Below are 72,089 nucleotides of genomic sequence, written 5' to 3'. Positions count from 1 at the left end.
ATTAAATCGGCTTTGGTCTGGCAATCGCATATCACAAGTACACAATTTTTATACACTTGTCTCGCTATCACGGGATCACCAACTGGAGTGGATACCTCAAAAGGTTATATTGGCTCAAGTTTCACCCCAATACGACCAGCAACATATGGAGTAATATAAGAGAAAGTAGAGCCCGGATCTATCAATGCATATACATCATGGGAGAATATGGACAATATACCTGTGACCACATCCGGGGAGAACTCGAGATCCTGTCGTCCGGGTAAGGCATACACGCGGGGCTGAGTGGCACCTGCAGTAGATGTTACCCCTCTGCCTCTACCTCGTCCTGCTGATATCTGGGGAGTCTGCCCTACCGGGCGTACTGAGGAAGAACCGGCCGCTGATCCTCTGGGCTGAGTCCCAACTCTACCTCTCATCGACGGGCAATCTCTCATCATGTGCCAGGCATAGCAAGCATCCGATCCCTGGAGGCACCGTTCGGAATGTAATCTACCGCACTAACTGCACTGCGGTACTGGGGGTCTCCTCTGGCTATAATCCCCCTCAAACTGAGAATCTGGGGCCCTCGAACTCTGACCCTGTCCTTAACGAAAGGAGCGATCAAATCTCCTACCCGTAAATTGTGAAGGTGCACTATTCACTGACTGGCCGAAATGTCTGGAATAAGTTTGCCTTGATCCCCCTCTATAATCGCTACCTGCCCCCATAGATCTGGCCCTCTTGCTTTGCCTTCTATCGCTGTCACGATCACCTCTTTGTGGTTGTTGTCGCCCCTCTAAGTTCTTGGCATGGGCTTGTATTCGGGAAATATCCATCCCATCTTGTAACGAAGCCGTCAAACAATCCTTGAACAAATGTGGCCCCAAGCCACTCATAAATCTATGTACCCGATCTCCCATGTCGGCCACCATAGTCAGGGCATATCTAGCCAATGAATTAAATTGAAGGCTATATTCCCGAGCGCTCATATTCCCTTGCTTTAGATTCAAGAACCTATCAGCTCTAACTCGGCGGACCTCGGGTGGAAAATAGTGACGAATGAAAGCATCTACGAATTCTTGCCACACGGGAGGAGGCGCATTTTCTCTTCTCGATGCTATCCAATTATTATACCACAGTACCGCCACATCTCGGAGTCTATAAGATGCCAACTCCACGGATTCCGTTTCGGAGGCATGGACAATCCTCAATGTTCTTAGCATCTCATCAATAAAACCTTGCGGGTCTTCATCCGGCTTCGACCCGAACAAATCTGGAGGATTTAGACTCACAAAATCACGGGCTCTGGTACTAGCTGCCCGATCACTTGAACTCACATTTTGCCGTTGTGCCTGTGCGGCAACCAATTGTGTCAATAAATGAATGGCCTCGGTCACTTGTTGATCCGAAGCAACCGGTGGAGGGATTGGAGCTGAAGCTCCTTCTTGTTCTTCTATGTTAGGCGGGGTAGAGGAAGTGTTAGATAGAGCCTCATTATGTGACTCGCCCTCTTCCACATTCACGGGCGGCTCTTTTTCTACCCGCCTCTTTGTCGTAGTCTTGCCCTTCTGGGCGGCTGTAGCTTTTCCCTTTGGCGGCATTCTAAAATCACAACACACTATTAGGGAGGATAAAATCTTATACACGGCTCTATCCCACGATCTCATAAAAAGAAAGATGGTCGTTTTCCTAAATGCCCTGTAGACCCTTGTTTATTAGCGTGGCGCGCAACACACCATAAACAAGACTCTACTAGACACGGCTCGTAGACACTTCCTAGGACTGAACTGCTCTGATACCACTTTTATCACTACCCAGATAGGGGCCGCGACGGGTACCCGGGGCTAACCATCGAGCACTGCTCGTTCTATTACTCATCTTACTCATTTAATGCTATTTTATTAATTTTATACTCAAAGCATAAGAAAATCATCTTTCATTGGGAAACATAAATACTTTTATATGCATAAGCCTTTCGGCCATCAAAATAATACATATACATAGTAGCAATCTCGTGAGACCATCTAACCCACACTGCATATCTACGAGCCTCTACTAGAGTACTAGACATATGGACGGGACAGGACCCCATCGTGCCCAACATATACAAATGTACACAAAAGAATAATCATAAGCACCTCCGGAACAAGGGATGCTTCTCAAATCAGCTGACAGCTACTACGAATCTGGATCAAGCTCACCTCCCTGTCTACCTATGGGCATGAACACAGCGTCCAAAGGAAACGGACGTCAGTACGAACATTGTACTGAGTATGAGAGGCATAAACAATAATGATACGTCAATGAAATAGAAGAGTAACAATAAGGAACATCTGTATCTGACTGTCAACTATTAAGGAAATAATTAACCTGCGTCCAGGCCTCCCGCATCTGGGGTATAAGCTGCCCACTATAGTGGTGTGTATATCTGCCCGACCATATAGGTACGGTGTAATATCATCGTCATATGCTCATCATAATACATGCATGAAGACTCAAGGAAAACTATACTTTATCGGGGTGACGTAAGGTCGTGATCCCCGATTTCGTTATGGAGCATTCACAGGCATTCTGCCTCACCATGAAGGAAGTAGTATATAAGGTGAGGGTGTACAATGCATAACATCATCGACTTTATAGTACTCTGCCTCACCTTGAAGGGACAATACATAAGGTGAGTGTATACAATACATGACTTACTTAACTTAATGGCATTCTGGCTCACCTCGAAGGGAATAATGTATGAGGTGAGTGTTTACAACATACTACATCATTAGCGTTATAGAAACATCATATCATGAACTCTACGATCATTAGACTCAAGCTTATCATCATCATCATTGGACTCATAACATATCTCTTATCTCATATAGCTATTCATGATCATAAACTCTTGACTTTCCGGGATATATATATGTAAAGAGAATTCATGGAGAGAAAGGAGAATCACACCATCCGATTCATGCCATAGAAAGAAAAGACTAGCCTCACATACCTTTTCGTCTAGCTATTTTATCGCTTGAACGTTCCTCTTCAATATGCATGTTTCTACCTTCAAGAGGATTCACATTAACGTTAGTTAATCGACTATAAGAACGTGTTACTATTTCTGGGAAAAATTGGGCAGCATTTCCTTTGTCTATATGACTTTCCCCATATTCCATATCAACTACCAAATGTTCGTAACATCATTCATAATGTCATAAGTAACAATCATCATTTATCTACATCATTCTCATTTCACAATTTCACTTCATTTCCCCATAATCATGGTCATCGTTTACAATTACGTTCTTTCATCTATAGTACTCATCCCATGTTCTTAATGTCATTCATAACCTATTTACAATCTCAACATATCTACATTCATGATTCATTCAAACTACTACTCAACAATGATACTATTCACACACTTATGACCCATTTTCTATATGCTTCCACAATCCAAGTGTTTCAACTTATCAATACTTTAAACATCATGAAAACATCATAAAACTTACCTTAGATATTGTAGGAATAAGCCTTGAGTGGTATTACTCTCCTTGCACCAAATCCCTAGTTCACTTCTCTTGAAATTTCTTGGCTTAAATAAACTTTAATGTGTTTCTCACACTTAGTTTTGTTGATTTGATGAGGTTGATCATCAATTTTTCATGAATTCTTGTATATGAAATGTGTGGAAGCTTCTAGAGAAGTCTTGAGTTGTGGAGAATGAAAAATGGAAATGAAATAAATGAACTTGGCTCTCTTATTTAAAACTTGAAATCTGTCCCTACGTCATTATATGGTCCGTATAAATTTATACGGTCCGTATAATCGATCGTAAAACTGCTCCAGTGACCATCCCTCTCTGTGTCAATTTGACGGCACATTATACGAGCCGTATAATTGACCGTGAAATCAACCCTTCAGCAACTTCATTCTGTGACACTTCTACGGTCCATTATACGGGTCGTATAACATTATACGGTCCGTATAATCGACCGTATAACCCATCTTTTCACTGATCTTTTTCTTGTCACTTCGTTTGATCTCCGATCCTTGTTGGACCTTCTTAACACTTGTTTAGCACTTCATTAACAATATAAGGGACGTCATTACTTGTCTCTAAGACATCATTATGCCATCATTAACTCGTCGTCCATAATTCTTACCCGACACATAACATATCCTTTACTTTCTTTGCCAAACTTCTTCCTTTTAGTCAAATGTCTTTGAATCTCGATTAGGATAATCAAATGCCATTTCTTACTTATCCAAATCACCGTATTCCTCGTGTTCCTCGCTAGCCTATTCATTGTACATAAATGGGGAATTTTCCAAGGTGTAACAAAGGGGAAGCGGTTTTATTGGTGTTTGGTGTTTGAAGCTTGATCCAATCCCTCCTTTGATATTTAGGTTGCCCCAACAAAAGGTAAAATCTTATTTCAATCCTTGCTTACATTTCTAGTTGTGATTATCTATTGTTTGTGTTGTTTGTTAGTTAGAAAAAGTGATTACATATTAGTTTTATTCCATTTTTATGATTAAGAGAGTATTATGTGTCCCTTTTTGTGGTTTGAAATTGAAAATGAGTTAGGAAGCTTAAACTTAGATAATGTTAAGTATCTTTGAGTTGATTAAGTTAATAAAAAATGAAGAAAGGCTAGTTTAGGCTAGGATTTTTGACACTAAATTAAAAAAAAGTTGATATTTTTGGTCTAAGCTAGTTACTTCTAATGTTTCTTGTTAAATAATATTAGTTGGTTGAAAAATCTGTTTTACTTTGTGTTATTATATCTCATTAAACTTTTTTTGATGGTGTGAAATTCTAATTTAGATTGGAAAGTAGCTTGGAAGGTTTTGAAAGAAAAATATGAATAAGTAAAAGCACCTTTAAGTCTAAAAAATATTTTCTTTGAATCTGTTTTAGTCACAAGTGCAGAAACGGAATTTCGTTTCTTCATTATTGGGTAATTGTTTTATTTGGTTCAATAGCTTGACTTATTTAGAACTACATGACTGTTTCCAAGAAGGTTAAGGCCTGTTTCGAATAAGTGAGTTTTCTTTCTGAAAACAGATCTTGGAGCTTTGTTGAAGTTCAATTGCAAATTTTGAAAATTTAAGTGTCTTGTATGACTTTGAGTGTGAAAACAGAATTTGCAAGTCATTCTTGACTTTTAAAAATACTTATTTGATTGAAGGATTTATAGCTTGATTTGTAATTTGTTAGCCTTTTGCTTTGCCAGAAAAAATGATTTTTTAGAAGCAGAAGTTATTCTTAAGATGTAGTGTGAGGATTCTAAGGTTCTCAAACTGTCTAAATGCAGGTAGAGTTTTTATTTAGGAAAAAATAAAAAATTAAAACTTGGATGCTTGTTAATTCTTAACTTTGTCTAGGTAGTTCAAAGAAGGTATTTCTAGCATTTGAGTGTGGTTTCTGAGGTTTTGAGATTCTGGAACCAACTGAGTAATGTTATAGCTAGAGTCTGAGACCTGGTTGCTAAATTGTGATCTTGTGAGTCTATGTATGGTCTTGTATTTGATCCATGTCTAGAAACTTTGAAAGATAAAAAAATAAATAGGCTAGAGTTGCCCTTTTGTTTCCAATGCTTGTACTGTTTGAGATCTTTTGAGTCACAATGAAGTTGAAAAATTGGATTGTGTTCTCAAAGTAAGTATAAGAGGTTCAAACCATGTGTTAAAGTTGAATGTGATTCCTGAATTAGTGGAAGTTGTTTCTTTTCCATTCTTTGTGTGTCTTAAATATGTTGAAACTTACTTGCTCCATAATGTTTTTTCTTTTAAGTCCAATTAGCTTGATCACAATTTTAAAAACTTTAGTACTACAAGATTGATTATTAACAGGATTAGGAATTGAGTTAAGGAGTGATTTAGAAATCACATATTCCCTTGATTATCTCAGTTTACCTCCCTTCCTTGTTTTAGAATAAGTCTCAGCATGTGTATTGTCCATTTTTCGTTTTTTATGTATTGCCTTGACTATATTGATCACCCTTGCCTTCGATAATCCTAGGATGAGTGTCATATGTCCTCTATGATTCTTTTCCCAATTCCTTTTGAACTGCTGAATCTTTTGTTTGTAACTGTCTTTGATGGTGTGACTTGTAATGTGAGCAATTTGACTTAAAATAATTACTAAGCTAGGCCATGTCGCATGTTAGCCTCATTGAGACACTGTTAAGTCTCTTGAAACCGGTCCAGCTTGAGATGTCTCTTTGTGTGATAGTATTGTCAACTTGTACACTATTTAGAATGATATCACTATTTTGGAAGAAAATTGAACCCTTTTAATAACTGGAATCTTAAAGATTAAGATTTTTAGAGGGAAGAACCTTTTTGGACTCAAAATCCAGTAGACTATGATTGATAATGTAATAAGAAAAGGATTCTGCCTCATCCAGTGACTGATTTGATTATTATGGTGCATTTGTCTTTTTTTTTTTTTTTTAAATATGGCTGAACATCTAAAAAGTGAAAAAAATGGTTCATTTGCCTTATTTTTGAACTCTGAGATTGCTGAATATGGTTTAAAGTCTCTAAAAATTTGAAGAAATTGCTAAAAATAGGAATTAGACAAGTCTATGACCTCTCCAGTTTATTTACTGAGCACAATTTGAGTTTTATTTGAATTTGTGAATACACTAGTCACTTGTTTAAGTCTTGTTGAGTTTGCCTTGACTAGGTAAGTTTTCAAACACCCCTTTGCTTGCTAAACCATGCAGTAAATACGAAAAGCTAAAGTATTAGCCAAGAAGTGAGACCTTGGAACTAAGTATAGTACTAAGGTCATGATCTCCCTGCTTTATTTGCTTATATATGAGCCTGAGACCTGCATATGTTGTCCTATGTATGCTGCTTGATCATAATACCCCCTAAACATCCTATTTTGTGATTTATGACAGTGGTATGAATAGCTTTAGGACTTGAGACTGTTTTCATATACACCTTTTTTGCCATCTGTGGTTTGCCAATGATCTTGCTTGATTCATGATTGTTTTTTTTTTTAAAGTGGTTTGTTAATTCCTATAGATTTTGTTGTCTCAATTTGATTACATTTTACATCTTAGCTGAACCCTGTCTTGATCCTACCTTTTGTGATTAACTCAGTATGTGCAAATCCTGTAATAGGGAAGAGAGAGTATTAGATTAAGATTCTATTGGTTTTATTATGAACCTGCTCACACATTGAGATGATATTTTGTGAGTAGCTGGACCTTTAGGACTTATAAATAAACCTAAGCTGGAATATAAAAGTTTGAGGGATTAATGTAAACTTGCATTGTCTTTAAACCTTATCTGGGCATTTGGCCATTTCTGTGCCTTACCTTTAGTTACATACTCACTATGTACTTGTCAAAGTTGGAATTTATCATTGCCCGATGTAAGGTTAAAATCAAGGCTACCTTAAGAAGAGTAAGTGTGGTATCTGTATTGGACTTTGAGACCTTTGCTAGTATCCTATAGGGCCTGCTAATATACTTTTTGATTTTGCTAAAATAAGTTCTGAGACTTATATTGAGTCTTTGGCCAAAATTTTTAAATCATGAGAATATAACTTGCATCACTTGAACCTTTTGTCCTGCTTTGGACTAAACCTAGTCCAGAAATAATTCTTGGCCTGTAACCTTGCTCCTGTGATATTATGTTGATTAATTAAAGACCTTAAAAATGAGTTTGAACCTAATCTAACTTGTTTAAAAACTTAAAAGTGATTCTCTAAAATAGCTCAGTCCTTTTACTTGATTACTGAACTCTTTTGAAACATGTTTGCTTGTTGATATTTGTTTTGTTTAGTTTTCTTGTATTATGTACTTGGCATTGGCTTCCCTGTCTCCATCCTTCCTCCATATTATTGTTGTTTCTCCCCTTTGTTCTACGAATCCTACTTGGTTCTTGTTTGTAGTACTGTTGATTCTGTGTTTTTGATACTCTGAGTCCTACCTTGTCTTGTTTTGATCTGGAGTTTGAAATCTCCTACACCTTGCCTTATTTGTTTATGTGAATTTGAGACCTTCCTGCTTTTCTCCATTCTGGGAATAATTTAAAACCTTGGGTAATTTATTGTAATTCAAACAGTCGAGGCTGGTTGGGTATGGATATATACACTAGGCATATGGAGGGTATGCAATCTTGTTTTGCTCTCCATAGGTGCATATTATTGGTATATCATGTATACCACATCTTTGACACTTGGAAAATTTTGAGAAAAACTGAGTAGTATACTGTAACGACCCAACCTACCATGACTGGCACCCATCTAAAACCTAGTGGGTGAACTAACATACAAGACACCTATCCATTCAATCCAGTTTTATATTAACCAAACTAAATGATTATTACTCATTTAACAACAAAAGAACAAGTAAATCATTCCATAAATACTAAAATAAGTGCGGAAGTTCTAACTATTACAATCCCCAAAATCTGAAAGTCATCGTACAGGACTCTAAGCTTAAAACATGTCTAAGAATCTGAAGTCTAACAATTTAGTAATCCATAATGTCTAGAGTATGAAAAGACATCATAGCAAGAAGATCTTCGGGCGGCCTGGCATAGGAAGAAGCTCACCCTAAAATCTGTCAATAAATATCCTCCACACTAGATGTGAGGACGAGCAACGGTCTCTATATCAAAATCTGCACTCAAAGAATGCAGCAAGGTAGTATCAGTACAAACTCTCTGTACCGGTATATATCATAGGCCGACTAAGATTAGTATCATGCATATTTCGTAAAATCGATAGAATAAAACAAGCTAGTCAACAATCATGAATATCAATAAATCACAGCAAGTCAACCAAGAACAATCACAATCAAATCACCAAGATGTCAAGCAACACAATCAATTAAGTCACAACGGAAATAAGTTTACCACAATAACCTCACTCGTTGTACATACATGGTAGCTGATGTCTTAGCTCAGTAGCCATGACCAACAGGGGATCCATGGTGTCCATGTACCACCTGTTTCGGATCCACTCCTCGAACCCGAACACAAACCTCCTCCCCGAAACGAACCTCGGTCGTGGGACATATCAAAGTACCTCTCATTTCCGAAAGGATCCTCGGAACACGAGCCCATAATCTAGGTCACATGAGTGCCTTTCCATACCTCTTACAGAACAGTGTTTCTTACCTTTCCGATATCAGAATCAACTCATCATTTCATGTCACAATACCCTTGAGAAGATTATATTAGCTTCTCATCACAACACATCCGTTGTAGATTTAATCACACAGGAATAATGGCACAGAGCCTACACAATCAATCAATCACATTCGCATAGGAATTAACCACACAATACCATGCATGAAAACTAGACATGCTTTCTCCTAAGGAGATCACCAAACATACAATCAACTAACCAAAGTCTAACTTAAGTAAACCGTAACCTACCTCAAAGTAGAGCTGCAACACGCAGGTTACTCCGCTACAGCCTTTCCTTTCCTCAAAGCCTTAATACGTTCACAGTCTAAAAATAGAAGGGTCACATTGCTCAATTTACAAACACCAAAGCAAGAATACCCTTCCCTTTCCTAATTCTAAGGGTGGATGATTTTCTAGGTGATAAAAAGCCTATAAAGGCCCCTAGTATTCATTTACCATCAATTTATACAACATTCTATCAAACATTCCCATTACAAACAGTTTTCTACGGCAAAGACACCATTTGTACAAAACCCTAGGTCTCAAATCACTTAGTTTACTATTCTAAATGTTCAATTTATGACAAATAGCAACTAATCAATCCATTTAAATGATAAATAAGCAATAACAACCCCAACCCATCAAGTTTAGAAGGTTTGTGACATTCAAGGGTTTCTACTTCACTTTCACCATTTAAGACCCATGAAGATGATTACAATAATGAAGGGGAAGGGAATGATAGAATGAAAAGCAATGGAACTTACCTCTTAAGGTTATCTTGCCCTAGCTTGAAAATTATCTCTAGGTGATTGTTGGGAAGTGTGTTCGTGTTTTGTGAGAAGAGAAAATAAAACTGAGATATAAAATTCGGGCTACTGTTTTACGTCGACCGCTACAGCGGTCGTCACGCTCCTGCAGCGGTACCACTATAGCGGTCAAGTGACCGCTATAGCGGCCCACCAAGAAACCTCAGTGACCGCTATGGCGGTCCATCCACCGATATAGCGGCGCCGCCATAGCGGTACATTGCTCGCTATAGCGGCCACAAAGAAAATGGATGGCCGCTAGAAGCGGTCCACGTACCGCCATAGCGGTACCGCCGCATCGGTACTTCCACCGCCACAGCGGTTCATTTTGGGTAGTGAGCTCGATTTTGTCCAGTTTTTCCCCCTATCACCCCACATTTCATCTAAGGCCTCAAAAACACAACACAAAACATGCACACATACAAAAAGACGCCCCGAGAATCCACCCGCGGCCTCAGAATTTCTAACGGAGTCCTAATTACCTATAACGACCAGAAGGGTCGTTACATATACCAGTGGTATATCATGTATATCACCTCTTGACACTTAAGGAAAAAACGTGAGAAAAATGGAGTAGTATATGTGCGGTATATCATGTATATCACCTCTTAATACTTAGGAGACTTTTTGCCTGGGCTTGTCTTTTGGACCTATTACCTGGTGTGTGGCTTATTGTCATTATTATTTTGGGCATATTTCATATCTGGGCTATTTTTGTTGGTCTGTCGTTACAAAGTATTAAGTGGGCTAGGCCCAATAAATTGTAAATTCATTTTTTGGCTTTTGTAATAATCATTGTAGTTTAATTTTTGTACTTAGTCTTATTCATGAATTTATACTGATATTACGTATACTCGTTTGTATTTTTGTCCATTCAAACCCGTTGGTGGGCCCCAACGGGGCTCACCAACGCATTTAGATCGAATCAACCCAATTTGGAGCAAAAATGGAGCATAGGTTGGATACAATGAACCCAATTGCACAAACACCTTTTCTTTTGGGCTTGGTCGGCCCAAATACTCTATCTCCTTTAAATTATGTGCTTTAAATTATTACTTGCACAATTATTATGTCTGTTGGAACCCTTATGGGATTTTCATATTTTTAAAGTCGCCAAAATTAGTTTATTACAAAAATTGAGGCATTAATGCAAATTGGGACGGATTCAATTAAAAGGACCAAAACTGCCGATTTTTATGAAATTTGGGACTAATTTGAACATTTGTGAAACCTGTGGACTTATGGCATATGGACTGATTTGGACCAATATTCAAAACTTGTGGGACTAATCATGATCATTTAAACTTAGACTAAAAAATAGAATTTGACTAAAACTTAACAAAATATGGAAATAAAAAATGGACTATGTAGAATACTATATGGACTATAATAGTACGCCTAAATTATTTCTTAAAACTATTTTTCTACACTATAAAAATATTTTTTCAAAACTATTTTTTTGGGTGGACTTACATAGAGTCCTACTTAGGCTAAGAGTCTTTGGGTATTAGCTTAAGTGTTCTAGTCCGACACCCTAAACGCTCAATTTTGGGCAAAATTTTACCACTTTCGATTCTTGAAACGTGGTATTTTTGCATAAATGACAAGTTTTCATTTGCGGAAATATAAACTATTTTTATCACAACCAATTTATATCTATATAGACATATTATTAGAACCCGTAGGTCAACCATATTTTACGGATCCTTAATACCAGGGTGCCTAACACCTTCTCCGGGGGATCACTAGAACCCTTACCCATACTTTGGTTAGATTAGGATTCTTTAAAACTTAACTGCTTTAAATGAACCCTTTTCGAACTGGTTTTCCTAATTTCCTAAAAATTAGGTGGCGATTCTAAAATAAAGTCAATTTAGAGCACCATCCACATAGAAGTATATTTTTTCCTTTTTCCCGGTACGATTGACAACCGTACTTCCCCGAGACACTTCCCTTTTTAAATGAGGAAAGTGCAAATACGAATCGAAAAAAATAGAACCGCTACAGATGGCGACTCTGCTGGGGACAATTTAAGGTTCTAACCATAAAGGTTCCAATTATTTATATGTTTGTGTGATATAAATTGTTTAAGTGATATAAATTGTTTATGTGTTTAAATATTCGTAAAATATAATTGTCATTCATGCATGCATACTCCGCCACTCCTGGCATGTTTTTTATATTTTTCTAAAGGATGACGACGCGGGATGACCTGCGGTAATATCTTCACTAAAAAACCTTTAATATATTCTTTAGAGGTCTCTAAGGTCGAGTGGGCATGCGGTCATCCCACAACCTTAGAGAACCCACCCCCAGCTTGTCCGCTTGGGTAACTTGTGTCATTCGCTTGAAAACCACTCTAGAATAATTAGCGTAGAGCGAAGCCAAATCCTTACTGATATAGCGCATGCTGACCATAGACCGGTTCGGGTATCTCAGACCTACCTGAATCGGACAGGAAATACACCCTACTGTGTTCAGATGGTGTAAAAACCTGAAGACACTGCATCCCACTATTTGCTATTTAGAAGCATTATTGTGCCAAGTGTGAAATAAATTGTTGTTCCTGGAGGCAGGGAACTAATAGTATTTTGTCTTGTAGATGTCCCCTGATGTGCAGTTAGATATGGTTGTGGGTCCACAACCAGGTTTAGTGATGTGGTGGAAAGGATTGACTAATGATCAGAAGAAATAAATAAAGAGTTATATAGGGCATCTGCCTTCGTTAATGGATATGACTGGGGATCCGAGTCTGCTAGAGATCATTACTGGTTATTGGGACAACGACGGAATGGTGTTCAGATTTGGAGAGATATAGATGACTCCAACTTTAGAAGAGATTAGATATGTCCTGGAAAGCGTAGGAAGTGCTAACAGATCCAAAAAGACATTAGCTCAGAATATCCTTACCCCTCACACACCTACCCTAAAAGAAATCAAAGATATGTTTGCTGTCAACAAAGCTGATTGGGCACAATGACCCACTATAGCCTTTAGAGAGTTATATGGAGGTATTCATCCAATCAAGGGTACGAGAACCACATCCTTGAGTTTTCCTTACCCCAATCCTGGGAAGCCAACCAAACACTAGCCTTTATTACTTGCCTACTGGGAACCATGGTATTTCCACAAAATTCCTCCCTAGCTATTGATACCCGAGTTGTCTTTATTGCCCATGCTGTTCTTAGGGGAGTTACAACAAATGGGCTTACCAAATATTTTGACATCATTCCTATTATCATATCAGATATATACCGAGCTTTAGGAGAGTGCGGCAACCATTATTACTATTTCCAAGGTTACAACCTCTTAGTCCAATGGTGGATACTTAAGCATTTGGATAAGAGCGGTTTATCTACCCGCCGAGATCCAGCCCTAAGAGAAGATGATTTGGGAGTTGTTGTTGTAACTTGCGGGGTCCAAGATAAAAGAGGATGGGCTCACATCTTTTGTAGACTGAGAGAAGAACATATCAGGTGAAGGGTGCATGATTTTCATTCCAAGACCGTTTGTGTTAAAAGCCGTAGACGTCCATACCTACCGCTTATGGGCATTAGGGGAATCAGACCCTACACGCCATTGAGAGTAGTTAGACAGTTTGGTATGAGACAAGTTATTCCGAATGTGGGTAATATGGGAGAGTTTGTATGAGATTATGAAAAAGGTCATATTGAAGGTATAAAAGATGCTCAGAAAGACTGCAAGAATGTGGTAAAAGAAGATAAGTTGGATGAAGATCCAAATAATCCAAGTCATGATGAAAACTACTACGAGTGGCTTAGGGCCAAGTTAGATGGTACTGCTACTCCAGGGCCATATCTGTGCAAATTTCCCGAGGATAGGGAAGCCGCGAATGCAATTCAAGTCAGAAGAATGAAACGACGAACAGAAGGAAGAGAAATTAATCATCAAGCAAAGATAGAATATGATCAAAAGATAATTGAGATTTTGACAGACGAGGCAGAGGCTTCATTGAAGAACTTGGAATGGCTTGACACTTTTCTTAAGAAAGCCATAGATATGGGGACGTCATTGACTGACAATCAGAGGGGTCAGTGGATTGAGACAGCATTAATGCCAGCCCATGTAGCCCTTCAAATCACCCTTTGGAGGGCCAAGAAGGCACGAGATGATAGAGAGCAGATTTCTGTCCGAGGAGTTGACTTTTTCTGATTATTGCATTTACTTTAAAAAGCCTTGTAATCCCACTTGGGAAAATATCATTAATGAAAAGCACTAGGATTTTATTTTTGGAAAAATATATTTGTTTTACATATGGCACAATTCTGCTTCATACGCTAGCAACCTTGGAGCAACGAGGTATAGGAAAGCGAATTATATACTATCTAAATGCTTACTTGATATAACTGCTTTGTGTGAAAATCATATATATTGTTGAAACTCTTGATTGGTCCACATTTCGATCACTCCCCAAAGAAAACCAAAGAAAATAAACCCTAAAACAAATTTAGCTCCACTTTTAAAAGATCGATTTGTTAGTAGGAAATGGAGACTCTAGACAGCATGAGTGCAACTTCGTCTTACGTCAACCTAGTCAGTGATGATGAGGGCACAGAAGCAACAAGTGAGAAAAACCAACAATCGGATGACAGAATGGCCCTAACCACTGCTATGATGAAAAAGGCTGTCCAAACCACTACGGCAGCCAATGAAAAAATGAAAGAAGCAGAAACTCTCCTAGCTTATGTTGAAGAACGAACAAAACAACACCCTGCCAATCAGGTAAAACAGGGAAAGACACCTAAAGCTCAACTCGAGAGTTATGTCCCGCTCAATCAAGAAGGGCTTGACCCCATACCGTATGGAGACGGTGAACTACTTATCCCCAATCTGAAAGCCTATGGAGACCTGCGCGAATCCCAGCTAGAGAAACCACCTGTTTCATGCACAATTATTCTTAAAGGCACAAGATCACACAATTGGGGTACACCAGTTGAATTGTCAAAACAAGAACTCTTGGAGACATTGGGAAGCGTTGGAGTGTACGCACAAAGCCCAAATCTATTAGCACCATGCGCTCCTTCTGTGGGTTACAGAAAGTGTCTCTACCACCGAGGTCAGTCAGGTCATACAACCAACGAGTGAGGAGCATTGGAAAGGAAGCTTATCCAATGGATTAACCAAGGGAGAATTAGCCAACTGTGGGGACCCCACTCTCTCCTGACTCATGACCAAGGAAGAAATCATCCAGAAATGATATCGAAGGTTAGGTTCTGGAGAAGTGACTTTTCCAAGTTCGAGGAGTCATACACTAGGATCCACTTCGTACTATGTAGCGTGAAAAAAATAAGAGCAGAGCCACAAACCTATCAGGGTCGCCCAGGATCTCCGAAAGAAGGGGTTTGTGTGTATCACCATGGCCGCCCCAGCCACGACATGAAGAATGTGTGAATTTCAAGCTTGAGCTGGAACGCCTCGTGAATAAAGGCCATGTTTGGATTGTCGCGGGAGGACGAGGATAGGAGATGAAGACAAAGAAGACAATGAAAACCTGTTTAGTATAGTTGGGTAGAAAAATATGAGTGTCCCTTTACTGCTTTCAACAAGATAGAATATCCCTTTCCCTCTTTATGTAAACGGAACCATGTCGACCTGATGTCTTGTTGGGGATATGTGGAAAGCCTACATAAGGCCTGGTCAGGGTAGAAAACTAAGTTTCGGGTAGCATAAGAAAAACCTTTTCCGTGTTTGCCTGAACTACGGATGGACCTGATTTCCCTTTGGTGGGATACGTAGGCAGTATATTTAAGACTCGGCCCTTTTATAAATAAAATCTAAACCCCCTTAGTACAAGATGGGTAGAAGCAAATCAACCATAAAAACCACTTACCGAAGAAATCAATATTCCTAAAAATACAAAAGACCAAAATACCCTTAGAATGTGATTCAATCAAGAGTTGAAATAAAATGTATGACTCTATGTGCTATAAACTGCAAACAACGTGATATTTTGTGTTTCGTGCTTAAATCTAATGCTAACTTGGGAGCTTTTGAGCTGTTTTCTCTTATAGATAGGGGTCGATTCGCTGGCACCAATTACCCGATCAAAAGCTACCGCAGCGTCCCTAAACCTTCAAGAAGAAAACATGTCTGAAACTCCACCACCGAATAGAACTGCTCTGGTCGAAGGTACCCCAATAGCTGGAATAGCTGGAAGAGGTTGTTAGCCTACTGATAAGGCAACTGGCTGAAGCTAGAGAGGAAGCGGACCGCCTGAGGGCCGAAAAAGAAAACGCTACAAATACTGAAGCTATGAGACCTCCACCTACTTTCAAAAATCTGGATTTACCAATTCCTGACCATTTACTGCAAAACCAGGCTGAGGCTACTTTTCAAACTCCACTACGCCAAAATACCACCCATATGAGGAATTCCTCCCATCAAACCCCAGCTTTTCAAACAACCGCTCACGCTACAAACGCAAATGCTCATCAAGCCCCTCGGCCAATAGGAGTTCCTATAATTCATCCCATGCAACCAAATATCACTTTTCAAGACGTACATCCCGTACATGTCTCGCGTACTTCTGAAGGCAAGAAACAGAATGTGAAGATTGTTGAAGATGAGATACGAGCAAAAAGGACGGGACATACTTTGAAGTACGACCCGTACATTTGTCCCGTACTTATTGACCTAGTTGCTGAAGAAGTAGCCCGTACAATAAATATGCGGGACGTACTTAATTGTACATCTTGACTTTAGACCGTCGGGGACAGTTTTGTATTTCAAATTTTTTTGAATTTTAGACCTTATTTTTCTTTTAATAAAGTCCACTAGGCTTGTGGCCTAGGGCTGATTTTATATATTTTCTCAAAAACAAAGCAAGGTAATGTCTTTACAAAGGTGGCCATATAGACCAATAGAAAGCATGATTAAGCTAATGACCAACTTAAGTCTTATATGATGGCTTAAGTTGGTACTACAAATATCTAAAATAAAAAAGTGGTAAAAAACTAAAACTTTAAGAAGAAATCTGCTAATCATGTGAAGCAGTATATTTGTGTATACCAGCATGATACACATGTATATCAACCCCTATAATCTGCACAACCTGATGGTTGCAGTTATCTAACCTCGAACTAACAAAAACTCATGCTTGGCACTCAAAAAACCAGATGATATACTGCAATATACCCATGATATACTGTAGACTGGAAGTTGCCTGAGATTTTGTATGCATGATCCCACTGATCTGAGTGTTGTTGAAAATTCCTCCAAGATTCCTTGTAAGAACTTGAACCTTGTAAGGTATGTACATCCAAACTGCCAGTAGCAAATTCAATGCTGCATATCCAGAGAGCTGCTGATGCAAATATGTCTCATTCTTGTCCATTGATTCCTCTTCCTCAGCTGTTTGTCTTTACCTTCTTGCAAATGTTCAGGTGCATTCATATAAAGTCCCACCTTTGAATCCTTGGTGCATTATTGCAGCAGTCTAGGAAAATTAGATCTTGCACAACTGGTGCACAAATTCCTTTTGCTGCAGCCAAAACAGTCTCCATAAATTGTCATCTCTTCTACAAGTTGAGCACAATGTGCTAATACCACTGCATAAAGATTTGGCAACATATAGAGACTGGTTGACATTGTAGGAAGTTGCCTGAACTCCCATGACACCAGATATGCCATCCTTATGTAACTTCTGTGAAAGTTACAACTTCCTGAAAAATCAGCTTCAAACTAGCTGCCTGTGCTTGAATTGTGAATATAAATCCACATTACTCCAAATCCATCTAGAACCTCACCGCACTTCTTCCTTGATGCCAAAACTGCAGTGGAATGAGCACCAAGTGCTAATACCACACACTGCATCCTTGATACCAAGGAGTTCATGTGTGTGCAATTCTTCTGCAGTTTCCATACTGCATCTATCAAAGAAAACAGGTTCTCAAGGATTTCCAACTGTGAATCCTTGAAAAACCAGCAATAATGACCTTTGGTACACTGATAAAACTGCATACTTATCATGTTCTGTGCAAGAATCAAAGTAGCATTGATCTCCTCTCCATTGAACCACATCTGTTCCATATCCTGACAGATATGATTCTCAGTATGAATGTTCCTAATGCCTTGTACCTTGTTCCCACTTCAAATGTTGTAACCTGCAAAAAAGAACACATGGTTAGAAATAAAATTCCTCATCTTACTCTCCTCCAAATGGACTTGAGTAAGATGAGACATGATGGATTCCACACCAGAGTCCATCCTCAATATCTCTTTTTTGTTCTGATTCTTAAATAGGGACACTGCAGTTTGTCACTATTAATAATATTTCTTCCCTTTGAATCTAGTTCTGCAAATGAGTTAATATCCACCTCCCCATGATCAAGGGCATAGTTAGAAAGATGATCAGCCAACTGGTTACCCTCTCTCATAATATGCAAAACCTGTACCTCTGCATGGTCCATGATATCTAGCAGTTCCTCAACCTCAAATGCAATGTTCCATGGAGGTTTCCACTCTCTATCCAAGATATTCTTCAATAATAAAGAATCAGTTTCCAAAATGAAGGAGTAGACATGCGTGGACAAACAGTATCTTGCAGCCTGCAGAAGTGCCTGTGCCTCAGATTCAGTATTTGTACCTTCTCCCATTCTCCTAGCCTCTGCATGTATCAAATCACCTGATGAATTTCTCACACAAAAGGCAAATGAACTGGTACCAGGGTTGCCTCTAGTTGCTCCATCTGTGTTGCACTTCCAAATACCCTCAGATGGAAATTTCCACATGACCTTGGTGACTTGTAATGTTGGCACAAAATGTTCCAAAATCTTCAGAATATCATGCCATTTCTGTGGAACTGTTTTGATTCCAGGTTTCCTACTTCTCACCAATTGCTGCACATCAGTAGAAGCCTGATAAATAACTCTGCTAGTTGACACCTTGTCCCTATGCTTATCTCTATTTCTTTTCTTCCAAAGCTGCCAAACTATGATGGATGGGATAGCATAGAAAATATTCTGAAGTCTGGATGGCACATCAGCTGTTCACCATTGCATGATCACCTGATGCAAGTGCATACCATCAAAATTTATTCCAGCTGCTGCACAAAAATATTTCCATGTTGCCTGTGCAGTTGCACATCTCAAGAATATGTGAGGGACAGTCTCTTCCTTTGGTTCTACACAACAAGAGCCCCTGGAAGGCATATGATATCCCCAACTCCTCGCTACATCATCTAGAGGGACTTTGAAATTCCATACTCTCCACATCAAAAAAGCTGTCTTGAATGGTAATCCCTTGACCCAAATTTTCTTGTACACCTCTTTCTTTTCACCTCTGCTCCTTATATATTCCCAGACATATTTGACACTAAAATCTCCATTTTTCTCTAACATCCACCAAGGCTTGTCAATCACTCCAGGTTTAGCAGGTGGCTTTACCTCAGTCAGAATGTATTCAGCCAAATCCTCAGGAAAATTATTTCCGATGGCAGGCACATGCCACCTACCATCAATAACTACATCAGAAACATTCTGTATGGCTTCATTACACTGAAATTCAGGAGGCACAATGAAATATAATGGGCCTAGACCAGACCAGTTATCAAACCAGAATAATGAAGAACCCATTCTCAACTGCCACCAGATTTGATGATCCATCAAGTCCCTAGCCTGCAACATTTTCCTTCATATATGAGATCATTGTTTCCAAGGGACTAGAATTGGATTATTATTCTTTAGATATTTGTTGCTCATGAAGGCACTCCATAAGGATGGTTTAGTCCTGAAATTCCACCACAACTTAGCAAACAAAGCCATTGACATGTCTGCAAGTGATCTAAATCCCAAACCTCCCTCCTGCACAGGCAGGCAGACCTTTTTCCATTTAGCCCAATGCCTGCCACTTTCTCCTATATTGTTACTCCAGTAAAACTGAGCAAAGATCTTGTGCAACTTGTCAATAACAAATGATGGAGGATCAACAGCTGCCAAAAGGTGCATAGGCATTTCCTGCAGAACATGTTATAGGAGAATAGCCCTTCCTCCAAAAGATAGAAGCTTTCCTTTCCAACTTTGCAGCCTATTTCTTACCTTTGCAAGCAATTCTGAATAGAATGCCATCTTGCTCTTGCTGTAATAAATGGGGCAGCCAAGGTACATCAGAGGAAACTCCTTCCTAAAAATACCAGTTACCCTTTCCACCTTTTGAAATACATCTTCTTCCACTCTATCATGTAAGTACACAGAACTCTTTGCTTTGTTAATCAACTGTCCTGAAGCTGTTTCATATTCAGACAACACCTTCATGATCAAGCCAAGTGAAATCTCACATGATGATGAGAAAATGATGGTATCATCTGTATATGCAAGATGATTGATTTTTGGACTCCACTTAGGCAAGCCAAAACCAGTAAACCACAAGTTATCATGCAATGAATTTAAGGCCCTTGACAGTACTTCAGCAGCTATGATGAATAGAGTATGAGACAATGGGTCACCCTGCTTAACACCCCTATTTGAATGGAAGAAGCCATGTGGTTGGCCATTTATAAGGGCTGAATACCAGTTATTCCCAACTAATTCATAAATGAAGCTGATGAACATCTCACAAAATCCCATTTTCCTCATTACTTTTGTGAGAAATATCCATGACAACCTATCATAGGCCTTTGTCATGTCAAGTTTCATCACTACATTAGGCATAATCTGAGTCATTTTCTTGGTTCTAAGTTTGATATCAGTAATGATCTCCTGTGTCAACAAGATATTCTCTACTATACTCGTACCCCTCACAAATCCTGCTTGATTCTGAGAGATTAACTCAGGCAGTAGGTGAACCATCCTTTCATGTATAACTCTAGAGAAGATCTTATTAACAAAGTTGCTCAAACTGATTGGTCTCATGTCACCAAAGGTCTGCACATCCTGCTTCTTAGGCAACAGTACCAGATTTGTGTGAGTTATGTACCTTGGAAGCTCATATCTTCTGAAAAAATCCCACACCATGCTGAATATGTCTCCTCCTATAATATCCCAGCATGCTTGAAAGAACATGTCTGTAAAACCATAAAGCCTTCCAGCACTTGAATTATTTAGGCCACAAAATTCATGCTTGACTTCTTCCATGGTAGGATCAGCAGTCAACTCTTCATTCTGTTCATCTGTGACCATGCAAGGTACATGCTTCAATATGTCAAACTGAGTAGGAACCACTGTTTCATCAAAATTGAGCTTGGTAGAACCTAACAGCCTCCTCAGCAATTTCCTGTTCAGTCTCAAGCCATTGACCCTGAGAATTCTGAATTCTTTTCAACTGCAGCCTTTTCCTCCTTCCTGAAACATGTGCATGAAAGAACTTAGAATTTTTATCTCCTTCTTGGAACCAGGTCATACCAGATTTCTGTTTCCAATATTCCTCCTCTATATGCAATGCTTTTGTCATCTCTGCTTGTACTTTTTGAAGTTTCTCTCTATTTGCATTAGAAGGATTTGCCTCAAACAGTGCCTCATGAGTTTTGATGACTTCTTCAAGATTAGTTATATTCTGGAAAAAATCACCATAAGTTGCTTTACTCCACTGAGACAACACCTTTTTCAGTTTCTTCAGCTTGACATTAAAGGTCATGAAATAATTGGCCACCACATCTGTTTTCCAATTATCCTTCACAACCTGTAAAAACTCTGCATGCTTTGTCCAGAAATTTAAGAAATTAAAGGATTTCTTAAATTGCTGAACCTCCTGTTTACATTCTAACAGCAGTGGAGAATGATCAGACCCCAGCTTGATTAAGTGACTAACTTCCAAGCCTAGAAATTGCTGTTGTAGTTCAAAATTTCCTAGGCATCTATCTAACCTCTTGAATACACATTCATCTGCTGCCCTTCCATTCCACCAGGTGAAGATGCTTCCTTTATAGCCCAAGTCACTAAGGTTACAGGTCTGAATGCAGTGTCTGAAGTCCTCTACTTCATTTAAAGTGACAGGTAAGCCACCATATTTCTCCTCTTCATCCACAATGACATTGAAATCTCCACCAACAAGCCAAGGGAGAGTCATGTCTGATGCAAGATTATACATGGAATCCCACAACTCTATTCTATCAATTCTGTCACACTTAGCATACACTAAAGTGACTATCATATCTAGATTAGTATCCCAATGGAATAATTTCAAAGTAAGCTGTTGATCAGTGTCCATTAACACTGTGACTTCATACTCCTCATCAATGAAAGACCATATTTTTCCAGATACATTGCTCATAGCAGTCTTAATTCCAAGCCTTCTCCTATAAGATTCTAACTTATAAGCCTGTTGATATGGTTCCATCAGGCCTATAAGAAAAAACTTATATTTTGTATGCATTGTTAAAAGCCTCTTGAAAGCTTTTTTAGTGTTTACTGATCTTATGTTCCAAATTAGTGCATTCATCACTAAAGTTGGGATTTAGATGCGGTTCTTCTTGTGTGCACCCCAGTGGTATGAGATGCATGATTCTCCTTGCCAGGTTTTCTCCTTCCTTTGCCAATAACTTTTTCCACCTTCTTGGGAGACAAATCCCCCTCCGTTGCAGTATTCATGAAATTCTGAGCAGTTGACTCCTCATCTAAGTCTATATTTGGCTCTTCCCCTCCAACTGTTGCTAATTGCAGGTTACCAACCTTGTGAATAATAACTCCTTCTGATACTTGTACTGCAATCTGATTCTGCTTTCCACCTGTATTATCTTGGCTTTGTTGTTGAGTAAAAACTTCAGCATTCTCCTGTCTACCATGCCTGGACTGATTAGAGACATAAGCTTGTCTCTTTGCACTACTCTTAGCTTCATGCACTACATCTGTAATGATGACCTGCTGGTTTTTATTTGGATCTTTTGATGGAGTTTCTTTAGCCTGAATATTTGCTACATACTTCAGCTGCTTTGCTGGAGATTGCTCTACTTGATTTTGTCCCTTTGCCCCAACTTGACTTTGAACCTGCTTTTTCTGAGTGACAATGCCTTCCTCCACAGCATCATCTATCTTGCCAAACATATTGTGGATTTCTTGGGAGGATGAAATAGAGTCAATAGACTGTGTAACCCCAACTTTTGTACCTCCTACTATTTCACCTTCCTCCCCATCTTCCTCTAACTGTTCACTCCACAACTTCCTTGCACTACTAGTGCCTACATCCTCAGCAAATGTAGTTGAAGGAATATCATGACAGGCTTGATTAATGGTAACCTTATCTACTCTTGCTTGGAAAACTGTTTCAACCCACTCTTTAGTCTTGAGAGGTGAAGAATGTGTCTTACCAGGAGTAAATACAGTAGCATTAATATTGAAGACCCTCTCAGCACCATGAAAATCAGCTTCAACTCCATTATCAATAGGTGCAACTACCAACTGTTTTTGAGCATCTACTGCAGTAGCATTCTCTTGTTGTGTTTGTACCTCATCCACGACCATGACAGCACCTTCTTGTATACCATTACCATTTTCTAATGCTGCAAATTTGTTAGTGATTTGCACAGCATCAGATTTCTATAATTCACTTGGTCTACTTGTGCCACCATTCTCCTTTCTTATTGTCAAAGCAGCCCGGTTTTGAGCATTGTTTCCAATCTCCACCTGTTTCTTTCCTTTTTGAGTCTTCCATTTATACAAATTCTGCACATTACCAACTACCTTGCCACTCTCCACCACCTTAAGTACTTGCCTAGAATTTCTATTGTCTGCATGATTTACCTGCTTACTGTTAAACTGGTTTGCCTTATTTGCCATCTTGCTTGGTTCCTTAGCATTGTTAGGGATTGCAACATGCTTCCCTTTATTTCCATTGTCACCATTAACCTCCTCCTCACTCTCCTAGTCTAGTAACAAATCAGGATGCAACTTCCAACATCCATCTTCATCATGACCCTGCAGACAACATTCCATACAATACTTAGGTAAGAAGTCATAGTGAATTTTCACCCACCTTGACTTAATTTCTCCAGTTTTGCTATCCACAGCCTGTAGTTGCACCCTTTTAGGATGCCAGCCAACAAATCCACTTCAACTTTCACATGAGCACAGCTTGGCCTTGTTTTATTTTTGGTTGCCACATCCAAGGTCAATGGCTTGCCTACTGCTGAGGCCATTGAAAACAGTTGCGACTGACCAAAATAGTTTGGTGCTAGTGTAGGAAAGGAAATCCAAGCAATGGCAATAGAAGTCTCTTTCTCAGGATTAAACCAAGGATCCCACTTTAGTGTCCTCATTGGATAATACTGGCCACTTTCCTTTAACCAATATGCAGGTTTCGACAATAAAGTGACATAATCCTCAAATAATTCACATCTAATAAACACATGCCTATTGCATAGTAATCCAATGGTAGCAGTACTCTTTAGTTCACACTGTTTTGGGATTAACACACGTAATGCATGCAAATCTGGAAGTCCATAACTTAACTTCCCAACTACTGCATATTGAAGCTTCTCGTGAATAATCATCATATATATTTATTCCATGGTATATTGTATTGTTGGTTCACCATGGTGATACACAATAGGCTTCATAGGAATTGGCAAAACAGTCATGGTAGTCGACTGTCTGATCTCGGCAGCATTCAAAGTTGAGGCTTTCAACATTGTAGCATAGTCTAGGGTTTTCATGGGGTTTGTTTGAGGTAATGTGGGTTGCGCAACCTCTTGTGGAGGCTGCATGGTGGCGGTAGAGGCCATGAATGGCCTGAAAATTGTCCTCTCTCACTAGGTCGCCGATCGCCTAGAGAGAGAAGCTAGGGTTTTATGTATTTTTATTAGTTATCAATTATCAGTTTTTTAGATTTTACTCCCTAGCATTGAATACTCATAGTTTTTTAAGCTTTTTGGAGAAAACAATTGCAATTAGTTTCTTTCAATTCCAATCAATCAAAAGTAAGCATTATGATTTCTATTATCACTTGTTGTTCTTCTTCCACTATCAGTAGCTAATTTCCCTACTAAGGTTGTGAACCCTAGGATGAGTATTTTATGATTGGGAATTGTGATTGATATATGCATAATGGATTGTTAGGGTTTATTTATTCTTTGTTCTTCATTCATAATTAATTATTGTCAACATTGATTAAAGCCATAAACTTTGCTTAACCAGGGAAAGTAAGTAGGGTTTGGTAGGAATAAATAACAAGAACTCAAGGATTTAACCTTTGTTTAATAAATTCACTTAGGAATAAGAGGAATTTACTTGGCACGAATTAGCCGTTCTTCATATACATTCTTTTATATTTGGGAAAATCATAAAGAGAAATAATCTTTAACTGTTGGGAAACATTAGGGATTCAATTACAGGTTTCTATTAAAGGTTAAGTGCATTCTCATAACAATCCATTAGAAGTATATCATGATCAATCACCATAGCATACATTTTATCTAAAAGGGGACGCAACCTTGGTTTCTTTAATCATATATTACAATCCAAAGCAATTAGTTAGCAATTAGTCATAAACAACCAATCTTCTACAAACTTAACGAAATACGAAACTAGACTGCAAGAAAGTACTATAGGACTTTAGTAACCTTTTCACACCATATTCCCTGTGGGATTCGACACTAACCTAGTTGGGTTACTATATTTGACATCGTCAGCTTTAATCATTTAATAGGTGTAATTTGAGCTTATCAAATTTTGGCGCCATTACCGAGGAGATGGTTTAGATGGTGTACATGCTATTAGTACTTAGAGTGGTAAAATACTCCAAAGTGCTGAAAAGAAGGTGATAAATCTCGAACCAATTGTTCAAGAAGAAGAGGCACAATTTGATGTCCAACAATTATAGATGAGGTCCATATATAAGTTCCGATTATTAAGCAGGTTGATGATGTTTTAGACAGTTCCAAAAAGCAGGAAGACAATAATGACACTAGCAAGTCACTGGTTAAAGGGGGCTCTTTATCCTTTGACTCAATTGTTTAAAGCCACACCTCAATTTCCTCAAAGGTTGGCAAAGAAGACCGAAGATGCTAAATTTCAGAAGGTCTATGATCAGTTAAAGTAGCTTTTCATGAACATCCCTTTTCTGGATCCTGTCAAAGAGATGCCCGAATTTACAAGGTATTTGAAAGATTTGCTGACAAAGAAGAGGGCTGTGAAGCATTATATTGTGAGTATGACTCATCATGTTAGTTCTATTATATACCAATGTTCAGAAGAAGAAGGATCCAGAGGCCTTTACTATTCTGTGTTCTGTTGGTCAGCATGATTTTGCTAGCGCTTTATGTGCTAATGCGGCTAGCATAAATCTCATGCCTCTTCCTATCTATAAGCAATCGGGTTTGGGAATGCCTAGAACTATTACTATGCGGTTGCAGATGGCTGATAGATCTATCAAAAGGCCAGTTGGAGTTGTGGATGATGTGCTTGTTAAGGTTGCTGATTTTTTTCATCCTCGATTATGTTGTTGTTAGGAATATTCCTATTATCTTGGAGAGACCTTTCCTTGCTATGGGAAGGGCTCTTATGGATTCTGAAAAGAATGAAACCAAATTCCGAGTCAACGATGAGGAAGTTACTTTCCAAGCGAGTAGGGGGATGAAATTACCGAGTGCTTACGAAAGCATTTCGGTTATTGATTCTATTGATGTGGTGGATGAAGTGGTTGAGTTTAAAATGGAGGAAGAGTGTTTGGGTAAGGCTCTAGCAGCTATTCTTGTAAACTTCGATGCTGATGATATGGAAGGTTATGTGGAGATAGTGAATTCTCTTGTGGGGTTGGGTTCCTATTCTTTCCAACCAAAGAAGCTTGACGTTGATCTTGAAAACAGAAAGACACTTCCAGCAAAACATCTATGGAGGAGCCGCCGAAGCTTGTCTTAAGCAGCTTCTTTCACATATGAGGTATGAATTTCTAGGTGCTGATAATACTTTGTCAGTGATTGTGTCTGCATTGCTGAATGATGAGCAGACAAAGAGGTTGCTAGAAATTTTGTGAGAATACAGGCATGCAATTGGGTGGACCATTGCAGACATTTGGGGTATTCCTTCTGTATTTGTGAGCACAATATTCAACTTGAAGAGGACAATGCATCGAGTGTTGAACATCACAGAGGATTGAATCCACCCATGCAAGAGGTGGTCAAGAAAGAGATTATAAAGTGGTTAGATGCTGGAGTTGTTTGTCCTATTATAGATAGTAAATGGCCAGGAAGGTGACTGGGTGGCATGTCTATATGGATTATCGGAAGCTAAACTCTGCTACCTGTAAGGACCATTTCCCCATGAGTTTTATTGATCAGATGCTTGATCGGCTGGCGGGAAGGTCATATTATTGCTTCCTAGATGGGTACTCTGGCTACAACCAAATAATTATTGCTCTCGAAGATCAAGAGAAGAATACTTTCACATGCCCATATGGGATGTTTGCTTTCAGCAGGATGTCGTTTGGTCTTTATAATGCACCGGCTACTTTTCAGCAGTGTATGATGTCTATTTTCTCAGATATGGTTGAGGACTTCTTGGAGGTCTTCATGGATGATTTTTTAGTTGTGGGAGATTCGTTTGATGGGTGTCTTGACTATCTAGGTCGAGTGCTGAAGAGATGTGAAGAGACTAATATGTGCTTAATTGGGAGAAGTGTCATTTTATGGTGAAGGAAGGGATCGTTCTCGGTCACAAAATCTCTGAGAAAGGGATTGAGGTTGAGTGATGTTATTGGAAAGCTTCCTCCACCTATCTTTGTGAAAGGAGTATGAAGTTTCTTGGGGCATGTCGGTTTCTATCGTTGCTTTATTAATGACTTCTCCAAGCGAATCCCATGTGCAAGCTTCTTGAAAAAAAAGGCTAAGTTTGAGTTTGATGAAAAGTGACGCAAGGCATTTGATGAATTGAAGGAGCGCCTAACTTCTACTCCTATTATTGCGCCTAACTTCTGCTTCTATTATTGTATCTCCTGATTGGTCTCTGCCATTTAAATTGATATGTGATGCGAGTGGTTTTGCTATTGGTGTTGTGCTTGGTCAGAGGCACAATAAGATCGTGCACCCGATTTACTATGCTATCAAAATGCTCAATGGGGCACAGATGAATTACACTGTTACTGAGCAAGAGCTGTTTGCTATAGTCTTTGCATTCGAGAAATTCAGGGCCAATCTGTTGGGGTCCAAGGCAGTGGTATCACTGATCATGCAGCATTGAGGTATTTGATGGTGAAGAAAGATGCAAAGCCATGATTGAATAGATGGGTCCTCTTATTGCAAGAATTCTGGTAGAGTGTGGTACGGTTCAGAATTCTTCCCACACAAAATGATAATTCACTCACTTCAGATTGAGTGGTGACAGTTGTAGCACTTATGACACATTATCCCCTAAATATTAGGGATATGATAGCCAGTGAGATTAGAGAAAGGGCACAACATGAAGCCACATACTTAGTACTCCCCTGCCTCATCACTGCATTATGTAGGCTAGCAGGCATGACCAATATCCCTCATATAGTTCACTGTGTTACAGTTTCCCATTACTATGACATCCGGAAGACTAAGTTGGATGACCAGAAAACTAACCAGCTTATTGATGAGATAGTTGATGAGCTGCCCGAAAGGCAAGAGGGGACTGATGTTGAGCCCATTATAGAGACCACCGGAGATGTGGCTGTTAAGGCACCTCTCATTGATGTGGTACCTGAGACAGATATTGTGCCGGCCACCGCAGTCGAGCAGAGAGCCGCCACAGCTCCTCCTACGAGGATTGTACCTTTTACAGTGATAGTGCAGCGACCTGCCACTACCCCTTCTCCATACATGCAGCAGCAACCACATGATGAATTTGCAATAACCACGGAAAATTTCAAAAGTTTTGCAATTAAGGCTTATCAGGCTGATGTCTAATCAAAGATTTTTGCACGGCAGATGGATGCATCGGTGAGTAGACAGATCTGGCTTGCTCTAGCACCAATTATCGAGTCACAGGCAAAGGCACAGGAGATGTATCAAGCCCGGCTGAATGGAATTGAGGTCAGATTAGCTACTCTAGAGCGCAGAGGCCCAGAGGGGTCTGACATGAGTGAGTTCAGAGCTGAGGTGGATTGACTCAAAGTTGAGTTGTACACATTGTGGACTCGAGAGCGAGTTGTTGTTAAGGCGCTAGTGTGTTGATGAGGACCTTGATTCGTTGATACCGGTGGTGACATTGGTAGATGATGACAAGCTGCTCCCAGTGGCTAGAGGGAAGCATATTTTGGAGACCGAAATTCCCTCTGGGCGGGTCGCAAATACAGTTATACATGCTCAGACCGATCTAGAGGAGGAAGAGCAGATTTAGATAGCTATCCATCAGTCCTTGACAGATCGTACGAGAGCATGGGATAACATTATTAGGGAGGCTTCAGCGAGTGGCACCAAGACTGAGGTGCCAGTGTCTTTTGCTCCTACTACTATTGTTCGTGTCGTTGTTGCTCCTATTGCGGATGCAAAGACAGCCACTACTGAGACTGATGTTGCAACTTCGACTGCGGAGGACATACAACCTCGAGATGATCAGAGCGCCTCAGGTATCCCTTACCCTTAGTTATGCTTATTTTGATGCACTGGGGGCAGCACATAGTTTTTAGTTGGGGGTGGGATTACTGGAGTTATGTATTTGTATATATGTGTTTAGGACCCCCTCGATTTTTATTTACCAGAGTTCTTTTCTTGAAGGATTTATTTCTGTTGAAACTGGCATGTTTAGGTTGTTTAGGTAAAATAGAGTAATTATGACTTAGATGGTAATGGGTAATGAACTTATGGCTATGACTATGTGATTTTTGGATTCTTGATGAAAAATGATCCCTCTTCTAAAATATAATGTATATGCTCGGATGTGTTAGTGTATTGATATGTATGCTTCTTTTCATGACATTTTTGGTATTGGGGTATTATGTGTGTGACGAATGTTTGCTTGGGTAGTCAACACACCAATCCTTGTGCAAATGTGTGTGTGAGTCGTTAGTACGTGTTCATGTTTAATACTTGCAATCTAGAGCTTGCCCTGTTGGTCATGCTTGAGCACTAAGGACAGTTTGGGTGTTGAGATAATCTTAGGCTTTCTTTGTGTGAAGTTGAAGCCCTGATTGCGTTATAAGTCGAACCCGTTCATGTATATATTCCCTAGTTTCCCCCTTTGAGCCTTTAAACTTTTCCTTGGCTAGCCGTTAAATAACCCATACCCTTGTTTGAACTAATTATATCTTTGCACTCATTCCCTCCTTGACGCTATAAAAAAATAGAAAAAGGCTGAAAAGCCAAAGTTGGGGGTGAAATATGTATGAGAGAGAGGCTACAAGCCTAAGTTGGGGGGTGGTGTGAGTGACCTAGTAAAGGATTTAATGTGGTTGTATTGTATATAGTTGCTAAAAAAAGGGGAAAAAGAGAGAAAAATCAGAAAATCATTGCACAAAAAGATAGTTAATACATAGTAGTTTATTGAAACCACATCGAACTTGATGAATTGAAAACCATGGATAAGACTCGAACATTTAGAGTGAATGGCTAGAGGGAGAAAGAAAGGCACATCACGGAAACTAAAATATAGTGTTCAAGGAAGGTGAGTCACTAATATCAAAATATGTATCATACCCGTCCCTAAGCCTACATTACAAGCCCGAATAAGTCCTAGTGTGATCACAACCGAACAGTCCGAAGTTGATTCCTTTAATAGAGGATCGTCAAAGCTTAAATTGTGCAATGGCGCCTTCTTATAGTTAGGCACCACATGATAGGTATATCGTTTAATTAACTTAGGAATTTGTCAAGTAGTAATTGTGATAAGCAGAAGAATAGCTCAGAGAGGTAGACGTTTGTATTGAGGAAACTTCGTAGAATACAACTGGAAGTATGCTATGGTGACACGTGTCAATAGAGATGAATCAGATCTGAGTCAGCATTCGGTGCCACAGAGGTATTCGTATGGCACTGGAAGCTCATTAGGATTTATGTCCTCAGCGAGTTCGTGATATGAGAAGGCACGGGTTGAAGTGGCCAACGGTCAACCGTTACAAGAAGACTTTGCACCTCCCACGAGATATTCATGGGCTTTATTGTCATCTTTATTGTCCATCATTACTATAGAAATAATTTGTAATATTAATCGGGGCATAATTCGTGGAATGTGTACTCCTGAGTCCAAGTATAAATAGGGCATCTCATTTCGCTGTAACATCTATCTAAGAGATACATACAATACACACTTGATACTACACTATTTCTAGTTTTTTGTTTCAATTCAGCTTATAAAGATTACAACTGTTAGCTTGCCCAGAGACTGTAGCTCAAAGCTTTTCTAAGGCTCGGGCTATTCTAACTCAATATTTTCGAGTACATTTCATTTACATTAATTTTTATTGCTAATAATCTTGTTATTCTTGTTACACCCCGGAAAGTTTCGCGCTGCTGAAAATTTTAGACGGCTTGGTATGAGCTCGGAGAGGAGTAAAGACATACAAGGATTAGGGATGAAGATTATATGATCTGAGTATAAGAATATATATATATATATATATATATATATATATATATATATATATATATATATATATATATATATATATATATATATATATATATGTATGACATTTGGAGACCATATGGGGTAAATTGGTTCATATGTTACTTGACGAAAAGCCCTCATTATTGTAAGCTAAGTGGGGACCACATGCCGGGATTTTATAAAGGACATATGAAAGATCATATGAGTAGTACATGGGAAGTTGATCAAGTCTTAAGAAGGACCCTTAAGCCAAATAGGGGCATAAGCCCTCCAAAGGGATGCTTTAAGGAAATGTTTTCGGACGATTTGACTTGAAGAGGCCAACACGTCGTTATACGTTTGGAATTTGGAAAAACACCAAGAATAAAAGTTGTAGATAATTGAATTAGATTTCCAACCATAGGTAGTGGGCCCTCATACGATATCAGGATCACCCGTTATGTGCATTTTAAGATCGGCTGTTTGGGCAGAAAATTAACCCTGTGCGAACGCGCCAGAAGATGGCGCGAACGCGCAGGGCATAACCCTGTAACTCAGCTCGAACGCGCCACGTGGCAGCGCGATCGCGCTGAGCAATTTTTAAGTCCGTCCAGGTTCTGCCTGGACCGTTATAAAAAGGGGTTGCCCCCTAATTTTTCGTCCTAAACACACCCAAATCCTCTCAAATGTTCCAGAATATTCCCCAACTTTCCAACATCAACTTTTAAGCCCTAAACAAGGTATAATTCCCAAATCCCAGTCCATACGGCATATAGTTGCAACTATAAAACTATATAGTAGCACGTTGTGGTTTAAGCTCAGGGCGGAGAAGCGAAGATATAGCAAAATTACCAAGAGAAAGGTATGAATCTCTTCCTATTTATGTTAATACCGGCTTATTCACGAAGAAAGCATGGTTAAATAATTGTATAGTGGGTTGATTAGTTTTGGAAATTGGAAAACAGCGTGTGGGCTGTTCTATGGGATACTTTGGTGTTGGAAATGATGATATTGATGTTGGTATTGTTATTGTTGTTGTTGGTTGTTGAATTGAGAATTCGGGCTAGGCATATAAACCGGGGAGATGTTGCCCGATTTTCGACAAGATATAAAATAGTTTGATGTGAAACTTGGTACAAGTATGCGATGATGAGTCTAACGTTAGTGTAAATCCTCTTAAATATAGACTTGCGAACTCGGACGAATAAGCGTAGCTAATAGGAGGTCAAACAGGTATGTTAAGGCTCGTCCCTTTCTTTCAAAGGCATGATTCCTATGGTATGATTCCGTAAGTGTTTCCATAACCTCCTTGATTTCAAAAGCTAGAAGTTTATGACTCTTAAAGCTTCTTATGATGTTAAAAATGAGAATGTTTTTATGAGGATTACGTTGAGGATGATTTTATGCTTAAAGGTCTCAAATATGATTTCAACGATGATGTGAAAATGTTAAGCTATTTCATGATTTTCTCGATTTATTTCATTGTTGTTGATCTCACCTTATAAATTGTTCCTTCAAGGTGGGATGGAGCGATAGTTTTTGTTTGAACTCCTATGCTGACCATGAGTATAATATATATGTATATGGCTATTTTGTGACATTAGAGAGTTCTATTATTTCATTTTGATTATGCACTGCACTCATTTTCATTCTTCATGTATATATAAGGCACAGTTGACAGGGGGTGATGCTGTGGCCTGGTGGTGATGTATATATGGCACAGTTGACAGGGGGTGACACTGTGGCCTTGTGGTGATGTATATATGACACAGTTGACAGGGGGTGACGCTGTGGCCTTTGTTGTGACGTGTATATGTATGGCACAGTTGACAGGGGGTGACGTTGTGGCCTTGTGGCGATATATAAATGATACAAGTGACAGGGGGTGACACTGTGGCCTATTTTGTGATGTGTATATGTATGGCATAGTTGATAGGGGGTGATGCTGTGGCCTTTGTTGTGATGTGTATATATATGGCACAGTTGACGGGGGGTAACGCTGTGGCCTTTGTTGTGATACTTCTGTGGATATATGTGTTTCTTTAATATAGCTGTACTGATGCATTTATTTTGCCCATTCATTGACATGTCTCAAATGTTTTCCAGAATTTTATGTATATGTTGATTTCATGCCTTACATACTCTGTACACTATTCGTACTGACCTCTTTTCTTCGGGGGCTGCGTTTCATGCCCGCAGGTACAGACACTCAGTTTGGTGATCCTCCGGTTTAAGACTTCGGCTCAGCTGCTTGGAGGGCTCTAGTGTTCCGGAGCTCGAGTCGTTGTGGTACAGATCCTTTGACATAAGTTTTGTTATACTCTTAGAGGTCTGTAGACATGTGTGGGTTTCGTATATACGGTTTGATCAGCTATGCAGATATAGTTCGTTTTGGATATTCCCATCCATAGTGGCAGCCTTATCGGCTTGCTTATTTTGTTATGTTTGGTTAGCTGTGGCTTCTCAAGAGACAGGTTCTTTTTGATTTATGAGATGATATATCGAGCAGGCTCGTATAAGGATGCCCAGTTCGGGCACTAGTCATGGCCCATCAGTTTGGGTCGTGACAAAAGTGGTATCAGAGCAGTTCGTCCTAGGGGTTGTCTACAGACCGTATCTGGTAGAGTCCTGTTTATGGGTGTGAAGCTAGCTACACTCATAAACAGGAGGGTGCAGGGCATTTAGGAATCATTGACCTTTCCTTCTGTCTTAGATCGTGCGATAGTGCCAGAGTCTAGGAAAGATTTTTTCTGACCTCTTTTCCTGTAGGTAGGTGGAGACTAACGGAAGATGAAGAGATCAACCTCGGGCAGTGGGGGTGCTAAGAAGGCCCCTAGAGTAGATCCAGGACCGAGTCGAAGGAGCCTCAGTTATTCCATTGAGACGAATCCCTCGGAGGACCCATCGACGATTCCTCCAGAGTTTTTGACCTCTAGGGAGGATGACCCCCAGAGGACAGTTATGACACGGATCCGTCTGAGTATTCGTCTGGGACACCGGAGGAGGAGATCCCCGAGGCCGGACCAGCTGCTCCTATGGCAGAGCACTACGTTATACCAGCTATCCCGGTGAGTGTTACGGATTACTCCAGCCTTCTATCCTGGCCGTCGGTAAACCAGGAATTGCCCGGTTATCTATATCCCTTGGACGCAGATGAGAGAGATGATGAAGGCCAGACGAGCGGATAGTGGGTAGATGATGATGAGGAGCACACTTCACCTTATAGTCCACCAGATCAGAGTAGAGACCGATCAGCTACAGGTATATGAGCCTTTATTTAAAGTTTCTATGTATGTGCATTTGCTGTAGATTATTACGTAATAGCGGCGAGCGGAAATCCGAAAGGGGCCGACAACCAAGTATTTATAAGTAATAGCGACCAAGGTATTTTCGCCACCATAGGGAATTTTGAAATCTAGGATGGAAAGTAGTCATACATACAGGTGAAAGTTTGATTTGAGGATTAAAAAGGCCAAGGTAGTAATTATGTAGCCGGAAGCATAAGATATCCTTTTTAATTCGGAGGGAGATGCGTTACGAGAATGTTTTGGAATCTGTTAAGAACTCAAATTGCTCTAGATTATGTGGTGAAGGCCATGTGGTGAGGTGGATGCGATCATGCCAGCATTAACGCACCGGATTTCATCAGAGTTCCAAGGTTAAGCGTGCTGGGGTGAGAGAAATACTAGGATGGGTGACCCCCTGGAAAGCGTACTAAAAGTTCTATAAATTTAGATATAAGAGACAAATGAGAAGCTAGAGTAGCCTAAGGGAAATTGGAGCATGCAGAGTGTTTGGAAACCTTAAGAAGTCACGTAGGACGAGGCGGACTAGACCGGTGAAGAGAAAGAAGGTGCATCACAGCTCTAGAACTAAGATGAGTTTAAGTAGCGTTTGGAAATACCATGTAAGTGAGGCGTTAGAATATATATATATATAATATATATATATATAAATGCGAATGATATCCCTTATGCGGTTGTATCAACGGGTATGTGTGTCCCAGCAACCGACGTTGTGGTATATTGAAGGCATTGATCGAATAGAGTAGTAAAGTTCAAGTGACAAACGTTACCAGGTAAGCTGATGTTATTTTCACTACAGGTTAGGTTTGGAGAGTTCTAATACAATGACATCTGGGAAAGAAAGAAAGTGAGTATATGGAAGGTAAGAAGATCAAAATGTCGAAAAAGTAAAAAAGTAAGAAGCATGAGTGAGTGAAGCCTCCAAGAGAGATGACAGGAAAAGCACAGGAGTATTTGGGTAAATTCGAAGGTGGGCATGTAAAAAGGGATAGAGTGTAGTAGTATGAAACAAAAGAGGAATGTGTGGGGCTAGAGAACAGATTATGATAGCTGGGGCAAACAGGATAGTGACCACGACGAGGAATGTGAAGTAAGAGAAAGAATGATTAGGCCTCGCAATGATGCTAAAAGATTTCCAACTCTCGAAAGGTATATATAAAGGGATAAATGTGTAGTCATATTGATATGGTTGCCTCGGACATGAAGAAGCTTTCCTAAAAGATGACTTAAGAATAGAATGGATTTGCGCATTTAAAGGAATATTTCACTAACTTCAGGGCCGATACTATGAATAACAAGAGAAGAAGGGCGCTCGAGGAGGAAGGAACTCAAGGAAGGTTAAGGGTGAAAGTAGGGAAAGTATACTAATGGGCTGGTCGAAGGAAAAGGAGAGCATTTAGGAGTAAAGTAACTGCAAATCTTTAACCATGGGAGTAAGAAGGATACTTTAACGAGTTGGCGGTAGGAAACCGATCAATCACCGAGATAAGAACAAGGATGATGAGACGACACATGTGATTAGAAGATTAATGATATGAGGCAAAAAAAAATTCTATAAAGACCGAGAGATCTGATTATAGAGGAAATAGAGTGAAATGTAAGGAGCATGCATGGAAGAAAAACAAGCCATGGCATCATAAAGACGGATGAAGGCTCGATGAACGAGGATGTAGGGAGTGTAAATTGTAAGAATCCCGTGCTAAAAGCAAGAAGTAGCAGGACACTCGAAAAACGTGGATGCACAGTTGCAACACAAACGCGTAGTTAAGAAGAATTATGGGTAAGTGAGCTAAACGGGCGAAAGGACTAGTAGTGGATGGAAGGGTATGGAAATATTGACAAAAAAAAAGGATTGTATAGACATAAATGGAAGATGAACTCAGGGTAAGAAGTTTTAGATATGTTATAAGAAAAGTCAGGAAGAAAGACGAGGAGTAAGGTATAATCAAAGACTTCATAAAGTACGTGGTGAATCTAGATGTCCCCATTAACTTGCGGGTCCGGAAAACCATTAGTCATAAAAGACATAGGTGTGAAAAGAAGGAAAAAAAGGCATCGGAATTGGATCTAACCCTTATAAGTATTCTGATTGGATATAAGACTGTAACTAGCAAAAAGATAGACAAGTCAAACCATACGAGGAAGAAACTCCGGCCTTAAGGAGATCGTGAAGAAAGGCAGATAATTATCGAAGACGATAGATGCTCGAAGGCTATTGGTGTATAAGGACCTCCTTAAAACGGGGGAAGAGCATATCAGACTTGAAAGGAACTATGACGTTCTCAAGCTCTAGAAGAAGAAATTTATTAGCTTGAGGCCAAGCTCGGGGAGTATTGACATATCAAGAAGGTATCAGAAGAAAGCAGAAACAAATTGAAAATAAGTGTGCCATGAGATAGGTATAGAAAGAAAGTACGGAAAACAACTCAAGAGAGCGCATCACGCCGACATGAACTACAATATTTCTAGACCATGGTTTGAATCCCTCATATCGGGAAATGATTTTGCGCCGTACCTAAGCATACAGTGACATGTCCTAAGGGGTAATAAAGGGGGCAAGAAAGGTCTACAAGCTAAGTTCATAAAGGATGATGGAAAGGATAACGAATCCAATGGACACTTGGGATGACAACAAAAAGGGAATTTTTGCGCCGGAGGGGATGACAATTGTAATAAAAGGAACAACGATTGGTAGTTCGGAAATTTTTGAAGGAAAGGAAGAACGCTACTCTTATGAATGGAAAGAAAGCTGTACCACCAGATATTAGAAAACATCTCGCGGATCACTAATTATACTGAACATGAGAGCATATACTATGGAAGTATATGACCATCAACGTAAAATTATGCTCAAGTACAATTGCAAAAAGACCACACCGGGAAGCCAACATGGAATAACGACTGACGAAGTCATCGTCGGTACAAGGAACTCGAAGACAGATATATTTACATTGCACGTAATGGAGTAAGAATTGCCATAGTCCTATGCTTCTAGGTTGTATTGCGTGATTTGAGGGAAGAAGGCTAAAGAAACAGTTGTGGCAAGAGCTCAAAGATGTTGTGAGCTACAAGTTAGTTCGAACTCGGATTATGAGTTTTCTATAAGTGCAACTGTACTGCGAAGGATAATAAATGGCGAAGAAACATTACGTACATACGTATTTTGGATATTGATATAACTGGACTTGGAAAGAAACTGGGGAAAATAGCTTAAGGAACATAATCATTATGCTCACTAGCGACAAAGCCATGTTGGATAAACATTTGGAAGGTAAGGGTAAGAGAGATGGTGACGCGAATGTAACGGTTAGAGAGCCCGACTAATGAACTACAAAGAATCGGTACAGTGTGTATCCAAGATCAACAGATATCAAAAAGAGTAGCCCGAGATGGTACCGAAGGGACAAACGCAAAAAGGGCACCGTTTATGAGAAAGGTAGTGGGTCACCAACAAGGAAACAAGAAGCGAGAAAAAGAGAGTACTTATAGGATGATGAAAAGTTATGGCACGGCAAGTGAAGACTGTGATAATGAAGAAAGAACGAGAGTAAAATACTAGTTGGCACCTGATGATATTCATAAAAACAAAAACAAAAAGTGAAAGAGGTTGACTGAAGGCAATAAAAGAGTTAAGGAAGAATGAGAAGAGACCGACCCAAGTTATAGTTTAAGCACATGGTAATCGGAGTCTAAGAGGAGAATAACCGCCCTAAGGAATCAAAAATGGTGTCGTGGGTTGGCAATACTGCGACATTCGAGGACGAATGTTTCTAAGGAGGGGAAGGATATTACACCCCAAAAAATTTCACGCTGTTGAGAATTTTAGACGGCTTGGTATGAGCTCGGAGAAGAGTAAAGTCATACAAGGATTAGGGATGAAGATTATATGATCTGAGTATAAGAATATATATATGTATGACATTTGGAGACCATATAGGGTAAATTGGTTCATATGTTACGTGACGAAAAACCCTTGTTACTGTAAGCTAAGTGGTGCCCACATTCCGGGATTTTATAAAGGACATATGAAAGATCATATGAGTAGTACATGGGAAGTTGAGCAAGTCTAGAGAAGGACCCTTAAGCCAAATAGGTGCATAAGCCCTAAGGGATGATTTAAGGAAATGTTTTCGGATGATCTGACTTGAAGGGGCCAAAGCGTCATTATAAGTTTGGAATTTGGAAAAACACAGAGCATTAAAGTTGTAGATAATTGAAATATATTTCCAACCACAGGTTGTGGACCCTCATACGATATCGGGATCACCCGTTATGCGCGTTTTAAGATCGACTGTCTGGGCAGGAAATTAACCCTGCGCGAATGCGCCAGAAGGTGGCGTGAACACGCAGGGCAGAACCCTGTAACTCAGCGCGAATGCGCCACGTGGCAGCGCGATCGCGCTAAGCAATTTTTAATTCGGTCCAGGCAGAACCTGGACCGTTATAAAAAGGGGTTGCTCCCTCATTTTTCATCCCAAACACACCCAAATCCTCTCAAATGTTCCAGAATATTCCCCAACTTTCCAACATCAACGTTTAAGCCCTAAACCAGGTATAATTCCCAAATCCCGGTCCAGACGACGTATAGTTGCAACTACAAAACTATATAGCAACACATTGTGGTTTAAGGTCAGGGCGGAGAAGCAAAGATATAGCAAAATTACCAAGAGAAAGGTATGAATCTCTTCCTATATATGTTAATACCGACTTATTCACGAAGAAAGCGTGGTTAAATAATTGTATAGTGGGTTGATTAGTTATGGAAATTGGAAAACAGCGTGTGGGCTATTCTATGGGATACTTTGGTGTTGGAAATGATGCTATTGATGTTGGTATTGTTGTTGTTGTTGTTGTTGGCTGTTGAATTGAAAATTCGGGCTAGGCATATGAACAGGACAGATGCTGCCCGATTTACGACAAAATATAAAATAGTTTGATGCGAAATTTGGTACAAGTATGGGATGATGAGTCTAACGTTAGTGTAAATCCTCTTAAATGTAGACTTGCGAGCTCAGACGAATAAGTGTAGCTAATAAGAGGTCAAACAGGTATGTTAAGGCTCGTCCCTTTCTTTCAAAGGCATGATTCCTATGGTATGATTCCATAAGTGTTTCCATAACCTCTTTGATTTCAAATGCTAGAAGTTTATGACTCTTAAAGCTTCTTATGATGTTAAAAATGAGAATGTTTTTATGAGGATTACGTTGAGGATGATTTTATGCTTAAAGGTCTCAAATATGATTTCAACGATGATGTGAAAATGTTAAGCTATTTCATGATTTTCTCGATTTATTTCATTGTTGTTGATCTCACCTTATAAATTGTTCCTTCAAGGTGAGATAGAGCGATAGTTTTTATTTGAACTCCTATGCATACCATGAGTATAATATATGTATATGGCTATTTTCTGACATTACAGAGTTCTATTATTTCATTTTGATTATGCACTGCACACATTTTCATTCTTCATGGATATATAAGGCACAGTTGACAGGGGGTGACGCTGTGGCCTTGTGGTGATGTATATATGGCACAGTTGACAGGGGGTGACGCTGTGGCCTTTGTTGTGTGTGTATATGTATGGTACAGTTGACAAGGGGTGACGCTGTGGCCTTGTGGTGATGTATATATGGCACAGTTGACAGGGGGTGACGCTGTGGCCTTGTGGTGATATATAAATGATACAAGTGACAGGGGGTGACACTGTGGCCTTTGTTGTGATGTGTATATGTATGGCATAGTTGACAGGGGGTGATGTTGTGGCCTTTGTTGTGGTGTGTATATGTGTGGCACAGTTGACCGGGAGTGACGTTGTGGGCTTTATTGTGAAACTTCTATGGATATATGTGTTTCTTTGATATAGCTGTACTGATGTATTTATTTTTCCTATTCATTGACATGTCTCAAATGTTTTCCAGAATTTTATGTATATGTTGATTTCATGCCTTACATACTCAGTACACTATTCGTACTGACCCTCTTTCTTCGAGGTCTACGTTTCATGCCCGCAGGTACAGACACTCAGTTTGGTGATCCTCCGGTTTAGGACTTCAGCTCAGCTGCTTGGAGGGCTCTAGTTTTCCGGAGCTCGAGTCGTTGTGGTACAGATCCTTTGACATAGGTTTTGTTTTACTCTTAGAGGTCTGTAGACATGTGTGGGTTGCATATATACGGTTTGATCAGCTATACAGATGTAGTTCGTTTTGGATATTCCCATGCATAATGGCAGCCTTATCGGCTTGCATATTTTGTTATGTTTGGTTAGTTGTGGCTTTTCAAGAGACAGGTTCTTTTTGATGTATGATATGATGAGTTTACAGTGTGCTTTTACAGATTACCATATTGTTCCAGCTTCGGTCTGATCATATCGAGCAGGTTCGTATACGGGTGTCCAGTTCAGGCACTAGTCATGGCCCATCGGTTTGGGTCGTGACAATTCTAGTCACATTGATCCACGTATTCTTGACCACGCGTACAAATTCAACTGTACCAATTTACGGGTAAACAGTTTGGCACCTACCGTGGGGCCTGGGTAGCAGTGGTGTCATTGTGACCCTGTCTTTTAAATTAATCCTTTTGAATTCTGTTTTTAGCATCAGCTTTAAGTATGTCAGGAGTTAACAACAACCAAACTACCCAAAACGATGCCGAAAACAAGCGGACCGTCCTGGATGGCCTTCCCTTTCGTGATCCTGCAGTAGCAGATCCATCGATCCAGAACGTGGACGATGTAGCCTTAGGAGATGGTCAGACCCAAACATTCACCGAGATCAAATTCCAACCGACGAAACCCCTAGGAGGCGGTGCAGGTCAGGAGGTCACAACCTTATGCAATGACGGAAGAGATCGAAGAGATAAGGCAAAGCATTGTCGCACTTTCATCCAACCTTCCACTGGGACTGCAACGCCTGGAGTAACACCTTTGGCTCTAGAAAATGGAAATAACGCTCCCCAAGGAGGCCAGATTGAGGTAGCTAATAGAGACGCATCGGGAAGCGAGTCGGCCCTAGAAAATCCTTTCCGAATACAGGTCTTCCGATTCATAAGAGAAATCACAAGCAAGATGGACATGACCGCAAAAGAATCGGAGAAGAACGCTAAGGAGTTCCATCGACGGATGAGTCAGATCCCGGGCGCTCCACCGATCATAGAGGCTGGATGCGAAGAAGCATATCTAGTTGGTGTACAAATCCGAGGCCGCACCGGAGCTGATCTCGAATAGATTCAAGATGTCGAGCATACCAAAGTATGTTGGGACTACGAATCCTCAGGAGCATATAATAGGATACACTATGGTCGTCAGGAAACGATCATAAGGAAAAGGAAATAGAATCTGTTCTGATCAAGAAATTTGGCAAGATACTGACTAAGGGTTCCTTGACATGGTATTACCTATTTCTTGAACACTCAATTGGTTCATTTGCTATGCTGAGCGACATGTTCATCAAAGCACACGCGAGAGCCCGGAAGGTGAAGAACAAGAAGGAGGATATCTTTCGCATTATTACATCTATTAAATGATGTAAAGTTGACGATGTCAAATATAGTAACCCAACTAGGTTGGTGTCAAATCCCACAGGGAATATGGTGTGAAAAGGTTACTAAAGTCGTATTGTACTTTCTTGCGGTCTAGTTTCGAGTTTGTAGAAGATTAGTTGTTTATGACTAATTGCTAACTAGTTGCTTTTGATTGTAATATATGGTAAAAGAAACCAAGGTTGCATCCCCCTTTAGATAAAGTGTATGCTATGGTTATTGATCATGATATACTTCTAATGGATCGTTATAAGAATGCACTTAACCTCTAATTGAATCTCTAATGTTTCCCAACAGTTGAAGATTATTTCTCTTTATGATTTTCCTAAATATAAAAGAGTGTATATGAAGAACGGTTAATTCGTGCCAAGTAAATTTCTCTTATTCCTAAGTGAAATTATTAAACAAGGGTTAAAGCCTTGAGATCTTGTTATTTATTCCTACCAAACCCTACTCACTCTCCTAAGTTAAGCAAAGTTTATGACTTTAATCAATGTTTGCAACCATCAATTATGAATGAAGAACAAAGAATAAATAAACCCTAACAGTCCATTATGCATATATCAATCCCAATCCCCAATCACAAAACACCCATCCTAGGGTTCACAACCTTAGTAGGGAAATTAGCTACTCATAATGGAAGAAGAACAAGAAGAGATAATAGAAATCATAATGCTTACTTTTGATTGATTGGAATTGAAAGAAAGTAATTGCAATTGTTTGTTCTCCAAAAAGCTTCGAAAAGTATGAGTATTCATTGCTATGGAGCAAAATCTAAAAAACTGATAATTGATAACTGATAAAAATACATAAAACCCTATGAGAACTATTTATAAGGTCTAAAACTCAGAATTTTCCAAAATACAAAACTGCCCTCGACGGTCTAAAGTACAGGACATACAATTAAGTACATCCCGTACATTTATCGTACGGGCTACTTCTTCAGCAACTAGGTCAATAAGTACGGGCCAAATGTACGGGTCGTACTTCAAAGTACGTCCCGTCCTTTTTGCCCGTACCTCATCTTTAACAATCTTCACATTTTCTTTCTTGCCTTCAGAAGTACGCGAGACATGTATGGGACGTACAAATTGTACTGCCCGTACTTCTGTCCAAATGTACACTTCAGCAAAAATTCCATGTTTTTGCCTTCTAGTACTCAATTTCCTGAAACACAACAAAAACACATCAAAACAACACAAACTTGCTTAAAAACAAGTAAAACTTATAGTCACAGAGCATTATATGTGCCGTAATTTCACGGCACATCAACACCCCCAACTTAAAGTCTTTGCTTGTCCTCAAGCAAGTAAAACAACACAAACGACTCAACTATCTTAGATATAACAAAGTAAAAATGTCTACAATGATTTTGGCTAAGTACTATTGGCATGCATTTCTTTCACAACTGACCCCCCCCCCCCCCCCCAAACCCCCAATTTTACAATTTCAAACAAGATGTATTACTCAAAACATGTTATGATTCACAATGAAGCTTCAACCCATGACATAAAGTTATTGGAACTATCAATGCATATACAAACGCTACTTTGGGTAATCACTTGTTTTCACAATTTCATTCAATCCCTATGCCCTTACGAAGACCAAAGAACGTCCCACACACATATGTACATGCATAAACGGGACAAAGACAAAGAAGAAGAGAAACGCTTACACTCACACTCACACTCACAAAGAAGTTCATGTACTACAAATGCAAATGCCATATGTTTGCCACGACTAAGCTTATCCCTCATATTCAGTAGTTGAGATGGGCTTTTTTTCTCATTCTTCTGATGGATATGGATATATTTATAAAGCTATAAGGGTAATCTAGTCTTTGTATTATTTTACTACATGTTACAAATACCTGTCGTAATTGTTCAATATTGTTTATCAAAAGATATCTAGTGTTTCATAAGTTCTTGACTCAACTCATCTATTTGTTTGGTATTCTAAGCGTTGTTCTAAATGTGTTGCATATTTCTCCATTAATCATTGTTAAATTCCAAAATCAAAATCATCTTCTTAAAACTACTCCGATTTTTGTGTTCTCAAATAGTGATCAAGAAGTAATGAACAGCATAATAGTACCCTAATCCTCGTGGAGTTGATAACTTTTTATACTATCTTTGGTAAGCGAAATCGTTATCTTGATACGTGGATTTTACGTGTTCGTCAATGTTATCTTAAAAGGGGCTCGGACAGTATAAGGTAAGGAATAAAGCTGCAAAAGAGTGGCAGAAGATGAGATTAAAGCCGTGTGCGAGGCTGGCAAAGTAATGGTTAATGGATTAATTGATGGAAAGGTGGAGGAGTTCATGTTGAACTGTTGAAGCCCTTGAAAATTCATGATATCGTGGTTATTATTCAAAACTGGTGAGGTGACATTGAAATTAAAAAAGGTTCCAATTGGAAAGGGGTGGACTTGTAACAATTTTTTGGGAGTTAAGTTGCACATTGGCTTCCATGAAGAAATAATATGCTGTAACTTTGAGTTAGGAGTTGCAGACATGATTTAGAGTACGTTTAGGCTTTTGGTTGGTTTTACTCAAGTGATTCTAATAGCATGTAGAATTTGAGCATATTTGATCAAGGTCTTCCAAAACTCATGTATTATATATAGTAGTGCTAGAATCCCTGTAGTGGACTTTCTATGGTGCAAATCCGGATTATCCTGACAATGGTGTTGCGTCCAAACGCACACGCAAGTGTACGTGGTCGTACAAGTAATATAGTGATTATATAGAATCGGATGTCGAACCCACACACTTATGACCAATACTTTCACGAAAATAAACTATTGCTACTAATTATGCAAGTAAAGAATAAAATGTTTTGGTTGTTTTGTAAACTAATGCTATAATGTAAATAACTAATAATGTAACCAGAATTTGTGCTAAGAACGTATTTGAGTACTGCTTTTATCAAGATTTTAGAAGTATTCTAGGGTCGTGGTTTGTTCACCAATCCTATTGAGTCGTAAAAGTATCACACCTTAGCAACTTTGTTCACAATTGTCAATTAACCGGATTATTAATCTCGTAGTGTTCTCCCGAACCACTACTCGCCTATTCAAGATAAATCGCCTCCTATATTCCTATGGTATTGACCTATCAAGAATGCAATAAGAGCACGACATGAAATTGATTGCGGTAACTAAGTATATTCCTATCCTAGTCACAAATCCTAGCCCAACTATAGGGATATTCAGATCACAATCTGGTTACTTCTTCTCCACATTAACAACGTCTTTCCCAAGCACGTGTATCAATGAGTAAATAGAACTCAACAATTGCGCAGACAATCAAGCAATTAAGCACGGAAGTAAAGAAGCAATTGCATACGAACAAGCTACTAAGATTGAAATACTTGTCAAACGTCAATATTCATGGCTAAGCCACAACCCAAGAATTACGGTGTTTAGTTACACATGATTCGAGAATGGAAGCAAGAATTCATGATTAACATAGGGTTTCAATGTAAGGAAAAATAATAGAAAAGGAATAAAACCTAGAAAGAGTTTCACAAGTCTCAAAATTCGTCCAACCGTCTTTCTAATGTTAAAAACGATTATTTATACGCTAGGGTAAATATAAGATAAGTTGGCCCAATCCCGATCCAAGTAGGACAACTGACGCCGCTTGTGCGCTGGCTATGCGTCGCATGGCCAGCGCATGATCTCCTCTGTGTGTTGCTGATCTCCTCTGTGTGTTGCTTGTGCAGCACATGGTCAATGCATGGCCTGTCTGAGATTCAGAGATGGGGGTTTTGTGCGCTGGCTGTGCGACGCATGGCCAGCGCATGAGACCCTTCAGTGGTCGGATTCTGCCTTCAAGTGCTGGAACTTCCTTCCCAACATTCAATCAACGTGCAAAGCCTCGGAATCAATCAAAAACTGCTCGGAATACCCTCCATTGGTCCTTGTTGTACCTATTCATACAAGCATACCAAAATAAGCTCCTATACAACAATTTGCATTCAAAACTGCGATTAAAGTGCTAAGAAGTGAAATGAAAATGACACTAAATCAGATATTTGTGCCAAATATCAAATGGTTCCGGACACCGGATGTTTAACGGAAAAAGGATACCAGAGGCACTTTAACCAATTTGAAGAAGTGATAATGTGAAACTCCATTTAAAATGAATATTAGACATATACCTCAAGAAGTTCATAGTAATGGGATATGCAGAAATACCAAGTTGTTTAAACAGTATCTGTTAGGATTTAAATCCCAAATCCGACCTTTGTAAGCAGGTTCCCAGGAAAGATTGGAGGGTCACAGCTGGACCACTTAAATACCAACCTCCTTAGACAGAACCTACTTACGCCGTGATGTAAGCGAAGAATAAATAGCACACACAGATTTATAGTGGTTCACCCTCAATGTGAGAGCTACGTCCACGTTGCTGCTGCAGATCTTATTAAAGAAGAAATATTACAAGTGTTTACAACACTCAACCTCACAACCCCAATCCCAATTACACTCAAGAATTTTACCACAGAAAATTCTCTCAAAGACCTTCTCTTACTTAGGCCTTTCACTAAGAGTATTTCTCTTAGATTTTTTCTCTCTTGGGATGTGTATAGCAAATGATCTTAATGATATCTTACAAATGAACCATAAGCTACCTATTTATAGGAATGAATTTCCTATGATGAGGTAAGCGCTTACATCACGACTATTATGAGGTAAGCGCTTACATCACGACTATGTGAACAAAAGAATTGACTTGTTTGGCCAATTCCACACCTAACAAATCTCCCACTTGAAGACTAATTTTAATTTGTCTTCACACTTTGATCGATGCAGCAGCTCTTTCCTACTTTCATACTTCGTGCAGGCCAACTGAAGTTGAGCATAGCTTCAGTTTGTCTATCGTCACTGCCTTTGTCAGCATGTCTGCTGGATTCTGACTCTCTGCGATCTTCTCAAGCACCAGCGCTCCATCTTCCAAAGCTGATCTAATGAAATGGTACCGGAGTTGTATGTGCTTCGTTCGAGCATGGTAAACCGGGTTCTTTGCCAAATGAATGGCGCTTTGGCTATCACAATATAGCACACTTCCCTCGTGGTCCTGATCCAATTCCCGCAGAAAAGATTGTAGCCACATCATTTCCTTTGTGGCCTCCGTCACAGCAACGTACTCAGCCTCACAACTAGAGAGAGCTACTATCTTTTGCAACTTGGAAACCCAAGAGATTGCAGTACCTCCGAAGGTGTAAACATACCCGGATGTGGTCTTTCTGCTATCAATATCACCACCGTTGTCAGCATCAACATACCCTTGCAATCCTGTTTTTGATTTTCGGAAATACAGAGCTGAACTCGAGCTGCCTTTCAGATATCTGAATATCCACTTCACAGCCTCCCAGTGTTGCTTTCCCGGATTTCTCATAAATCGGCTGACAACTCCCACTGCATGTGCAATGTCTGGCCTTGTACATATCATTGCATACATAAGACTACCGATTGCAGATGCATAAGGTATCTTGTCCATCTGCTTCTTCTCATCCTCGGTTGTCGGCGACTGATCCTTTGACAACCGAAAGTGTCCAGCCAAGGGAGTGCTGACTGGCTTGGCATCATGCATGTTAAACCTTTTGATAACTTTCCTCACATATTCTTCTTGTGAGAGTTTGATGCCCTCCTTGCTTCGGTCGATTCTCATCCCAAGGATTTGCTTTGCAGCTCCCAAATCCTTCATTGCAAACTCTTCCGATAACCCTTTTTTCAACCGATCAATCTCCTGTAGGTTTGCTCCTACGATTAGCATGTCGTCGACATAGAGTAGCAGTATCATGTACGAGTCTTCAATTTTTTTGAAGTAACAGCAGTGATCTACCTCGCACCTTGAAAAATCAGCTTTCTTCATAAAGCTGTCAAACTTTAAATACCACTGTCTTGGAGCCTGTTTTAGTCCGTACAGACTCTTTTGAAGTTTGCACACCAGATTCTCCTTTCCTTTGATTTTGAATCCCTCCGGCTGTCGCATGTAGATTTCCTCGTCTAGATCACCGTGAAGAAATGCAGTTTTCACGTCCATCTGTTGCAGATGTAGATTTTCCTTGCTACCAGCCCAAGAACAGTTCTGATAGTCACCATCTTGACTACGGGAGAGAAGATCTCTGTATAGTCAATGCCTTCTTTCTGTTGAAATCCCTTTGCAACCAGCCTTGCTTTATAACGCTTGCTTACATTGGGTTCTTCCTTTATCCGATAATCCCATTTGTTTTGCAATGCCTTTTTATCCTTTGGCAACTCGGATAATTCCCATGTATGATTTGCCGATAGTGAATCCATTTCATCCTTCATTGCCAGCTCCCACTTAGTCGATTCATCGACTTGCATTGCTTCTTCATAACATTCCGGCTCCCCTCTATCAGTGAGTAGAATGTAGTTGAGGGATGGAGAGTACCTGTGAAGCGGCTTCCTGATCCTGGATGATCTACGCAGCTCTGTGATTGGCGTCTGTTCATTTGTTTCAGAATCAGCACTTTCATCAACACCTTCTGGGATTGTTTGTTCCTCTGCCTCGGTTGTACCTGGCTGCGGCTCAGGTGCCGGAAAGTCCCTCAAATCGACTATTTCCGATTCCTTGTCCTGACATTCTGAATTCTTTTGCAGCTTGTCTTTGTACAGTACCTCTTCGTTAAAGACAACATTCCTGCTTCGGATGATCTTCCGATTTTGTTCATCCCAAAATCGGTACCCAAGCTCGGTGTCACCATAGCCAATAAAGTAACACTTCTTTGATTTTGGATCAAGCTTGCTTCTAGCCGTATCATCATTATGAACATATGATAAGCAACCGAACACTTTCAGAAATGAAAGATTTACCTTCTTGCCACTCCAGACTTCTTCTGGAATTCTGAAATCCAAGGGAACTGACGGTCCTCGGTTAATTAAGAAGGCCGCGGTATTGACTGCATCTGCCCAGAATGTCTTGGGCAGTCCAGAGTGTATTATCATACTCCGAGCACGCTCGTTCAACGTTCGGTTCATTCTTTCGGCTACTCCATTCTGTTGCGGCGTTCCAGGAATAGTCTTCATCATCTTGATCCCATTATCGGCACAGTACCGTTTGAAATCACCATCAGTGTATTCTCCGCCGTTGTCGGACCTCAAACACTTCAACTTGAGGTTTGTTTCATTCTCGACCATGGCTTTCCATCTTTTGAATACACTAAACACATCGGATTTATTTTTCATAAAATAAACCCATACCTTCCTGGTTGAATCATCAATGAAGGTCACGTAGTAGTGTGATCCTCCAAGGGAGGGTACAGTGGTAGGTCCCCACACGTCTGTGTGCACCAATTCCAGCTTTTCGACCTTCAACTCTCTGCCTGCACTTGAGAAGCTTACTCGCTTTTGTTTTCCGAGAATGCAGCTCTCACACGTATGAAGGTCCACCGTCTTCAGCTCCGGAAGTAAGCCATTTGTCACCAACAGCTTCATCCCCTTCTGGCTGATATGCCCAAGCCGACAATGCCACAAATCTGTCTTCTTTGTGTTGTCAACCACAGCAACAATATCACGACAGCTATCCGTCATGTAGAGAGTGTCAATCTTCTTTCCTCGGCCAACTACCATAGCACCTTTCGCCACCTTCCAAGACCCATTACCAAAGTTGAGATCATATCCCTCATCATCAAGCTGACCTACTGAAATCAGGTTTCGCATCAGCTTTGGAACATGTCTAACTTTTGTAATCTTCCATGAGGATCCATTTGACATCTTCAAATTAATGTCTCCCGTGCCAACAACGTCTAGCGGCTCTCCATCGGCTAAATAAACTCTGCCGAGATTCCCAACCACGTAGTTTGTCATTATATCATGATGTGGGGTGGTATGAAAGGACGCTCCTGAGTCAAGCACCCAAGAGTCTATCGGGCTGTCAACCGATAGCAACAACGCATCGCCAATGTCTTCCGTAGCAGCGTTGATTCCAGCCCCCTTGTTGTCCTCCTTCTTTGGCGCCCTGCAGTTCTTCTTGAAGTGACCTGGTTTTCCACAGTTCCAACACTTATATGTTCGTCCTGGTCTGGATTGACCCCTGCCATTCCTTGACTTCGATCTGCCCCTATTTCGGTTGTAGTTTCTGTCATAATTTCTGCTTCTGTTTTCAACATTAAAAGCAGAACTTGTCGATGCCTCTCCCGAATCTGTCATGCGCACCTCCTCAGCAAGGATACGATCCCTAACATCGTTGAACTTTAGTTTGTCACTGCCGACAGAATTACTAACCGCTGCTCTCATTGGCTCCCAACTATTTGGTAGGGATGCCAACAAAATTAGAGCTTGTACTTCATCATCGAAATCAATTTTTACCGATGACAATTGATTTACAATGGTATTGAATTCATTTATGTATGCAGCAACATGAGCATTTTCCATTATCTTTAGATGAAATAGTTTCTTCATGAGAAATACCTTATTATTTGCCGAAGGTTTCTCATACATGTCAGACAATACCTTCATCATATCTGCGGTGGTCTTCTCCTTTGCCACGTTGTGAGCAACGTTCTTCGACAGCGTCAGTCGAATGACTCCCAGAACTTGTCTATCGAGGAGATCCCAATCTGCTTGCTTCATCTCCTCTGGTTTCGGACTCAGAGGTTCATGAAGCTTTCTGCCATATAAATAATCTTCAATTTGCATTCTCCAGAACGCAAAATCTGTACCATCGAATTTACCGATGCCGTGCGTCGTACCATCTTCGCCTCCCATCGTTTCTAAATCACAACACAACCTGTTGCTTTGATACCAGTTTTTAGGATTTAAATCTCAAATCCGACCTTTGTAAGCAGGTTCCCAGGAAAGATTGGAGGGTCACAGCTGGACCACTTAAATACCAACCTCCTTAGACAGAACCTACTTACGCCGTGATGTAAGCGAAGAATAAATAGCACACACAGATTTATAGTGGTTCACCCTCAATGTGAGAGCTACGTCCACGTTGCTGCTGCAGATCTTATTAAAGAAGAAATATTACAAGTGTTTACAACACTCAACCTCACAACCCCAATCCCAATTACACTCAAGAATTTTACCACAGAAAACTCTCTCAAAGATCTTCTCTTACTTAGGCCTTTCACTAAGAGTATTTCTCTTAGATTTTTTCTCTCTTGGGATGTGTATAGCAAATGATCTTAATGATATCTTACAAATGAACCATAAGCTACCTATTTATAAGAATGAATTTCCTATGATGAGGTAAGCGCTTACATCACGACTATTATGAGGTAAGCGCTTACATCACGACTATGTGAACAAAAGAATTGACTTGTTTGGCCAATTCCACACCTAACAGTATCAACCCACTTGACTTAACCCAGTTGTACATAATGAAGGCATATTTTTCTTTTACGATTTTCAAGACTCTGCTGTTATTAATCTTCTATCAACAAAATCATGAGTTGGTGTCCACTTGGTGGAATTTGAAACTCAAAATATTGTTGCCCTTACTTTAAACTTGCTTGGTTTTGTTTCAACCACACCTATCATTCTTTTCTTTTTCAGTATTATATTTGCTCTTTTCCTTCTTTTGAAAACTCACATTAGAACATAAGAAGGAAGAAGAATAAGAGAATTACCAAAGGTTCCCCATGCATGAACAGAATAAATGCCATACTGCAAATTTAAATGACTGCATTGAATTGCACGTTCTGTGCCGTCCAATTGGTTTAGAATCTGAAGGTTGGCAGTTGCATAATTTATTTTCTTACCACCAACAGGTATTTGAAAGTTGTAAACTTTGTAGAAATCTAGTAGTACAATATAATACTCTATTTCTTGGTTCTGTTTCTGTTTTTGGGATTGCATTCTGGTTCAAGATTGGCTCCAGTAAATCATAAATTTCTCTGATTGGTAGTGCTGATTCTGCTAGGCATTTAATGAGCAATAGCTATCATATTTCTTCTCCACCACGTCCCACATTACTCTTGTTATTTCTATTTGTTATATCATTTTGTAGAGCTAAGCACAGCTGTGAAATTTTCCCTTCACAGTTGAATCGTCCAACTATGACCAAATGTCTTGTGAAGCTTCCTTTACTTTAATTATTTATTTATTGCCCATCCTAAGTTCATATATAGGACTAGTTAGGCATGCACACTGAAAATGTGGGCTAAAAACTGATCTGCTTTTTATTGTCTTCTAGTTGCCCTCATTTTTTGGCCTATCCTAAATACTAAGTTCATAGTATAATCATGTCGACTGAAAATGTGAGCTAAAAGCTTATTTACTTTTAATCTACACCTCTTTCAAAGGCCTTTAAATCTTCCTTTGAAAGAAGTCTTCACATTCTTAGCTTTTTGTCTAGGTGTTTGAAATGGGTAATTTATCATATTATATGTTGGTCATTTTGGGAGTTGTGCTTCAGAACTTGATGGTTAGTTTGGCAGAAAATGTAACTGCTAATTTTGTGTTTGGAGATTCATTGGTTGATGTGGGTAACAATAACTATATTGCTTCACTTTCAAAAGAAAATTTCATCCCAAATGGTATTGATTTTGGGGGTCCAACAGGAAGATATACAAATGGAAGAACTATAGTGGACATGTTAGGCAAGTCCTATCTCTCCTTCATTAGGAAAGTGTTTGCCTTTGATATTCTTTCCAGTGAATTCTTTTTTCTTTTTTTGGCTGATTTTATTCGAATGAATTTGCAGGTGAGGCAGTGGGATTTAAACTTACCCCTCCATACTTGGCACCAACAACATCTGGACCAGTGGTTCTGCAAGGTGTCAATTATGCTTCTGGCAGAGGCGGCATTCTTAATGGCACTGGCCAAATTTTCGTAAGTATGCATTAGGTTAGACTGTCCCCATCACACCCCTTGGGTACGGCCCTTCCCCCGACCCTGCTAACGCGGGATGTTTTGTGCACCAGGCTGCCCTTTTACCCTTCTTGATTTTTGGATTGTTGCTTAGCTTCAACTTTTCTTCATAATGGATGATTCGTGTAACATTAAACAGAGTGTTTCAAGATTTTGTTTTTGTTTTTCTACATTTTGCGTGGATTTTGATTAATATGGTATTTTTCTAAACATTGTTAAGGGTGGAAGGATCAACATGGATGCTCAATTAGACAACTTTGCAAACACAAAACAGGACATAATCACAAGAATAGGCAAGCCAACGACAATAAAGCTGATTGAGAATGCACTCTTCTCAGTAACAGTGGGCTCAAATGACTTCATCAACAATTATCTCACACCTGTTTTCTCCACAGCAGAGCAACTAACTGTACCTCCTACGAAATTTGTGGGAGCAGTAATATTCAAATACAGAATTCAACTAACGGTAAAAATTATTGAAGTTGACTACAAGTAGTATTGCACAAAGTAAAATGCTGACATGGTGATTAATTCTTATTCAAAACAATCTGCAGAGACTTTATAATATGGGTGCCAGGAAGATAATAGTGGTGAATGTTGGGCCTATTGGGTGTATCCCGTACCAAAGGGCAATAAATCCATCAGCTGGAGATAAGTGTGTAGAGTTCCCAAATGGGCTAGCACGACTATATAACAACCAATTGAGAGGCCTTGTGAGTGAACTCAGTTCCAAACTTACTGGATCAAAGTTTGTCTATGCAGACGTCTACGCAATCGTCCAAGACATTATTCAGAACTACTCATCTTATGGTGAGTTCTATAGTCAATGGTTAGATATAAAGTCTGAAAACACCACTTGGAACCCCTATGTTTTGTCGTTTCTTCGGTAACACGTGGATCTTGAAATAAGCCCTGTGTCAGATAAACACTTACCCGCATCAGGCGATCAATGCCCTTAAGCTGATTTATTGATTTGCTGCACACAATTTGACAATAAGTGGTTTTACAAGGCAACATAGTACTTTTAGCCGAACTCTAGCCCAATTTTAGGACATATTTTCAAGATTTTGGTAACATTTGATGGGAATTAATGTTTTTGTTATTGGTATGCAGGATTTGTGAATGCAAACACAGCTTGTTGTTCTGGTGGTGGAAGATTTGGGGGCATAATTCCATGTGGCCCTTCATCTAGAATATGTCAAGAAAGAAGCAAGTATGTGTTCTGGGATCCATACCATCCATCTGATGCTGCTAATGTTATCATCGCAAAACGCCTGATGGACGGAAACTCTGCTGATATTTGGCCTATGAATGTCAGGCAGCTCCTTGCTTCTTCCTAATTTTGAAAGAACGTTATTTTGTTTCTATATCTTGACAGGAAATTAAACATATGCTACCTTACTATATACAGAGGAAAATTCATCATGCAGTGTACTGTTCGGTTGCCAAATTAGTAGTGAAAGAAATTATTTATGCTTTTTCTCTTACATATCTTTTGCGTGCTGTTTTTACATATTACCAGTAATTAAGTTATAGAAAATGTCTAATGAGATAGCAATGATCATAATTCATAAGAGTCCATAGGCCAAGCTAGATCATTAACCACTGGTTTGGACGAACTCAATAGCTTTTGCTCAGATTCTATATTTATATTAAAAAATTCATTAAGTATATATAAATATTTAATTCCAACCCGAATAACTAAGACTAGTTAAGGATTGTGATAAGTTCATAACCCTAAACTTCAAATTCAAACTCCGCCTCTGCGATTACTAAAATTTTGCATTTGCTATACAAATGTAAATATAACAATTGAATATGATTCCATATCCCTTGATGACAACTCACTGCTTCAATGCTTTTCTTATTTCCAACTCGAAACATTAGAAGTTTAGTATCACAAATTACAATCCCCAAATGTAAACGGTAGTCATTATCGAAGAAACATATACTCCGTATTTGTGTTGTACCTGACCCTAGTATGTGCGTCAAATCAAGAGACTTTAGCTTAAAAAGGCAGGAGTATTAATTAGGTCATCCCCTCCAGTATTGTTATGTCCAGTAATATCCAATGCACTATTAGATTTAAGGCACGTGTACAAAGAGAATTGGAAGGTCTGGATTGACTCATACAAATTAATGGCTTTTTATTTATTTTATTAACTAAATGATGCTTACATAAAAGTAAAAGAAAGTAAGCGCGCGGGCTTCGGAAACCATTTTTCTTTCTTCATTCTCATTTCGTCCTCTTCTCCTTCAACCATAAAGCTTCCTTACAGTCTCTAGAAAACTCCTAATTCAATCCCACCTTGTTTAGATTTAAATAGCCAAACTTATTTCTTTTCTTTCTGATATTACCAATTTTCTGTGTTTCTACAAATCATTCAATGAAGTTCTCAGTATAAACCATTTTGTTTCTTCTAATATCTGATTAAATAAGCTAGATTCTTCAATTTAAGTGTTGGGATCGAACAATCAGGATGTCATGCGAAAATTTATAATTGCAAACCTTGAACGACGATAAATCAGACAACAAAAGAATTATACTAAAATAAGCATAATATTCTTGTATGATTTGGTGAATTGACCTACGTATAAAAACTATTAATTTAAAGAAAAACATAAAAATTATGAAGAGAATTTCCTCCTAAACAAGACTCTTTAAAAGACTCTATTGTAGATGCTATTGTATTCTAGTTGTGGGACGGATGTACAAAAATTTTTCTCCAAGACAATGATTAGTCAAATATGAAAGAGAATTATATTTTCCTTTCAGAAAAAGTAAAAGCAATTATGGTAATACTTTGACTTTCCTGAAGAGAAAAATAAAACTCAAATTTGGTAAGAAAATCATGACAAAACCCCTAACAAATCTCCCCTTTTGGCCTGAATTTTCTTGACAAAACTTCATCTATCTTTTTCACATAATCTTCATCACTGCGGCTTGCCATGGTTAAAAAATAGGCAAAATACATCAAATCACACTTAAACTATGCCCAAAATGTCGAGTTCATACTCAAACTATACAGGCAATCTATTACACACTTGAACATCTAAAAAGTGGATTTAATACCACCCTAAGTAAGATAAGAGAGCAAAGATAGCAACAGAGAATCATTAGTAAGAGCCCGTTTGGATTGGCTTATAAGTTGCTTATAAGTTGTTTTCAGCTTTTTTGAGTGTTTGGCTGGTCAGCTTAAAGTCATTTTGTGCTTAAAATAAGCTCAAAAAAATAATTGGGCCCATTTGACTTAGCTTATCTAAAGCAGCTTATAAGCTGAAAATAGCTTATAAGCCAAAAAAAATAAGTTAGACTACCCCAACTTATTTTTTTTTAGCTTTGCAGCTTATAGGCATAAGCCCATCCAAACAGGCTTTAAGAAAAAGAAAACTTGTTTTTGACTATTCAAAGGGAATAGGAGAAGCCAATATGCAATGGTAAACCTACTCAAGGGGAAGACAGCTCCTATTATACAGTGTTACTGGAGAGGCAACTCTAAAACTAGAAAAACTCGACTCAAGCTTCGAGCACAGATGGATATTGTAACTTACAGTTCATTACGAAGGTAGCTAAGTTGTGAACCCTTTCTTTGGAGATTCGATATTAACTGATATCAAATGGAGAAAGATATTAAGTTAAACGAAGCAAGGTACAACATGATAGATGAGTTCTAGCTCAAATTGATTTGTTATAAGTTTGCCATAACCAGTGTACTTATGCCGTACTGATTGATGACCTCATAAGCAAAATGACAATGACATCCAAAGATGGCTTATGTCTTCATAAAAGAATCAAGTCCACCGGGAAATAAAGTGCGGGAAAGTTAAACATTCGAGGACGAATGTTCTAAAGGGGGGAAGGATGTTACATCCCATGTTTCCATGCGTTGGAAAGCGTGCGAATGAAATGACATTAGTAATGAAAACGAGGTATCCTCCAAGCTTATAGGTGGTTAGAGTGATGGTACAGATGTGTCGTAATGATTAGAAGTTAAATAATCGAAGAAAATAAGTTTCGTCGAGGTTCGAAATTTATCTGAATGAAATACGGTCCAAGCTATAATATCCTATATTTTTGGACTAGGAAATTGAACCGTCCAACATGAGCAAATTTACCCAAGCCCGAAGGATTTAGTCATATTCAAGCATGGAAATTAAGAGATCAATGTATAAAAGGAATGAAGTTCCGAAATTTCTTAAGAGTCGAAAGTGGAATGATGTTGATCGGAAATAATATTTTGTGTGTACCAAAAGGGGCTATGGACTAGTGTTATGTCATATGACCATGATAATGAGTATGGGACGTGTATTAAAAGTGATTAATTTCACAGTGTAGTTGGAGACAAAGTGATTTGTTAACCAAAATAAAGTGGGCAAAATACATCAAATCACCCTTAAACTATATCCAAAATGTCGATATCACACCTAAACTATACGGGCGACCTATTACACACCTGAACATCTAAAAACTGAAGTTATTTACACCTTATAAGCTGACGTGGTAAAAAAAATAATGATAATTAATAAATAAGCGAGTGAAGTAGTAAAAATAATTTTTAATTTAATAAAAACTGATTTTTTTTCAACTCTTCTTCTCCATTTTCACCACTACCACCCCCACCACCCAAACCCGCCTCTCCTCCATTTCATCACCACCACCACCACATCCCCCTCTTCTTCTTCACGCCCCACCCTCCATTCTTTCTACTACCTTTCTTATTGCATAACCACCATTGTTTCCAATGAGCTTTAATATTTTCCGGTGAACTTCAATATTTTCCTATGAGCTTTCATTTTTTCTGATCTTCTTCATTTTTCGATCATCAAATTTGCATCTAATCTACCTATAAAATAATAATGAGCTTCAATATTTTCCGATGAGCTTCAATATTTTCCGGTGAGCTTCAATTTTTTCCGATCTTCTTCATTTCCGGTCACCAAATTTGCATCTAATCTATCTATAAAATAAAATGGGAAATATTGAAGAAATTTGCATCAAAAGGGAAATTTTCCTGTCACGAACTGCCCATTCAAATTGCACGGACTGCCTTCAAATGGCAGTGAAGAAATTACACGCACTGCCCTTCAAATGGCAGTGAAGAAATTGCACGCAATGCCCTTCAAATGGCAGTGAAGAAATTGCACGCACTGCCCTTCAAATGGCAGTGAAGAAATTGCATGCAATGCCCTTCAAATGGCAGTGAAGAAATTTCATGGACGACCCTTCAATGGGCAACAATGAAGAAATTGCATGGAGGAGAAGGGGGTGGGTGGGGTTGGGGTGGCGGGAATGTGGAGGAGAAGGGGGAGGGGTTGGGGGGATGGTAATAAAGAAGAAGAAGTTGCAAAAAAAATAGAAAAAAGAAAAACGTTATTTTATTTCCACGTGGCGCTGACGTGGATGCGCATATGGAACACCACAAACTGCAAAAGTGGTATAATGCCTTGCAGGGTGCAAATAAATTCAGTTTTTACATGTTCAGGTGTGTAATAGGTCGCCCGTATAGTTTAGGTGTGATATCGATATTTTGGGTATAGTTTAAGAGTGATTTGATGTATTTTGCCAAATAAAGTGGGATAAGTATTAGATTTACCATAGACACGTGGGTCCATTTCAAGTAAGCATTAGATAACTAATTGTATAGAATCTGTTGGTATATATCTTTTGGGATAAGATTGTATTGTAGCCACGATGAAATAATGGGTGGGCCCCTATTCCATAAATAAGGGTATATCTTGGAACTGTTTTACTTAGTTTCTCACTTGACAATTAGTAAAGATAGTAGGAACGTTTATTTTGGGATCAACTTTGGGGAAGATTAGTTAAACCATATATCCTAGCAACAACTTCTTTACTAGTCAAAATATATATGTATATATACAGTAACGTATGCAATCAATATATATATATATATATATATATAGACACACACACACACACACAACTACGTTATGCAATTTCTTAGGGTTTGCTCACCGATTTGATCTCATTGTTCCGTTTTGTTGTGTTATTGATTCCGGGATTTTTGCGAAGTGAAGTAAGGTGGAAGAAGAATTTCTTGGCATATAAGGTAAGAATACTGCTCTCTTCGATATATTTAAATTCATTCAGGCCATAGCTAAATTGTGAGATGAGAACTAAGAAATTAATGGTGGGAAATCATGTAAGTTGTTGTTGTTGTTTATTATCGTGTGGACTAATGTATTCTTGAGTTTTTGTGGATGGAATTCTAGGAATATAGCTTGTGAATATTGTTTTTGTTGTTGTTGATGATGTTGTGTATATTGTGGGTTGTTTAGGAGTTGGATTGGAGTGAGAATTATAGGGGAAATGCTGCCCGAATTTCGTTAAGTTTCATTCGTAGTTGAATTGGATTGTAAGAGATGTATATGGTCTAATTGTAACTTATATTATCTTGGTTGTAGACTTGTGAGCTTGGGAAGTAAACGTTGGACATTTAGATAGACTTCGAGGTATGTTAAGGCTATCCCTTTTATTCATTTTGGCATGATCCTTATGATACGAACGAAAGAAGTAAACGAGCGAGTTCCAAAGACTCTATTCCTAGACAATATAGGATCCATGGTATCCTTGATTTTATCTATTCCATATTTACAGTCCCAGAGATGTATCATATTGACATACTAGCTCTTATATTACTCAGAGAAGTTTAGAGTATCCTTTTACGAGTCTTTCATGCATGTATGTATGTATAGTTATTTTCTTACACTGCGCTGCACTATAGTCGGCCGGGCAGGCACGTAGATGTGCACACCACTGCAGTGAGCAGATTATGTGATTACCCTGAATGCGGGATGACATGATATATGGATCGGGCTGTACGTTCCACAGCACTAGCAAATATACTATGATATATGTATACAGTTTTGAAAGGAGGCATGCATATCATACGCCGCAGAGGCACTTTCAGTTATCCAGAGTATATGTTGAGATTAGCTTTCATGTTTCAGATATCCTTCATGATTCTTATGTACATGTTGTTCTTATGCCTTACCTACTCGGTACATTATTCGTACTGACTCCCCTATTGCTCGGGAGGATACGTTCATGCCCGCAAGTTCAGGTAGACAAACAGGTGGTCCAGCTCTATAGGACTTCCACCCAACAGTAGTCAGTGCGCTCCACTTGGCTCGGAGCTGCAGTCTATTATATATATGCTAGTTTGATATGTATATATGGGTATGACGGGGCCCTATCCTATCCTTTCTACAATTTTGTATTCCACTGGAGGTCTGTAGACAGTTGTATGTAGTTGGGATGTTATGTAGCCTCGTCAACTCCTATGTTATTGTACAATATATGTAGCGGCCTAGTCGACCTGCACTGTTATCTTCAGCATGTATGTATATATGTTGATTGTGAGTTCTTGATGCAGAGACTATTATGTTGTTCTTACAGGAGTCAGTATAGTTCAGTTATAAGTCATGTATAGGCCACCCTGTTGTTCAGTGAGATCCAGGTACAAGTATAAGGGTGTCTGGTCAGTAGAGGTCAGACACTCGTCATGAATCATCGGTTTGGGTCGTGACACATGCGTTGAAGGCTAGGGAAGTTGATATTCCTAAAATAGCTTTCAGGACTCGTTATGGGCATTTTGAATTTTTGGTGATGTCGTTTGGTTTGACGAATGCCCCAACAACTTTCATGGACCTTATGAACAGGGTCTTCAAGACTTCTCTTGATTTATTTGTTATTGTGTTTATCAATAATATTTTGATTTATTCCCATATCGAGACTGACCACGCATAAATCTCAGAATCGTGTTGCAGACACTACAGGATTGCAAACTATATGCGAAATTTTCTGAGTGTGAATTCTGGTTGAAATCAGTTGCATTTTTGGGCCATGTCATCTAAGGAAAAGGCGTGAAGGTGGATTTTCAGAAGATAGAGGCAGTGGATAACAATTAAAGGAAGGGCACATTTCTCTCTCTAGGCGCACATAAGCAAGGACTGCTAAGCTGCGCCTACCCTGAAAATGATGACCCAACAACCACCTTTTCCGATGAAGACCGTCACACCTAAGAACAACTACTCGTACCGACCACTGCTGATAACCTTCGGGAGTTTTCTCCCTCCCCAATTCCAATCCATTTAGGAGGTGAAGGAATCTCAAAGATTCGATTCTGATTCATAGATTTCTATCCACTTAGAGTCATATGGAGCTCCTACTCCGGCGTTCCAATGACTCCAGTTCTTCGAGACTACGAACTCAGCTCAGGCCACACCACCAGAAGTACCAGATTTTAGAACCAATAGACTCGTACAAAAAGGTAAGACTCTCACTTATGTGCCTCCGACTATTCGTGATGGTAAAATTATGGTCAGTATTGTTGAAGATGACTTGAAAACTCAGAAAGAGTACATAAAAACTGCTTTGATTGGTTTTATATTAGGTGACAACCCACATCTTAAATCGTTGGAATCCGATGTTACAAGTAATTGGACTTTTGTTGAAAAACCCCAAATCTGGGCTCATGATGATGATTATTACATCTTTAGATTCATCTCAATGTGGGATAGGGATAAGGTTTTAGATGTTGCACCTTTTACCTTTCATAACAAGCCATTGATCATCCAACCTTAGGTGAATAATTATGAGTTTAATCCAGACTGTATAACCACAATACCACTATGGGTTATCTTCCCAGGACTACCTATAGGGTATTAGTCGAGTGAAATATTGAGCAAGGTTGCTAGTGCTGTGGGAAGGGCAATGTACACAGAAAAGGTTACAGCTAACATGGAGAAGATCTCATATGCAAGAATTTTGGTATATGTAGATGTCTCCCAACCTTTAGTTGATGCTATTGAGCTTGCTACTCTACAAAGCCCTTTCCAGCAAGTGGTAGAATATGATTGGAGGCCAAAGTTCTGTACTAACTGTATGAAGTTTGGTTACATTGATGAGGATTGTTGGAATAAAGTCACTGCTGAACTTGAAGCTCAGAATAGGCCTAGAAGAAGGAGGACAAGAAGGAGACAAAGAAGAGATGCTCCTCCTAGGCAAGTTTTGGTGCCTAATCAGGAAAAACAAGGTGAGGAAGATCAACAAAAATTTCCTCCTGACACAGAGTTAGTTGATCAACCACATGATCCACCACTGGACCTGCTAGTAGTTCAAAGTGATAACTCCCAGGGTGCTGTGCCAGTCAAAACAGATAACAGATTTGCTAATCTTGGTGAGAATGGAGCACCAACTAGCTCTTTTCATGCTGAGGGCCCAGGGCTTCCACCACCTCCATGATTGTCTCTACATGGAATGTTAGGGGCCTAAATCAGCCCCTAAAATAGAAAGAGTTGAAGCCCTTTCTGCAGAAGCACAAGATTGATATTTTTGGTTGTTTGGAAACTAGAACTAAGGAAAACAAGTCACAGAGTATTCTAAATAAGGTTGCTATGGGGTGGGGGTGCAACTATCATATGAATTATAATGGGAGAATTTGGTTACTTTTAAGAATATTGTCCAGTTGCAAGTGTTACAAGGTACTGATCAATGTGTGCACTGTAAGGTTGAGGATGTGGCTAGTTTCTCTATTTACCTTACTGTTATCTATGTTTATAACGAGTGTAGCGATTATATTTTTTCCGATTCGTATTTGCACTTGCCTCATTTAAAAAGGAAAGTATCCTGGGGAAGTACAATTGTCAATCGGACCGGGAAAAAGGAAAAGATATAATTTTACGTGGATGGTGCTCTAAATGGATTTTATTTTAGAGTCGCCACCTAATTTTTTGGAAATTAGGAAAACCAGTTCGAAAAGGGTTCATTTAAAGCAATTAAGTTTAAAAGAATCCTAATCTAACCAAAGTATGGGTAAGGGTTCTGGTGATCCCCCGGAGAAGGTGTTAGGAACCCCGGCATTAAGGATCCGTAAATTACGGTTGACCTACAGGTTCTAATAATATGTCTATATAGATATAAATTGGTTGTGATAAAAATAGTTTATATTTCCGCAAATGGAAACTAGTCATTTATGTAAAAATACCACGTTTCAAGAATCGAAAGTGGTAAAATTTTACCCAAAATTGAGCGTTTAGGGTGTCGGACTAGAACACTTAGGCTAATACCCGAAGACTCTTAGCCTAAGTAGGACTCTACGTAAGTCCACCCAAAAAATAGTTTTGAAAAAATATTTTTTACAATATAGAAAAATAGTTTTAATAAATAATTTAGGCATACTATTATAGTCCATATAGTATTCTACATAGTCCATTTTTTATTTCCATCTTTTGTTAAGTTTTAGTCAAATTCTATCTTTTAGTCTAAGTTTAAATGATCATGATTAGTCCCACAAGTTTTGAATATGGGTCCAAATCAGTCCATATGCCATAAGTCCACAGGTTTCAAATTAGTCCCAAATTTTATAAAAATCGGCAGTTTTGGTCCTTTTAATCGAATCCGTCCCAATTTGCATTAATGCCTCAATTTTTGTAATAAACTCATTTTGACGACTTTAAAAATATGACAATCCCATAAGGGTTCCAACGGACATAATAATTTAAAGCACATAATTTAAAGGAGAGAGAGTATTTGGGCCGACCAAGCCCAAAAGAGAATGTGTTTATGCAATTGGGTTCATTGGATCCAACGTATGTTCCATTTTTGCTCCAAATTGGGTTGGCTCGATCTAAATGCGTTGGTGAGCCCCGTTGGGGCCCACCAACGGGTTTGAATGGACAAAGATGCAAACGGGTATGCATATTATTAGTATACATTCATGAATAAGACTAAGTACAAAAATTAAGACTACAATGATTATTACAAAAAAATGAATTTACAATTTATTGGGCCTCGCCCACTTAATACTTTGTAACGACAGACTAACTAAAACAGCCCAGAAATGAAATATGCCCAAAATAATAATGATAATAAGCCACACACTAGGTAATAGGCCCAAATGAGAAGCCCAGGCTAAAAATCTCCTAAGTATTTAAGAGGTAATATACAAGATATACCACAGATATACTACTCCATTTTTCTCACGTTTTTTCCTAAGTGTCAAGAGGTGATATACATGATATACCACTGGTATACTACTCAGTTTTTCTCAAAATTTTCCAAGTGTCAAAGATGTGGTATACATGATATACCAATAATATGCACCTATGGAGAGCAAAACAAGATTGCATACCCTTCATATGCTTAGTGTATATATCTATACCCAACCTGCCTCGACTGTTTGAATTACAATAAATTACCCAAGATCTTAAATTATACCCAGAATGGAGAAATGCAGGAAGGTCTCAAATTCACATAAACAAGTTAGGCAAGGTGTAGGAGATTTCAAACTCTAGATCAAAACAAGACAAGGTAGGACTCAGAGTATCAAAAACACAGAAGCAACAATACTACAAACGAACCAAGTAGGATTCATAGAACAAATGGGAGAAACAACAACAATATGGAGGAAGGATGGAGACAAGGGAAGCCAATGTCAAGTGCAGAATACAAGAAAACTAAACAAAACAAATATCAAGACTCAAGCATGTTTCAAAAGAGTTTAGTAATCAAGTAAAAGGACTGAGCTAGTTCAGAGAATCACTTTTAAGTTTTTAAACAAGTTAGATTAGGTTCAAACTCATTTTTAAGGTCTTTAATCAATTAACATAATACCATAGGAGCAAGGTTGCAGGCCAAGAATTATTTCTAGACTGGTTTTAGTCTAAAGCAGGACAAAAGGTTCAAGTGATGCAAGTTATATTCTCATGATTTGAATTTTTTTGCCAAAGACTTGATATAAGTCTCAGAACTGATTTTAGCAAAATCACAAAGTATATTAGCAGGCCCTATAGGATACTAGCAAAGGTCTCAAAGTCCAATACAGATACCATACTTACTCTTCTTAAGGTAGCCTTTATTTTAACCTTACATTGGACAATGATAAATTCCAACTTTGACAAGTTCATAGTGAGTATGCAACTAAAGGTAATGCACAGAAATGGCCAAATGCCCATATGAGGTTTAAAGACAATGCAGATTTACATTAATCCCTCAGATTTTTATATTCCAGCTTAGGTTTATTTATAAGTCCTAAAGGTCCAGCTACTCACAAAAGATCATCTCAATGTGCAAGCAGTTTCATAATAAAACCAACAGAATCTTAATCTAATACTTTCTCTTCCTTGTTACAGGATTTGCACATACAGAGTTATTCACAACAGGTAGGATCAAGATAGGGTTCAGCTAAGATGTAAAATGTAATCAAATTGAAACAAGAAAATCTATAGGAATCAAGAAACCACTTTCCAAAAAAAAAAAAAAACAGTCATGAATCAAGCAAGATCATTGACAAACCACAGAGGGCAAAAAGGGTGTATATGAAAACAGTCTCAAGTCTTAAAGATGTTCATACCGCTGTCATAAATCACAAAATAGGATGTTTAAGGGGTATTATGATCAAGCAGTATACATAGGACAGTATATGTAGGTCTCAGACTCATCTATAAGAAAATAAAGCAGGGAGATCATGACCTTAGTACTATACTTAGTTCCAAGGTCTCACTTCTTGGCTAATACGTTAGCTTTTCTTATATACTACATGGTTTAGTAAGCAAAGGGGTGTTTGAAAACTTATCTAGTCAAGGCAAACTCAACAAGACTTAAACAAGTGACTAGTGTATTCACAAATTCAAATAAAACTCAAATTGTGCTCAGTAAATCAACTGGACAGGTCATAGACTTGTCTAATTCCTATTTTTAGCAATTTCTTCAATTTTTTAGAGACTTTAAACCAAACTCAGCAATCTCAGAGTTAAAAAATAAGTCAAATGAATCATTTTTGCACTTTTTAGAAGTTCAGCCAGATTTAAAAAAAAAAAAAAGGACAAATGCACCATAATAATCAAATCAGTCACTGGATTAGGTAGAATCTTTTTCTTATTACCTTATTAGTCATAGTCTACTGTTTTTTGAGTCCAATCAGGTTCTTCCCTCTTAAAATCTCAATCTTTAAGATTCCAGTTATTAAAAGGGTTCAATTTTCTTCCAAAATAGTGATATCATTCTAAATACTGTACAAGTTGACAATACTACCACACAAAGAGACATCTCAAGCTGGACTGGTTTCAAGGGAGTTAACGGTGTCTCAATGAGGCTAATATGGGACATGGCCTAGCCTAGAAATTATCTTAAGTCAAATTGCTCACATTACAAATCACACAATCAAAGGCAGTTACAAACAAAAGATTCAGCAGTTCAAAAGGAATTGGGAAAAGAATCATAGAGGACATATGATACTCATCCTAGGATTATCGAAGGCAAGGGTCATCAACACAGTCAAGGCAATACACAAAAAAAAAAAAAGCAAAAATGGACAGTACACATGCTGAGGCTTATTCTAAAACAAGGAATGGAGGTAAACTGAGCTAATCAAGGGAATATATGATTTCTAAATCACTCCTTGACTCAATTCCTAAGCCTGTTAATATTCAATCTTATAGTACTAAAGTTTTTAAAACTGTGATCAAGCTAATCAGACTTAAAAGAAAACACATTATGGAACAAGTAAGTTTAAACATATTTACGACACACAAAGAAGGGAAAAGAAATAACTTCCACTAATTCAGGAATCACATTCAACTTTTAACACATGGTTTGAACCTCTTATACTTACTTTGATAGCACAATCCAATTTTTCAACTTCATTGTGACTCAAAAGATTTCGAACAGTACAAGCATTGGAAACAACAGGGCAATTCTAGCCTATTTTATTTTTTTATCTTTCAAAGTTTCTAGACATGGATTAAATACAACACCATACATAGACCCACAAGATCACAATTTAGCAACCAGGTCTCAGACTCTAGCTATAACATTACTTAATTGGTTCCAGAATCTCAAAAGCTCATAAACCACACTCAAATGCTAGAAATACCTTCTTTGAACTACCTAGACAAAGTTAAGAATTAACAAGCATCCAAGTTTTAATTTTTTATTTTTTCTTAAAAAAAAACTCTACCTGCATTTAGACAGTTTTAGAACCTCAGAATCCTCACACTACATCTTAAGAACAACTTCTACTTCTAAAAAACCATTTTTTCTGGCAAAGCAAAAGGCTAACAAATTACAAATCAAGCTACAAATCCTTCAATCAAATTAGTATTTTTAAAAGTCACGAATGACTTGTAAATTCTGTTTTCACACTCAAACTCATATAAGACATTTGAATTTTCAAAAATTACAATTGAACTTCAACAAAGCTAGAAAACTCACTTGTTAGAAACAGGCCTTAACCTTCTTGGAAACAGTCATGTAGTTCTAAATAAGTCAAGCTATTGAACCAAATAAAACAATTACCCAATAATGAAGGAAAGAAATTCCTTTTTTGCACTTGTGACTAAAACAGATTCAAAGAAAACATTTATTAGACTTAAAGGTGCTTTTACTTATTCATATTTTCCTTTCAAACCTTCCAAGCTGATTTCCAATCTAAATTAGAATTTCACACCATTAAACAGTTTAATGAGATATAATAGCACAAACTAAAACAAAATTTTCAACCAACTAATATTATTTAACAAGAAACATTAGAAGTAACTAGCTTAGACAAAAAATATCAACTTTTTTTAAACTTAAGTGTAAAAAATCCTAGCCTAAACTAGCCTTTCTTCATTTTTTTATTAACTTAATCAACTCAAAGATACTTAACATTATCTACGTTTAAGCTTCCTAACTCATTTTCAATTTCAAACCACAAAAAGGGACACATAATACTCTGATCATAAAAATGGAATCAAACTAATATGTAATCACTTTTTGTAACTAACAAACAACACAAACAATAGATAATCACAACTGGAAATGTAAGTAAGGATTGAAATAAGATTTTACCTTTTGTTGGGGCAACCTAAAGATCAAAGGAGGGATTGGATCAAGCTTCAAACACCAAACACCAACAAAACCTTAAAACAACTTCCCTTTTTTTTGCAATCTTTATTGAAAGTAGTTGTATTCTTTGGAATTGTATCTAATCTCGTTTTTTTATATCAGTGTAGTGTATGTAATGTGTATAGTATGTGAATATCCGTTAGTGTAGTAGGATTAGTGGGTTTTTGTGCTTAGAATTTTTTGAGCAAAAGAGAGAAATTTTTTTCCGACCCCCTAAATGGTCACAAGACCTCCTATTTATATCAATCCCAATAGGTTTTAGGGATAAAAAGGTATATTCCCCCTATCAAAATAGATTTTTCCCCTTTAAATTCATTTTTTTCAAAAATCCAGCATAGGGCCAGGGAATTTTGCAACAACATTGTACAAATAGTACCATTATCCAATCAGAAATTATACACCTCACACATACAAACAAAAATCCATCCAGATTGTGCCACATATCCAACTTAAAATCCCTAAAATTCTAAAAGCAAACGAATAATACACATAGGACAAATAAAAACAAGCCAAACGGTAACAAATAGTACACATATGAGAATCCTAAAAAATCTTACTCGCATGGGACGGGGTTTCTAGGGAATTTCCCTAAGGTCATGTTCATGTGCAGTAGGGTGCACAAGATGGCCAAGGACTTGAGGTCCCACCCATGGCAACCCTACTATGAACAGGGCCTGAGTAACACCCTAGAACCAACTGATTTTAGGAACAAAATATGAATTTTAATCGAATTAAACCTGGTAATCAATAGAACAAGAGATGAGGATAAAAACCCCCAAAACATCAAACCCAAAACGGCCATGGAGAGGCTACGATCGAATCGTGATAGAAACCCTAGGACAAAATCGCCATTGTCGCCTCCAATAGAGACGAAGAAGGGAAGTCGAGTGGAGAAAATAAAATTGGGGGGGGGGGGGGAATGTTTATTTTGTTAAACTCCCCCCCCCCCTTATTTTAATAAGTTTCTCCCCCTAAGTATAAAAAAGTTAAATTCAAACCCCTCCCCCACCCCCCATTTTAAGTAAAAATAAAATTAAGCATTTAAAACACGTGGATAAAAAGTTATTTAGTAAAATAAATTTTAAAACTTGCACATTTGAAAAATTAGCTTCCGAAAGAGCCTAATATTGATATAGTTCCGGGGGATATTTAAGAATGTAAAAATGCGGTCCAAAATAAGCTGTAATTCACACATCATCTTGATTAACAATTTTGAGCTTGACGGAGCGGGATACATATTCATGAAAGTAAATAACTCGTAATTTCTCGTAATTGCTAATTTTTTAGAAAAATAATAATTAAACGTCAATCCTTGCAACTTTTCTAGGGATTCTTAAATTTTTTAAATTTTCAGAATTTTAAAGGGCATCCTTGCTCCGTCTTGGACTCGAAAAACTTAAAAATCAAAATACGCATTTTATGAGGTGAAAATTGGGTGTCAACAATTGCACCTTCGAAGTTCAAGGATAGCCAGGCCATGCTTGAGCTACGAATTTGACAAATCAAATTTTCACCGAATAAAAGAAATTACAGCCCTTCTTGCCCGGTTTGTGGGCTTCCTACATATCTCAGGCTAAATGAGAATTCCGACCGTTTATAGTTCTGACTCTATGAGGACTATGAAATACAGAGTTTTCTTTAAACCATCTCGAGGTGTCCTAAGATAATTATAGGAATATGGCCGAACCTCGAAACTTGAGTAGCCTACATATCCCTGGCTTTGGGAATCAGGCCAATTGCAGTTCAATTCGATAGCCCGAAAAGGAATATCTCTTTATGTGGGAACCCCTTTGGCTGTTTCCAGTTGAAAATCCGAACCGGAGGCGGTTTTCGGAACGAACCTATTAGTGTTGATGCTTGAAATTATCTCCAATCCCCAGTGTAGACAGCTTGACTTTCGTACACGGTTTTTGACTGGTTGTCCAAGAAAATGTTCCACGTTTGCTCCGCATGTCTTGAGTCTGGCTCTTGTGCTCCTATTTTGGCAGCTTTCAGCCATTCCCCAAATGCTGAGTCCTGCTTGTTAGTCTTTTGAAAACTTTAATTTTAATAGTCATACCTGAGTGGAATCTTGCCGTTTTGTTGGCATTACGTCCGTCTTTTCGCAAATGCTTGTCCGTCTTCTTTCTCTTCTCCTGCAAGTGTGTGTTTTTCATGTATTTGTTTTTGAAAAAATGATCTACTCTGGATAATAATCACGATACTTCGACTGGATCTTTTTTTGTCGTTTTGAGATGTTCTTATCGTTCAATGATAACTCTTGTTGGGATCTGGGTCGGGCTATACTACATTTTTGCGAACCTACACACCCCAGTCCGATTATATTTTTCGTAAGTCGATATGTCAATCATGAAGCCCATGTTTTCTTGTGCGGGGCCGTTTTTGTTTCTTACGACGTCCGCTAACCTCAAAAATTTGGCATCACATCATGTTTGCATATCGCGATGACTGTCCAAATCTGGAGTCGCATGTCCCGTTATCCGCATACGGGGACCGCGGTATACCAATTGGTCTAACATCACCTATAGTCAAAAATACCTAAATGTAGACTGCACATCAGAGTGTAGTATCATATTCCTCTCATGATGACTGCTAACCCCTGTGTCCAGAATTACAACATTTAGTCAGAATTTTTAAGTTAACTACTGCATATTCAAGTGCAGAGCCTTTTCTCATGACTACCACTATCCCTGAACCATGATTACGTTAACTTAAAATAGACTGCAATAGCGACCGCAAATCTTGATGTAGGAATCACATTCATATTTCAACGATTGCGGACATCAACCTCAGAATTATGCTACCTATTTTTGCCTATATATATGGATGACGACTCAGCCCCTTCGATATCGTCATTTTGAGGAATGAAGCTTACCTTGGTGGCTAGACTTACACTTTCCTTTTGACTCAAGGGAAGAATACCCGCCCGTCGACAAGGTTCACATCTCCCAAAATGACTAGACTGGATTGTGAATAATGGCATTCAATGCTGATATCAACACATCATTTTAAATTTTTATATTTTTGGACGTCCACTCAGCCAATGTATCAAGGCAAGCCATGCGACGTCTAGGACGGGGTCTCAATACCTTGATACAAAACTCTTTTTAGTGGAGACCTAGCTTTTGGTATCGTGATTATATCCTTCAGTAGTCTAAAAATTTTCTTTTTGTAAAAATCTTCGTGCTTTGCAAAATGAACAAAATTATCAGTGAAAAGAAACTTTACTTAGGGAGGGCTTCGTTACCCTTTCGTACACTCAGTTTACGCCGCTATTCCTTGACGCTTCTCCTTCACTTGGCTCCTCGCCACTATCCTGTTTTAAACATTCTAGCAAACGTGTTAGTGTAAAACATCCATGCTTGTTTGTTCCTACATCCACAGAAAAATTTGTCAGTTTCCTATATGGTCGACCGCTCTCCCAGTGCATGAACTTCCTCCGTTCACATTTTGGCAGGAAAGGATGCTTATTTTCCTTAAAATCTTTTGTTTTCTAGTAGAGCTGAAAAGTTTTTAGTGGTGATTTTGGTATATGCATACTTTGGTACATTATATTTGTTTTGAAAAATAATATTTTACATACGCCTCTTTTAATGTCATGACATTGGTTACTCAAACAAGGTCTTCCGCCTCTTTCCTCCTTTTGATCTTGACTTGTAAAATTTTTGAATCCCTTTCGAAAAATTTTCCCCAGTTTGTATACGTCTTTCTACCAACTCAAGCTTTGTTATGTCAAAGGAATTTTTGAGACCCTCTTAAAAAAATTTCCCCAGTGTAAGTGTACTTTTCATTTCTTGATTTCGCCGCGTTTGAGGAATTTTTTAGATCCTTCTCGAAAATTCTGCCCCAGTGTAGAAATTTTAATCATTCCATTCCTCAGAACTGATATATTTAAAGAATTTTTGAGGTCCTCTAAAACATTCTTCCCCAGTTTTCTTGTGGGGTTACCTTTATTTTTTCTTGCTAAATCATTTCCGAGGTTTCCTAAGGTTTATTGGGAATTTTGTTTGGAATGACCGAGATCGGGAGAGCGCCTATGTATCTCGTTTCGAGAATAAGGTCGAAACGTAGTTCGGGGTAAATAATTTTGTTTTGGTGAGACCGAACTCAAAAGATCGCCTA

At 38.8% G+C, this 72,089-nt stretch overlaps 3 protein-coding genes across 5 annotated transcripts; 1 reads left to right on the top strand and 2 right to left on the bottom strand.

The window, feature by feature from the left end:
- Positions 1-18,166: 18,166 nt before the first annotated feature.
- LOC132628729 (uncharacterized) lies at positions 18,167-19,582 on the bottom strand. The gene is made up of 2 exons (XM_060344491.1): positions 18,965-19,582; positions 18,167-18,880 (listed from the first exon to the last, which is right to left on the bottom strand). The coding sequence occupies exons 1-2, from the start codon at positions 19,580-19,582 to the stop codon at positions 18,167-18,169; spliced, it is 1,332 nt and encodes a 443-aa protein (XP_060200474.1).
- A 1,540-nt stretch (positions 19,583-21,122) lies between these two features.
- Positions 21,123-22,229, bottom strand: LOC132628728 (uncharacterized). The gene has a single exon (XM_060344490.1). It carries the CDS (start codon positions 22,227-22,229, stop codon positions 21,123-21,125), a length of 1,107 nt encoding a protein of 368 aa, XP_060200473.1.
- Positions 22,230-33,585: 11,356 nt separating this feature from the next.
- On the top strand, positions 33,586-54,506 carry LOC132621220 (GDSL esterase/lipase At4g16230-like). Of its 3 annotated transcripts, none has more exons than XM_060335406.1 (5): positions 33,586-33,658; positions 52,890-53,017; positions 53,277-53,522; positions 53,611-53,866; positions 54,170-54,506. In XM_060335406.1, the coding sequence occupies exons 3-5, from the start codon at positions 53,292-53,294 to the stop codon at positions 54,394-54,396; spliced, it is 714 nt and encodes a 237-aa protein (XP_060191389.1). In that variant the 5' UTR covers positions 33,586-33,658; positions 52,890-53,017; positions 53,277-53,291; the 3' UTR covers positions 54,397-54,506. The 3 variants fall into 3 exon arrangements, with proteins under 3 accessions (XP_060191389.1, XP_060191397.1, XP_060191382.1); XM_060335414.1 differs by lacking the exon at positions 33,586-33,658 and adding an exon at positions 40,757-40,775; XM_060335399.1 differs by lacking the exon at positions 33,586-33,658 and adding an exon at positions 51,606-52,785.
- The last annotated feature ends 17,583 nt before the right edge of the window (positions 54,507-72,089 follow it).

The sequence above is a fragment of the Lycium barbarum genome, chromosome 2 (assembly GCF_019175385.1).
Source record: "Lycium barbarum isolate Lr01 chromosome 2, ASM1917538v2, whole genome shotgun sequence".
NCBI lineage: Eukaryota > Viridiplantae > Streptophyta > Magnoliopsida > Solanales > Solanaceae > Lycium > Lycium barbarum.
Note: the sequence above shows the minus strand (reverse complement) of the source record. Positions and strands in the feature narration are given on the sequence as shown.

Excerpts from the sequence above, each read along its gene's own strand:
- LOC132628729 (XM_060344491.1), bottom strand. The coding sequence starts at position 19,582 with ATGTTGCAGGCTAGGGACTTGATGGATCATCAAATCTGGTGGCAGTTG. Across the intron at positions 18,881-18,964 it reads ATGGTATGCACTTGCATCAG|CTTTGGAAGAAAAGAAATAG; the intron begins GTGATCATGCAA and ends ATAGTTTGGCAG.
- LOC132628728 (XM_060344490.1), bottom strand. The coding sequence starts at position 22,229 with ATGGAACCATATCAACAGGCTTATAAGTTAGAATCTTATAGGAGAAGG.
- LOC132621220 (XM_060335399.1), top strand. The coding sequence starts at position 52,551 with ATGGGTAATTTATCATATTATATGTTGGTCATTTTGGGAGTTGTGCTT. Across the intron at positions 53,523-53,610 it reads AATACAGAATTCAACTAACG|AGACTTTATAATATGGGTGC; the intron begins GTAAAAATTATT and ends AACAATCTGCAG. Across the intron at positions 53,867-54,169 it reads TCAGAACTACTCATCTTATG|GATTTGTGAATGCAAACACA; the intron begins GTGAGTTCTATA and ends ATTGGTATGCAG.